Raw genomic sequence first — 72,089 nt, forward strand, 5'->3', positions numbered from 1 at the left:
GGAGTAGAGCTCCTGTGCAACTTTTAACATGGGATGGCAATCACTCACCCACACCGGGCACTCATTCTGATCTCTGGTCCTTCCTCTGAGACCCACACACACAGCTTGGCTGGTGGCTTAAATGAAGCAATTTCCATTAACATGAACACCCACAGAGCTGTTGTGCCCCACCAGCTTAAGGCAGACTGGTATCTGCATATCTCCAGGTGCCCAGAGACATTTCTACACTGGAAACTGACCTTGGCTTTGGGTTTGATACTAGTTGTACCCAAGTATCTGACATGGGACTCCGAGGAGGGACCTTCTGGAATCACAGCTCTGCTCCAGCAAGCTCCCCTAGCCCTGACACGGTTCAAGATCGCAGCTAGCAGCTCTGACAGCTGACCAGAAACAGGATAAAGCTTTCCACTGAATGAAATAAAGAAGCCAAAGACTTGAATCTTTACCTTTTTTAATCAAAAACATACTCTGTAACAGAATTTCAGGAAAGTTAACTACAGTATATTATCCACAAACTAGGTCAAATGAAAAACATACAGTAAGCTACAAAGGAACTACTGGGAATTCTGTTGACCGCTCATCAAAAGGCAATGGCTGAAAGAATAAATGCTTAACTAGCCTTTCATGCTCAAAAAAACCCCTCTCACAGCAGATTTTGGATTGTGGGTACTTCGCAGCTGTCAATCCAGCTGAATCACTTTATCCTGTTACAAAACTTCACCAGAAAGACACAGAAAAAGGTACAGGAGCAAGAAAGTGCTATGTGGTTTTGGTGAACTTATACAAGTCCTGCAAATTTAGGAGCGATGTATCACCCAAAAGGCACAAGAGCAGCCAACAGTGTCAAAACCTCTTGAGATATTGTTGACAGTAGTTCTGCTTTCACAAGGTCCCACCAAGTGAAACTTTCACATTTCTGAAAAGTCAAGTCAGTTCTTGGGGACGTCAGCAGTATCATGTGCAGTAGCTTTGAGTCAGCATGGTCACACGCCTTAGATAATTTTCAGAAACACACAATCAAGAAGAGTGTTTTGAAAGTGAATGACACAATAAAATGAGATGTTCAGTATCCAGCCCCTAGGGCTGGTGGAGAAGCACTTTCCATTTTTGTTTCCCTGTCCAGGACCAAAGTGCATTAGAGGTTAGAAGCATGAGCACAAAGCTGGTTCCCACACATGCCTATGACAGGCAACTTGCAAATCTCAGTCCCAAGAACAATGCCATGGTCCTCAAAAATCTGATACCAATCATAGAAATACTCCTGTTATCAGCAGGACCAGGCAAGACCATAGCTTCTAAAGACTTTCAAAAACCAAAAGAAGGTAACCTCTCCAAAACTGCATCCTTAAAAATACCTGACAACTAAGCATCTAAGAATTTTATAGAGCAGATGTTAATTAGCATGGGGCCTGAGAGGAGGGGGGGGGGGGAGGAAAGAGGATTTCTTAAATGAAGTCTGAATCTCACTTAGATGAAGATCCACGTGGCTGTCTTTAACTGGTTGCATTAGTGACCAGCAAACCCAGTCACTCTGTGTAACAGAGTAAAAATGCGAATTGAGGAGACAGTCCTTTCTAAAGCATTTACTCTTCAAAGAAGAGATTAATGATGCCTCAATAAAGACCATTATCAAGACAACATTTAAAGGGTTTACAGGCAGAAGCCCCCCCTATATACACTGGTATACGAATTTTGTAATGGTTCCTAGTAAAAGAACAGAGACAGTTGTTCCTGAGCCACACAGAGACAATGCTGTCATCAGAAGTGTTACGAGAAGATGGTCTCAAAGGTAAGGCACAGGAGTTGGACACAGGTTCGATGAGTACTGCTGCTACAGACCTGTTTGGTGACTGGGGGAGACCATTGTCTTGTTTGCAGTGTAGGTTCCTCCCTAGAAAGCAGAAGGGTACTTCCCAGGTCTTTAGTAGGCCAGAGCTGTAAATGAAGTGGTTTATATCACAGCCAGTGGCTCCAGGTCTCTGAGCACATCATTCTCATCAAACCCAGAAAAGTGATGAAAAGAACAACCACTTTCAACCACCACTGTTTAGCAGTTATGGCTCCTTCCAAGGGATTCCTGTAGAAATAAGTATTTTTAAACCATTCCAGAGAAAAGCTTTTCTCTCCTACATCTCTACCATGTTAACTTTAAATGCCCTCGCTTTCAAAACTAACAGTAACACAGATAAAGCAATCTAAACCTTCTGGTGTTAATCCCAGCTCACCAGTACATGAAGTGAAAATACATAGTATTCCAGCACAATGTGTTTTTTGAGGAGCACATAATCAAGAGTGAGAAACACAGAGGTAATTACTTCATTGAAAGAACTAAGCAGAGCAGACATGGGAACAGGATTACAAGCAGGAGACTGCTAGCTGAAAAAATACTCGTTGAATTTGAAACATTCAGAGCTGAAGGAGACACAATTTTGGCATCCTTGACATTCCTGCCTGCTGCATGTATAGGGGTCATCATGGCTATCGAGTAGCTGTCGCTCTTCTTCAACTCTCAGAAAAAGACAAATGCAAGACTCAAAGATTCAGTGTGCAGCCACTGAAGGGTTTCTAATCTATTATGCAATACCTTTTATGCCTTGTCATAAAAGTACAAAAAATTAAGTTAAACGCATATTAAGAAATAAGAATGAGATTCTCTCATTTTGACCTTTAATACTTACAACAGCATCTTATCAGAAACTGCCTGGTGGAGAAGATGAATGCCTGAATGCCTTTTCAGTATTTGTACTGCCTCACACAATGCTCAGATTTCTCCTGACGTGGAGCCTGCAATTTCTTGTTTTTGATAAACTCATCTGACATTATTTTGTTGTTCTATTCCAAACATTTTGAGCCATCTAAATACTACACTGCAGGTGCAGACTTTAGGAGACTTGCAAAACATCGGCAAAGAAAACTAATCTTAAAAGTTGAATTCTTTCAGACCATAGTACAGGCCAATACACCAACAGGTGGAAGCAATCTTTCACTATTTTATCAAAGTTTGGCATAATCAAAGCAGAAGCAACTGGTAGAGAAAGTTGTCTGTGAAGCAGTCATATACAGATCAGTCATCCATCAAGAAAAACACTTTGCAAAGCCACAAAGTTAAATAGGGAGTAAGCTCATGGACTCCTAATCAAACAAACAGCCTGTTATAAACAATTCATCAGGCAGAAGGTTACATACTTTCCAAACAGTGAGGCACCTTGAACCCCGCAGTAAGCGCAGGGTATATAATCTAATAGGGAGGCTGGCAAGAAAAAGATGTAGTCAGGCTTTTAATTTCTTCCCCCAAATCAAGATTTCTGTTGTGGATGAAGCGTAACCAAGCTGCCGGTTAATAAGCTTCTCTGAGGATGTGGTCTGAATCCTCTACTGAGTGTTCCTCAAGACTGTGAAGCAGATTGCTTTGCAGACAAAATAGATCACTTGGGAGAGAAAGAAAAATGAAAAAGATTTTAAACTAAAGGCCATGAGGAAAGCAAACACTATTTTCCCATACATCGAGAAGTTGCCACATAAGTCAAAAGAAAAAGTGATCTCATTACAAGTTAGTCTGAAGAAGACAACGCTGTTAGTGAAAATACAGAGAAAATTGATCCATTTCTGGCCATTACTCCCAGATCATCTGTCTTCTGTACTTCCACACCTAAGAGAAACAATGACTGCTGACTTCATAAAAATTCCAGCATATGGGAGAAGCAATAACTAAACACTTTGTCACAACCCTCGACAGATTCCTGAAACTGTGCAAGAAACTTGTCCAAAAGCTTTTGAATATTCTCTTCCAAGACTTCTACTTCTGTTAACCACTCCAGCTGTGCTGCCAGGTCAGCTCAGCACAGCAGGCAGACCGAACCTGCAGCACTTGAAGGACTTCAGTGTATGTCCTTCTAAGCCTGTTTAATTAAGCTCCAACTCCCTACACACATGCTAAAAAAGAAGGAATTCCTGCTCTCTCTCCATACCTCAAACAGTCAAAAAGATATATCCTCAGGATACACTTTTATTGAGAAGCAGTGGAAATAAGAAAAATTGGACTTGTTCCTGGCAAATTTAAACCAACAAAAATTCCAACCACTATTGGCTGTTGCAGGTTTTGCAAAGGAAAGGAATCCATCACTCAAGATCAATGGTTTCAAGATGCAGAATTACATTATATAAGCAAACTAAATTTATAAAAATCAGGATTTTCATAATTTTATTTATACTATTTGCTAGAGAGAAAGCATACACATTGTATCTGTCATACAGACAATACACTTGCAGTTTTTTTTACTATAAATTCTCTATATAAAGTCATTGCCAATTGATACAGCCATCGATGGCATACGGCTTAAAATAACCAAGAGCTATAAAAAACAAGTTTGCCATCTTGCCCTGTGTGGAAATGGTGAACAGATACAAAAACTGAATCCTAAATATTGATGCAATATTATACATGATTTAATGGTATATGCAAGTAAAAAGAGTCATGCAACTTCTTTAAACACCTGCCAAATTTCAGTTGAGTAAAATCATAGAAGTCAATAGCAATTATAAAAATATGTTCCTTCCATTAGGTGCTTGTTATGCAATTTCAGTGGCAACTTTGCAGACTAGGTATTTCATGTTATTTGAGTGTCAGCACTGAAAGTATCCATTTTCTTTAGTGTTTTAAAACTCACCTGTCTATATAAATAAAAATCTAAGATATCTTCTTAAAAAACTAGTGAAGGAAAAGCCACATTTCTTTTCCTTGCTATTTTTAATCAGTGCCAACAACATGTCTCATCCCCTCACTTTTTGGCAGCCTCTACATTTTAATCTGGAAAAATCATAACAAGATTGTAAAAAAAAATAAAGAAGTCTTCTGTTAACTATTGTTCCCTAAAAAAAAAAAATCACAAATCAGCTGAAACTTAAAAGTTGCTACAAGGTAAATGTTTGTAACTAGTAGAAGGAATTTTCAGATATAAATATATATATATAATATATATTCTGCATACAAAAGGTTCCTGTGAGACTTATCACCAAGATGCCATAATAGAGAAGGAAAGTTTCAAAGGGAACAAACCAAATACTATAAAGTCTCCATAAGGCATTTACCTTTCACCTTAAGCCCTGTATTATGACAAGTTCTGAAAAAAACTGAAATCCAAATTCTGCATGTTTAATTTCTTTCTGCTTAGAGCAAGATGGCAAACACATTTTTAAAACCTGGGTTTAGAAGATTAAGTAGAACAAAAGTAAATTATATCTTCAGGCTATAAACAGTACTGTATTTTACAATCCATCATCCTCACAATATAATGGCCTGTAGCAGTGCAGCAGAGGGATCTCAGTCTAAAGGCTGTGGGTCTGCAATAGGCATGGTATGAAGTACTTCATCTAGAAGCTGGAGGGCACGGTGTAAGTGAATTTCAATCCAGCATGGTGTCTCTTTGATGCTCTGCCTTGGGTAATCAGGTCCCCAACCTTTTACAAAACTCATCCTGAGTATGCATAAGCGTCGAAGGTCATCTACACCAATTCCAGCAGCAGCTGACAAACCTAAACAGAAGTTTCAAGTAAGTGTTCAGACATGTTCTTTTATCATGTTTGTTTAGCCATTCCCATTTGTTTGGCTTTTGCTTCACATACAATTCCCTCTTACCACAGCCAAGGCCAGTCCATATTTCTAGATCTCTGCTATAATGAATGCAGCAATTAATTTGCGCTTTTTACAATTAAATTTTTTTCATCATTCTGCAATCTTGGGAGGATGCTGAAATATAAAACTCTATAATAAAGCAGATAGGATGACACCCAATATCTTACATGATACAATACACGTAACCCTTATGTAGATGTAAAAATACACTTATTCTTGATGTTTGCCAAATGCTGCATTTTCAGCATAGAAAATCAGACTGACCACCTGCAGGAAGCTGGATTAACAAACAACACTACTTACCTGTAATAAAAAGATGAATACTTCTGGCAAACTTCAAATCGCCAAGTATGGCTAAGACAAAAGTTAAACACATTTCCCCAAGATGCCTTCAGCAATTTGTAAGATAGCTGGAAAGAGCCATGTAGCAATACAAGGAATACAGAAAACACTATGGCACATAAAGCAGCCTGAGACATGTAAGTATTTCCACTTTTAAAAGTACTTAGGTACAATTTCAAGAATCTAGAATTTAGTAACTAAGAAAACTAGCCCAGAATAACTTTAAAAAAAACCCCAACAAACAAAAACAACCCAACCACAAAACACCCCACCCTCACACACTCTTCTTCCTCTTCTCAAGGATCTTAAGTCTTCCTAAACATAGTCAAGGACTTTGTTGCCAAGTAATCCCTATTGTTTTGAGTAATATTTTTATGAGCTTGGATCCAAGCAGCCAAAAGTATCTCTGTTTAAAGTAATAGAGTTATGCTATTTGACCTTGTATATAACATGCTTTCTGTCATACTGCAACACTTCTTGCAGTACAATAAGCAGCCACTTCCATATCCAACATTCCCTGAAGACTACAGAGTGAAAAATGGTGCGTGGAATGGGTACAAAGTGAATTAATACAGACTTACCAAAATGCCATCCCAGCCCCACCTTACCCCAATCCTGCTATTTCATTTCAAGTCTGTCTGTACTGTTGCAGGGGCAGTGGGTGGGTGCTGTTATGAGGGAAAGCTGTGTTACTTGTTTTCAGGTAAGGAAAAAAAGGAAACCAAGAAGTTAATGCACTTACTAATGGCTGGGGCTATTCCACCTACTGATCCAGGTCCGGGGATGTTTCCTGCTACTGCTGCAGCTTGAGCAGCAGCAGCAGCTTGGGCCGTGGCAGCCTGCTGTTGCATCTGACGATGACACTGGCGTAAATCAAATACCTTTAAAAAAATAAAAATATTGAACTATTAGACTTACCCAAAGCAATAAAGAAAATAATTTCTCAACTCCCAGCCCAAATAATCCGGACCTCTCTACTCTCCCAAAGCAACTTGTACAGTCTCTCTATACACTTGGGTAAAAGCAAACCTTCCCTGACTAGTTTAATTTCTAACAGAAATAATCCATTAAAGCTGATTCTTAGAGACTCTTCTTATATGCCAATACTGCCACTGGCACTACCAGAACTTGGCTGAACTGAGCAGGCTACAGAAGTATCATGTGTGGGACTGACTGCAAGATCAAAGTGTGAAGGATTCTACAGACTGATAAAATTCTAATTTTTAAATCCCAGTATTTCCATAAAATAGGCATATAAATAAAAATGGATGCCAACAAGTCCATCTTAACTTTGTCAGACTTTATTCTTCATCGTTTTACTGAAATGTGTTAGTCTATTTAAAAGAAATACCAATAATTGACAGGTCTGAAGTTTCAGCAGCTAGGTTTAGGGTTGGTGGTATTTTATATCTTTGTGATCAGGTTTAGCACTAATATATATATACAGGAACTCTGTTCTCATACTAGAAAGCTTGTAAAAACATCAATGTAAACTTCAAGCAGTTTAATTTAAAAAATGTATTTTTACAAGTGTGACTTGTCCTTAATAAAGTTTCAAGTCTGGCAGAGGCACATCTAAGTAAGAACATCCTCAAAATAATTTGTTTCCATGCAATGTTCTGTGACCTCTGGATCACTTCATGTTCATAACACTAACATGCACTTTAACATACACTTCTCTTGCATTTATACATAATTTCCCAACTTTTCCTGTTTCGGAGAGAGAAAGTAAAGAAACAGATAATTTATGCTAAAAATTTCAGTAGCAATTAATTTAAACCTGTAAGGCTAAAAATACAAAAAACTGCTATCAAGATTGCTTGTGACAAAATACAAAATGAGTTACTTTCATAGTATCTAGATGACACTTTCAGTTTAGTCAATTTTAAGAGTCATCTTAAGTGACTTGTCAAATGGAAATTTTTAGGGTTTTTCAAAGCCAAGTTACATTTATTTCAGCGTCTCATAGCTTTTCTAACATTTACAAGACTCAGATACATGCTATTTACCCTACAATTTTCATCTAGGAACATCAAACCAACCTTTATATATGCACTTGGGTAAATCTTGTGAACTGCATCCCCTGGTGCACGTCCTGCTTCTCTATCCAGGTAGTAACTCTGAACGAAGACTGCATGGTCACTGAGGCATCTAACCCACACATCACCTTCTCCTTTGCACTCCAACTGCACCCCTTTACCTATGTGCAACCTTAAAAAGAAAAACAGATCCAATGCATCTGTGCATATATACTATAAATCAGAACTTTCCTAAATAAACCATAAACAGTTCTCCAGCACTCTGCTCATACAAGGACTTGAAATTGTAGTTATTATCTTAGGTGTAAGTTAGCATTTGTTATGCAAAATCTGTAAACTAAAAAAAAAAATCTGTAATACCATGTAAAGATCTAAGGGAAACAGAATGCAGAAGCAATGATATTTGAGTTGCAACTACCTCAGTCATTAACAATACAGAGTTGGGATACCAAACACACTCAGTTCTGTTCAGAAGTGTAAAATCCCACAAGTATTCTAGAATAGAAAGTCAATCAAGTACATATACAAAGCCACATTTTAATGCAGAACTGTATGTTTGTTTGGATCACATTATAGCAATCTAGCATTTTGATTGTCACAATGCAACATTTCTGAAGACATGGAATAATTTTCTTCCTTTTTGTTTCAAAGGAGTGGAAAAAAAATTGAAAGATTGCTTCAGTTCCACATCAAAGCATAGCATGTGCATGGTGAGAATGAATGAAAATCCAACTAGCTCTCTATCAACCTTCCTTTGCTCCTTTGACAAATCTATATATTGCAGTTATTCTCACATCACTCTCTAGTGTGAAGAACTAATATTCAGTTTGCATATATAATGGCACGAGTTGCTAATTTTATCCTTGAAGGCACAGCCTTTGAAAGCAATGAAAAGCAACATGCAACTTCTGCAAAGCTCTGAAGGGCTTTGTCACACAGTTCACATTTTGAATGTGTTACAGGAGCAGCCTAGAAAAAATTACTCTGGTATAGTTAATTCAGTTCAAAGAAACATACCATACTTGTGATTTCAAAAGAGAGGCACATACTGAAGACAAACCAAAATATTTTCAAATACCACAGACATCTGGAGATTTTGGGATCTGCAGAATACCTTGCCCTCTCAATGGCTTCTGTTCTATGCACGTTGGAAAGCTGGCCCAGGCAAAAACGGTCTCCTCCAGAAGGATCCACATATCCATCAACAGTAACAATTGGACAGCTTGAAGGGACCTTAAATGTTTCCCCGACTTGCACATCCATTTCAAAATATGCGATTGAGCACCAATATTCTGGAGCTAAAGAATATGTACAATTAACTGACTGAAAGGCACAAAAAAACCCAACAAACCCATTCAGACAATTAAGCCTTCTGCAACTGCATTTGTCATTCAGACTAAGAGTGCGCATTCATGTAAGGAAGTTCAGATAGACAAAGACACATCTACTAGCACAGAAAATTGGGACATACTACAGCGAACATGGGCTTATCTTTTTTATTAAAGCACACATCAATGTGTAGAAGCCTGGGCAGTAAGGAGTTAATGCACTGCTATGCCTCAAACACCGATGACCATTCAAGCAGGCAAGTTAGAACATGATGTGTCTGGAAAGGAGGGCCTTATGAAGGTATGACAGCACCTTTCTGGAGCCAATTTTCCTGTTCAGGTCCATGGTGACAACACAACATACAGCGGAAGCTCAGAAGTGGAATCAAGGAGCAGGCAAGACCAATAGAGGGGAATAGAGACCACCAAAGGAACTTCAAATCCCCCCGACCCATTTCCAGAAAGGTCCAGAAGAACAGACTGCACATGCTAACTCACTTACATGAAGAGGGAGGAACTTAATCCCAGGGCAGGGAAAAATTACCTATAAGAAGACCTATAAGAAGGTACCCCCACAGAGCCTAGGTGGCATTCCCAGGACTCCCTGTCATCTGTACTGATGCTGGACTCAGGACGGGTGAGCCCCTTTCCTCTCTTTCTGATCTTCCTTTCATTTTTCTATTTTTCCCCTCTTTATTTTTATTCTATTATTATTATTAGCATCATCATCATTATTAAGGGGAAAAATATATACCAATTTCCATGCAGAGTACATAGTTTACTAATAAAACTTTGGACCCTTTTGGCTTTTGCCATTCTTTTCTGACCACAGGCATCTACAAACATTGGGTGCTCCTTTCCGTGTAGGGGTAGGACACAACACAATGCTAGGGTTTTTTGTAGATCTTACAAATCTTTGTACAGTTTATAATTCCAGTAAGATTTTGTAAGCCATCTGCATTCATGCACTTTATGACTATAGCTTTTAGCATAAAGAAGTAATACATACAAGCCTATTCATGGCTAGGCTAGCAGAAACTAACTTTGAAGCAGATCTGGCTTAAGATAGGAGTAATTACCTCCTATCCTAACTGAAGTCAGTTTTCTCTATCCTCCCTGCAAAGCAAACCAGATTTGCAAAGTAGAGCAACGGGAGAAAAAGCAAAGATCACATAGTGACCTTGTCTGCACACAGTGAGGTACAGGCTAAAACAAGGAAGTATTAAGCAAGGGAGCAGAACAAAATGGCGTTTTTTAATAGCCAAGTGGTGCCTTTTAACTCCTACTATTTTAAAAATTGGCTACAAAAGAAAGATGGTAGTTGGAAGGAGCTACTATGTCTACCTGGACTTCAGCAAAGCCTTTGATACTGTCTCCCATAGCATACTCCTGGAAAAGCTGGCAGCCCACAGCTTGGACAGGTACACTCCTCACTAGGTTAAAAACTGGCTGGATGGCTGGGCCCTAAGCATGGTGATAAATGGTGCCACATTCACTTGGCACCCAGTGACTAGTGGGGTTCCCCAGGGCTCAGTATTGGGGCCAGCCCTGTTTAATATCTTTATTGATGATCTGGAAGAGGGGATCGAGTGCACCCTCAGTAAGTTCACAGACAACACTAAGTTGGGTGGGAGTGTTGATCTGCTGGAGTAGGAAGGCTCTGCAGAGGGATCTGGACAGGCTGGATCAATGGGCCAAGGCCAACAGTACGAGGTTCAAGATGGCCAAGTGCTGGGTGGGTCCTGCACTTCAGTTACAATAACCCCATGCAGTACCACAGGTTCAAAGAGTGGTGTGGTTGGAAAGTTGTCTGACAGAAAAGGACCTTGGGGTGTTGGTTGATAGCTAGCTGAACATGAGCCAGCAATGTGCCCATGTGGCCAAGAAGGCCAATGGCATCCTGGCCAGTATCAGGAATAGTTTGGGCAGCAGGACCAGGGAGGTGATTGTCCCTCTGTACTCAGCACTGGTGAGGACACACCTCAAATCCTGTGTCCAGTTCTGGGCCCCTCACTGCAAGAAAGATATTGAGGTGCTGGAGCGTGTCCAGAGAAGGGCAACAGAGCTGGTGAAGGGTCTAGAACACAAGTCCTATGAGGAGCAGCTGAGGGTGCTGGGGATGTTTAGCCTGGAGAGAAGGCGGCTCAGGGGAGACCTCGCTCTCTACAACTACCTGAAAGGAGGTTTTAGACTGGTGGAGGTCAGTCTCTTCTCCCAAATAACAGGTGATAGAACAAGAGAAAATTGCCTCAAGTTGCGCCAGGGGAGGTTTAGATTGGATATTAGGAAAAATTTCTTCATTGAAAGGGTGGTTAAGCATTGGAATGGGACGTCCAGGGAGGTGGTGGAGTCATAATCCCTGAAAGCATTCAAGAAATGACTGGATATACTTAGTGCAGTAGGACCTAAACACAACAGCCTGATAAGCCAACAGGAAGAAGAGTTCTTCCTGTGCTGTAAATGGTACTCATTCATTATAAACAGCAGCACCCAACAGTACAACTATTTGCCTCAAGAAACTGTTCTGGTTTTATTAGAAAACAATAAACAAAGGTGCCTAAATTACTTTAAGGTTTTTTTATCTTCAAATAAATACTCATGTCTCTGAGGACTGAATAGGATGAAATCAATAGAGTGAAAGAGACATACTAAATAATGTGAAATAAAATTCAGCTACAGTTAAGTTTAGCCAGCAATTATCAACATTTTTATTTCTGGTATGGATTTAGTCACTAGCCAATTAATAAACAAGTTAAACTTTTAGGTTTTTGAACTGTGCAGATCTCCCTATGCAGGCAACAGCCTTGCTGTTGTTAAAAACAGAATATCACCTTGTACCTACATGAGAGCTAGCCTGTACCACAAGACAAAACCTCCTTGGCTCCCTGAACTGTTACCAATAATGAAGACTCTTGGAAAGAACAAGCTTTATACAAAGACCCAATGAGGAACTTCAGCACCAAAATGCTAAGCAGCACAATACCTATCTTTCAGGGCATCTGGCTGTAATCATGGACTAGATTATGGATTGAAGAGAACTTTGGCATGACCTAAACTCCATTATATTTCTAAGCAGGCAAAAAGTACAACTACAGGCACCTTGAAAAGTTTAGGATCAAGGACATTTAGAGTTCTGATACCTCCAGGGTAGGCAACATCTCAGTGTGGGCTTGAGGGTTGCAATCTTTGACTTAGGCATCTCAATTAAATTCAGTTCACAGCCTATGTCACCATTCCAAGAGATGTCCAAATTCAAAACAAGACTTAATCACAAAATTCTTCCTCTTCTTTGGAATTTATATCTCTCAAATTTCAGAGTACTTGATACAAAAAAATAATCAAACCACAAAGTTATAAGTTAGCATTATATGTTATATTTTACTCACCAGGATGATTTGATATAGGAGGCTGGAATGCAAGTTCATTGTGAACTGGCCCTTTAAAAGAAAATATGCCATTTGTTTTATATGTGGAAAAATAATGTTTTCTTACTTAGCTTGTTTTCCAGTAAAAAAAAAGACTTGCGAGGATGCCCGATGTTATAAATCCCAGTAATTTCTGAATCAGTTGGCCTAATCTGACAGGGGATAAAAATGCCCACAGAAAAATTACACTCTTAGAGGTTTCCTAAAAATTCAGAAGTTGAGTAAAGAGCTCCATTAGTATCCCAGGAGGAAAGACTGCATGCTGCTCAAGCCAGACCCAGCTCCAGGAGAGAACAGAAACCAGATAAAGCATTGAGATGTAAGAGAAATAGGACTTCACATCTGCCCCCAAGTTGTGCAAGGAGAGAATCAGTGTATAGAGGCAGGTGATAAAAGTCTGTCAGAAACCATACTTCATTAGTTTCATCAATTACAAAACAAGTTGCCCAGCATGCTGTGGACTTAACCATAAGAAACACTCACTGAAGATGGAAAGAAGCCCTAGAGAAATAATTTTCTAAGGAAAAAAAAATTACAATGAATATAGTCTTGGTATTAGTCAGTTTAGTCTCTTGACTTTTATGAATTAGCTAGGTCCCTTACAGGCAGCAGAGAACAAGGAGGAAAAATTTAAACATAGTATTATAAGTAAGAGCACCTTTTGCAACCAGATGTCAAAAGAAACACAATGCTGGTAGGTGTCAAAACACGTGACTTTCTGAAGTGAGAGATGGCAGTAGCCAAGAAAAGCTCTATATAGTACCACCAGCCAGTTATAAATAATAACTATGGAAAGATACATGCACTGAAAAACATTTATAGAGTATCTACATCATCACTAAAGTTTTTTTACATCCTGGTATTTCTGACAAACTAGATGACAGATGAAGTGGGATCCTAACAGACCAAAATAATGAAACTTAATAACTGTATCTAAATCACAATTTTCTCAATAGAGACAAGCTGAAAAGTCACTGTAATATTAGCTCACAGTTTATTCTCCCTCTGCTAACCATGACTGCTGCAAGCAGGTGATCTGGTTAAGTACTACATTAGAAGACCAAGAACTGTTCTAGCTTTTCGCCAGAAAATTTAGAAAAACTTTAATTTGGGTGGGTTTTTCCCCACTACATTTTTATAATACATATACTGTGCTAGACACTTACACTAGCAGTTTGATCACTTTTTTCCTCCTTATCTCCTGTACCTTAAAACAAGAGATTCAAGTTTGTGTGCCAAATGTACTCATGAATCAGGCTGTGGCAAGACCAGTTTATTGACAAGTACTTTACTGCATGAGCTTTCACAAGGTTCTTTTAAACAGGCTAGGATACGTGGACACGTCTTCCAAAGCTTAGTATGACTTTAAAATTTTCAGAAAATATAAACAGCGAAGAACTTCAAAGTTTTGAAAGAAAAATATGCAAACAACACATTCTGAATTGACTTCCTTTTCAGCAAAGGAAATATTTAGTACAGGATTGCAAAGTCTTAAAAACAGGTTTAGAAAGGAAATGCTAGTTTTGTTAGGCATAGTATAGATGGTATCACTATAGCTATCTGAGTTTCTAATCTCTGCTGTTTTAACAGAGGAAAGTCCATCAGGCTTTTATACTTAACTGTCAGAAAATACTAAACACAGTAATGGTAGGTCTGTAATATTAAACAACAACAAAGAAAAGTATTTGGGGGTCAACAGTAATCACAAATGAACCCCTACCATTCAACAAAATTGAAAATTAAGTGATCTGGAAATCTGCACTACTTACAGTAATGCCCAGGATGCATAGGTGGATGATGTTGAAGATGGCCATTCTGGTGGTGAGGTATGGTAGGTGTGTAGGCTGCTGTCCGACTTCCAGTCCAAGTTGTAGTACTATCTAGAAAAAGAAAGGAGTGGCTGGTTTTAAAGGGATTTTTTTTTTTCTGTATCTCACTTCTAATCCTCTATTTCTCCTGACATTTGGAAACTGGTTTTAAAAAACTAAAAAGAGTGCATATACATATACACTTGCTGTGATGGTAAGTAGCTAGCTGAGCTGTAAACCCATTCTGCTGAGTTTCTGGCTGAGGCCCTGAAGCAATCTCTAAGAGTCCATCACTATGGCTACCTGTCAATATACTGGTAGGTTGACCCGGTAAAAAAACACACTACCTATTCATGAACATTCCAAAATTTTAATTAAGAAGAGTTCAGCACTACTGGGTAGGAAGATACACCCAACTAGAGGCACTGCAATACACAGTTCCTACAAGTTTGGTTTCAGTATTTTTTTCCATTCACCAGAGTGTCTTAAGGAAACTTGAAACAAGATTCTGCATCAACTAATTTTGACTCTGACACCCTTAATATTTTAAAGAGTAAAAGTATGCAAAGAACCACGTTTATCAAGTGTGTCTTTGTTTTGTTCACATCCCATTTTTCAGTTTGAAAGGAAAGAAGAAACATCAGGTTTTACTGAATAACATAGCTGGAATAGATTTGGTGTGAATCCAAACAGGCCAGTAGCAGGTCCAACAAGTTGTTTATTTTCAGCATGTTATAACTACTGTTCCTAAGGAGAACTCATTTGTGTTCATCCAAAACATACTGAATGGTATTTTATTTTTAGAAATAGTTCTTGAATAGAGCTGCATACATAACTGGATTCCTTCCTGAGAAAGTTGCTGGGCTTTTTTCCTCCCAAGTAAGTATTTCAGGAATTATCTAAGCTTTAAAGTAAAACTACAGATATTTTAGAACAGGTTAACGGAATTTGATTTTAAAAGACTTCAGCTCAGCCATTAACACTGAACCGATCAGCAGTTTCACAAGTGCACTTGCACTCAAACTGATGTGGGCTAGCAGAATTTAATACATTGAGAACTTGAACCAAAACCTAAAAATGAGCCTTTTTTTCTTGTCCACTTGGCTCCAACAATTATAACACTGATGAGAAAAATCGATTGACAATAAACTGTTGCGCAAAAGCAATACAATTAAACTGCCTATCCTTTTATCTCTGCTGGAGACAAATACAGACACCACATCCCACCTTGGCAAAACCATCATTAGCTTTAACAAAAAAGTTGCCAGCTAAAATTCAAGACATTATAAAAACATAATTCCACCATAATTCAAATTTGATAACATGAAATCCATCATATTCACACATCTTTGATATTAAAGTGACAATGAGTATGTGAAACCCCTCCAAACTTCATGGTTTCCCTATATTAGGGCTACAGGATGCTGCACACATAATGCTTTACTGTCCTGCTGGAGTGAAACGTGAGGTTTGGTGTTGGCAAACCAGACTCTTCCACTTGTACCAAATACACACAAAAAAGTAACAAAAAACTTCAACGCAGCACTTCCACAGATTCATGAAAATATTACTTAGGGTTGTCACTTTGGCAGTACAGTGGGCCATTATAAAAATAATCAAGTTAAAACTGGAAGATACATTTTGTCAATTGTGGAACACTAAAGAATTGCCTTAAAACATCTTAATATTGCTACCTTACAGCATATCTGTTTGTTATCCCATTTTCTGTTGTGATAAAATAATAAAATTCTTCCATTTCTACAACAATAATTAAATAATAGCCATAATATTTTTGTTACTGGCCAATTGTTTTAACATTGTGTTACTGAATCTTTAGCATATTCAAGAGTCTTGTAAGAGTCATGTAGTGTCAGTCTCACTGAAAAAAGACTGGGCCACCAGAAAGTTACTCAAATTATGCTCCAAGGTAAACCCCTATGTTAATGCTTATGAGACTGCCTAGATCATATTGCCACACACTTTTACCAGTGTAGTGGGGCAGCAGCACAGTTCCAATACAAGATCTACTTTGTCAAAAATCAGTGGTTATCTTTGAGCTTTCACATTTTCAGAGTTTAGTATTTTATATCATCTCATTCTTACTTGTTGAAGCCACAGGAATGTTGGGAAAATTAGTGGTGCTGGTAGTGCTAGCCTCAGTAGGAGCTAACATGGCTGGGGTGCTATAAGGCTCTGTAGATACCCTGTTACTTGGTGGATGCTGGATGGTTTGGACTGAATGGCCTTCAGCAGAAGACAATGATGGCTGCCCCTCATAGTCATGAACGTATTCGTCTTTCACCAACATACTTGAAGGAGCTGTGAAGAAACAAACAGTTAAACATGCAAAGCAAATCTATTTTCAGGATTTAACCATAGATTGTGCTACTACATTCAAGCAATAACAATGCCATTAAAACTAGTGGGGGGAGAATTTAACCTATATAAACATTGCTAAAGCACTCCACTAAATTACAAATAAACACTTCAAGCCAGCAGCAAGAAATTTTGAAGCATAACTGAATAGAAAAGCAAACTGTTTATTTTGCTTACTGCTATCAAACAAGCAGTTTAGTCCCACAATAGTAAACTCCAACAGCATTTTGTTTTCTAGTCCATCACTGTGTGATGGGACACAGTTAATAAAAGGGAAGAATATGCTTTTTGTCAAGCACCTAAATATATGTTAATGCAGTAGTTAACAAACCAATTCCTAGTATACAAATAAGAACATAAATAAAGCTCCTATGAAAAATAATTTATTAACACAGTACATTACATACTTCATGCATCCCTTAAATAATTTTAAGCAACTCCCATCCAAATTGACTAAAAACAACAAATTCACATTTAAAGACAATACACCACTACTCCATATCTAATAATGTAGCCACTAATTCAGAATATTCCACATACAATGTAAGGAAATTACTACCATTGCCACTACAAGAATTTATTTCTATATATCCTATTGAGCATCTTGAAATAACACACTACATTAGCTCCCATGCTCATTTTTAAAGCAGACTTAAATATATTAAAATCTGACAGTAATTTTTTTTGTTTCCTGCTGCAAAATCAGTTGCATGACATGAAAACATTTATGTATTTAACTGCTGGCTAGTAAGCTTTGATTCTGTATAAAAGGATAATTTTTCAGAAGACACATGTAACAATTAGCAGAGGTGAGCAAACAAGCTAAAGCTTGTGAAGTTAACAGTTTGTTGGGTGGATTGGTTTTTTTTTAAGTCGTCTTTGCTAAAAATATTGGGTAACCCAAATTTCTCTATGAATTTCTTCCTGAAGGAAAAAAAAAAAACAGTTTTGAAATAAAGAAGTTACCAGCTGTACAATCTCATAATTTCTGAATAATGTTCATTGGAGAGTTCATGTCCAATTTCTCTCAAGTTTCAGAGACAGCAAGAATATTAGACTCCGTCATTCAATTGCATATTAATTACAGAACGTATACCAGTTTATTGCTAAACTACTTATTACATCATAACCATCTATTATTCACAATTCAATTAATTAGCATATCATACAGGTGCACACGGTTTTGGGTGTCTGGGGTTTTTTATTAATTAGCAGCATTCAACGGTGAGAGTTTTCTTGTTTGGGGTTTTTTTGTGGGACTTATAAGTTGTGAGCAATGAAAACAGAACATACTGACAAGCTCAGCTGAAGCCTCAATTTAAAGAATTTATCATGCCTCTTATATGCTACTTAGCTGATTTTTCCAAAACCAGAGAGAAAAATGCATTTTTGTCTGCTCTCTATAATCTTTCCTAAGGAAATACAACGGAATAAACGGTGTACATACTGAAGAATTTAACACAGTTTGCATCCATAGAAATGCAATAGTAAACAGAACTACTTACCAGAACTCTGTAGTGTCAGTCCCGAGAGATCTTTAAAAAGAAGAAAAAGAAATGGGCATAGAAAATTATATTCAGAGATCTTCAACAACTTTTGAACATTAAGTTTATAAACTTTACAAATTGGTACTACAGACTACATATTATATCCCCTCTATCTCAACACAAGTCTCAATGCTAAATTATTCTTAGGATACACATTGACTGCAAGAACTGTGTGAAAGACAACAGAAAGACTTAAACAAAAGCAACAAATTGTTCTTTTAAATTTTGAATAAAAGAATAATTCCATTAAGAAGATGGACAAGAGTATATGAGAGTAATTTATAATTATATAATTAACAATTAATGTTTCTAATTTAGGCCTGTATTTTCTACACTCAAAAGGAAAACATTTTACATTTTATTCTCACTGTTCCATTTTAAATCAAGAGTCTACTTACCAATGCCAGGCGATACTACACGCTCATAATGGTAAGGATTTACACAGACACTGTCACATTTCAAGTCAAAAGCATACTGACAATATTTAACATGCTTGAGTTCATTTTTATGAAGATCAGGCCACCTCCAAAGACGAGCATAAATCACATGAGGGAATCCCTTGCGACCAGCCACCTAAAAAGTTAGACACAAGAGTTGATTGGGAAAGTAGCAACACATTTCATTTTACTTAGTGAGGAGCAAAGCTGGAAGAGGACAAACAACAACACAACCTTTCTCCATCATCAAAACATGGGAAAAAAAATGGTGACGTACAGTTTACCCAAGTTCTGTACTCAACAGAAATAAATCTCTATTAGGGTTTTGCTATGGTTAAATCAACACTGATTCTTAAGAAAAAATACTGGATACAAAATGGCAGAAGCAGAATTTGTGCTTAAGGTAGTATGTATGGTCACCTTCACCACCATGGATGACTAAGGAGTTTTGCCCCAGAAGAGGAACAAGGTGCTGAGCTACACAATAAGGAATTTACAAGTAGAAGAATGCCATTCCATTATAATGAAAAAAAAATTTAAAAAGTGCTCCTAGGGTAGACAGAAAGCTAGCCAGCAAACATGACATCTGTCCTGGAACAAGGAAATTGCAACCCAAGCTATACAGGTACTGAGTACTGATGATATAAGGCTAACATAAATCCTCAGTGCAGACTCCTTGGAGTAGCTTCTTAGAATAGGTCTGTCTTTATACTTCTGACCAACACAGAGCTAACAGAAGCTTGTAGTGAAAATACCAGGATAAACAGCTGAATTTGTTACATGACCCTGGTTTTTACTGCCACACACATAATCATTTAGAACAGCTGATCCAATGCCTTCTGCTCCTTTTGGAAAACAAACAAACCACTACTGCAGCAGTCCAGAGCTCCAGCCATAAAACATGCCTACAAATGGGAGCAAGGGTAGATGCAAGAGAAGAGCTACTCTTCCTCAACACTCTAGGATCCTGTGTCAATCACTTTGGCTCCAGCTTCACTAGGAGGAAAACATCTGATTTTCACTTGTACTAACCTGAAGCCTCCCATCCAGCGTTCTCTGTATTGTAACACACTTGCTAGGATGAGCTCCATTTGTGGTAATAGCTGTAATCAAAGAATCCAATTCATCTTTTTTCTCCTTTAGCTTTTTAACTAAACTTTCAATTGCACGTTTTGCAAAAGTTTCACTCTCTCCACCTTGTCGATGGCACATCAAGCTGTGAACAATGCTCAGACAAGCATCATTACTTGTTGGTGTGTTAGTAATAGACATATTGTCCATTTGTCACAGCTTTTTTCTTTCAGATCAAATGTCAGTTTTGGGGGCTGTTATGATTTTCAAGCTGATGAACAAGAGATGATCCAAGTTAACTGTTAGATGTACTGTCTCTTGGTAAAACCTAGGAGGAAAAAATATCTACATTAGATTTATTTTTAACATTGCAGATCATGTTTTTAAGGAAGTCTGTGGCTTTGTGCTTCTTTTATTTTCAAGTGCAGAATATTAAAAGCACATGACAAAACCGCATTTCTTGTCCCATGATAGCTAAAACATGCTTAAGACACTGCTTGCAGTTTTAAAAATAAGATTTCTTTTCCCCTAGTAACAATATTTAAATAAAGATTATAGTTTATATATATGTACACATAGTATGTACATATAGAAATGTATTAAATGAATCAGGAAAATGAGAACAGTAACAATGATTTCCTATGTTTTATACTGGCAGGATGAAAACAAGTGAAAATACTGGCTGGGAATCAAGTGGCACTGACTTAAACAAAATGTAAATAGTGAATAAGCATGAATACACACCAGAATAATCTGTCATCTTCATGCAATAATGCTGTTCAAATAGTTCAACTATGTTCTGACCTCTGATCAATTCTATTTCTCTTTGCTAACCAGAAAGGCAAAAATTGTACCTGGCCATTAGTTTAATACACAATTATGTAAATTAGTATTGTGTGTATCTTTAGATATGAAAACCTCAACTGGCACATTTGTCTTTTCTTGTTTGGATCGAGCTTCTTCTGGATCAAGACAAATCGACTGACATCACTAAAAAAACACTTCTAAATTGTCTCAAACAGAACTGTCTTAATTACACTAAATATAAGCTCAAGACCAAGTCCCTCCTAACACACTTAGCCATTAAACTCCATTTGTTAAGAACCTGCAGAGGTTCCTAGTCATGAAGCCATTCTTCTCAAAGCCAGCAGACATGATCCTTTTTAAGTTTCCTTTAATCCACAAATTATATCTGGCCTGATTTTCTTGATTTTGAATGAGCCAATTGTTACACTTTATCTTGCTTTATCCAGAAACATAGGACAGCAGATTTTGTGCAGTTGCAGAAAAGGAGTCTAATGTCAAAAAGCTGCTCTGGTTCTTCAAGCAGCTCTGGCTTCACTAAGACCATTCTATGAACTATGTGGTCTGGCTTTCTTAAGAAAGTGGCAGCAAATACATATAAGTGATTTTACTACATTTACATTTTCCAAGTAAACTTAAAATATAAGCCTTTTTGAAACTACCATGTTGTTCTCAGCAATGTAAATAAAATATATGTGATTTCAATCGTTAAAGAAAAAAATGTTCTCATTATCTGAAGAACACATCCAGTCTAAGACCTGTTTCTGCACTGAAATTTTCCATGTCATTAGAGGTACAGCAGTAGTAGCTATTTATTGGAAACAAATGCATTGCACAAAAATAAGAGTGGGGTGTTAACTTAGAAAGTTAACGTATCACACAAATTACAGTATTAACATGACTTCCCTCCTTGTAAAAGGAATATTGCAATACAAATCCAGCACAATTATAAAAGGAAACAAACTCTTCCCCACTTAGTATTTTTTCTGATTTCAACTTGAATACATCACATTTTGGTATACTTGGGAAAAAACACAGTGCAAATCCTCCCCCCCCCTCCATTTTCAATACTTTTCCCTTGTAAGGATGCTTCTGGACCTAATTTCTCCCAAAGGAAAACAATTACCTATAAGTTTGAGTAAGATCATTTTACCTAGCTATTAAATTTTCTCCCTCAATACTAGCTTCTTTTAATGCTTCAAATCAATAAGCCTCTATTAAAAGTCAAGCTTAACCTGCCATTCATTCTCCACAGCAACTCAAATTCACGTAAATCTCAAAGCTTACCAGCTAAAACAAAATAGAACATCATTTTCCTTAAATATAAAACAGCATCCCAGATAGATACACATAAGTAATCACAAATAAGGGACTTGATAAAGTTAATAGCTAAAGGAGCTTTATTTAAAGATGCTTAAAATTAGACATGCAGCTCTTTTACATCCCTAAAACCATGAATGGGAATTTTGATGGCTGACTTTCAGAAGACTAATATCAAGCAAATAAACCCTTATTTAAGTGTAATGATCTCCAGAAATGTTGAAATCACCCCTCAGCTGCCACTGCGCTCAGTAGGAGCATCCGATTCTTCAGCATTTTTGAAAGCCAGGCCAGTTTAAGATTTTGAATATTGTTAAACACTGCTGATGCATAATTGCACATTAATTCAGGAGCCTCCTTTTAGAAGTTACATCTACAGAAATCTTGTCTTTAATCTTGCAATTTTGATCTCCAAAAGGAGGGAGTGAGGTCAGTGGGTATCAATCTGGCACATATTGATAAGCGTCATGACATATTTCCTCTGAAGCATTAGTATATTTTGGAGACAAGCCATGTTTTTATGTTTTACAAATGGACACTACAGTTCAAGCTTAGATTTACAGTTGAATACATAGGGCCAAATATATTGAGCAAAGAAGTTCTTAATTCCCTCTACTCAGGAATTTCATGGAAACAGAAATGGGTGAGAGAGTGCTTTGGGAAAAAAAGAGGCAGAGAGAAGAGACAGGGAACATGAGAAAAACAGTAGCAGGAGACAGTGCTTGTAGTAAAGCTCTCAGCTTCATTCACCAAGGAATAAAAAGGTATTTCCCTCCCTTTTGCTATAGTGTGATGCGAGCAGAACAGGGAAAAAAAGGGACAAGTAATATAAAATACTAACAAGTTACAAAGTTATAGAGAAGTTCTTGATTATGTTTGGATTCAAACTTAAATGTCTTTTCCAACCTTAACGAGTCTATAATTCTATGTTATAGAAAGTAATTTATTTCAATAACTAAGTATTAACAGGTATATTATAAAACAAGTGAACAACAACTAGTGTTCTGCAATACTCTAAGTATTGGAACAAGAATAAGAGCCTCTGAATAAGTAAATCTGTAAGACAAAAGAAGTTCAGATTGTCAGGTAATTAAAAACACCCTTGATGATCTGTAACAAACACACTGTTATCTCAGAGAATTGATAAGTAACCATTAACTGAAACTCTTCCTTCAAGACTGATGCAAACTTGAACAAACACCATAATTCTTCCATACATCCTATATAGCCTGAAGACCTCACCTAAACTCCCATTAATGTGCCCTAATGTGACCTTAACCCACTTTTTGCAATTTGAGGAGAACAATCAACCCCTAACAAGCAAAGGAAACAATACACTTATGCAGACAAACCAAGCAGTTATGGAGCTGGAAATCAGGGATGTAACTCAAAGGAATATGATCCACACAATCAGTAATCCAACATCTTGGGCAAGACAGTTAATCCAGGCCCAACACTGATATGATAAACCCTACTGTAAACTAATAGGGTAGTGAGCCTGCCACTGATACTCTGGAATGTGATTTACTAGTAACAGCCATTCCAAACAGATTTCCAGCATTTTGATACTAGGCAGTAATGTGATGTTAACAAACTGGCTAATTAGAAAAGCATACAAATTGACATCTTGCGAGAACATTTCACATGAATAAAGGACAAGAAAGGCTCTTGTTTCCAAAATTAGACAAACACAAAAATATCAGAAAATTAGCATATACATTTGATAGCTTTTAACCACCAAAACATTACTACAGTTTTGCTGTTAAATAATGCAGTTTTATGATAAAGAAAAATCAATAAATCAATAAAAAAGCCAGTTTATGATTTGATGAAGATATGAATTATTAAACTGCAGATACATTCCAGCATATTAGACTATTATCAACTTGCCCAAAGAGTGAACAGGAACAAAGTGTTTGTAGACATAAAAACAATTAGCATTAAAGAGCAAGAGAGAGTACTAAGAAGGTACTACAGACACTGTTCTGTACGTAAGAGTCAACACTCCTCAGAATACTTTTTGTGTGCATATCTGAATCATAAGTCTCAATTCTGCTCATCTCACTGTCAGTAGCTACAAAAATGTAAGACACATGACAGCATAAAAGAAACTGGAAAAGAGTTTTAAGACAACTGAGTGGCAACTCTTTCATCTTAACATAAATTCACAGTTAAAAAAAGTAGGAGCAACCATTTCTTTGTGGAAGAAACTGATCTGATGTAGCTACCAAGTGCAGCTCAGCATTTTTACTCCTCTCAGCTTCAACCTGTGCACTGACTGCTTTGAAAAGCACTTTACAAATGCAACAGACTGATCCTATAAACAGAGCAAACGTTTCTGCTGCACACAATTCCAGTTTTCTTAATCACATTCAAGAAATTAATACAACAGTAAAAACACATCCCAATCCCTATCTTGTTTTTGAATGCATGGGGGGGCAGGACATGGTGAGCAAGGTAGAGCTACTATGCTGATATGACTATATATACACACATTATAAATCCTAGAAAGTTTCTTTTTTCATTTTGATTCCACTCCTCTCTCCACATTTTTATTTTTGAGAAATCATACAGCTGAAAACAACTCCTCTTTTCAATACAGACTTCTATATGGTCAGAGAAGGAAGACTACTGCACCTTACACCATGAGAGTGGGAAGGGCAATAAGCTCCTCTACAACTGGATCTATTTCCACAATACAGTTCTAGGCACCTTAAACTATCTTACTTGTGAGGAAGCATCCCTGGAGTCCCACTGAGCAAGAGGTCATCCCCCTCCTCATCCTAGTACCTGGGGTTGAGGATAAAAACCCAGAAATGGCAGGAGAGACCACATTCAGAGAGCAGAAGGTGGTGAAAATCCTTGCCATAGAATGACATGGCAAATCTGAACTCTTCCTCAGAGGATCCTGCGAGATTCCTCTTCTTGCAGAAGGCTTCCTTCAACAAGGGCAAATAGTAATTTGTCAAAAGCTCACAAGAGAAAACAATTGTGGCTACACCAAGCAATAAAAGGAAGAATCAAACCTTGCTCAGGCAGTGTGATTTTTCACTTGTGTGTAATGTTTTGATACCCTAGAAATAGGTGTATTAGATAACATCTTTATTGTAATCTGCACAGGGATAATGTTCTCTGCACTTGCTCAAACTTAAAAAAATAAATCACCTCCAGAAACATGGAAAATTCCAGCCTCAAGCAAAAGTAGATTTTTTCACAAGGTTAGCAACATAGAAGAGTCCTAAAATTCCAGCAAGACCTTAAAAACAGCACAGCAAAGGCTGCTCCTCATCAGGATCCACGGATCTGCCCTGGGCACACCTTTGTTCTCCACTAAATCTGTTGATTCCTCTCAAAACTCACATCCCTATTGTGTTAACTTCAACTGAATGCATTATGTAAAGAGCCATCTGCCTAAAAAAGGATTTCTAATTAGAGACACTGCTTTTCTTTAGGCTTCAGCTCTTTGAAATAAAGCTTCTATATCAATATTAAACATGCCTACACAACAAGCAAATAAAAAGAGGTTCATGACTACAAAGTGAGAAGAAACTCCTTCCAGTTACAATCCAATCAAGAAAAATAAGAGGGCCATAAGGACAAGTTGCCTACTTCTCACGATGCTGGAGTACAAAAACGCATTTAATTTTATAGGACAGTATAGCTCTTTCAACAGCTTTGCATGGAATTATGTACATTACTGAACAAAGTAACAACAGTGCAGGAGCCTGAATTCACTTTTGCCTGTTGACAGTGGCACACTATTATTAACCAAGACAATTTGAGAAGTGGTGGTAAAAAACACCACGATCCTACTCCAACCGTATGTGTTTGAGAAGAACTAGCTTGCAGTAGCACAATTTGGGTACTAAGTGATACACCTAACTCTCAACTAGATTACCCCACAAATTAACCCGTCTTCGTAGGTAAAACATAAGGCTCAACTATGCAGCAAGTCGGAAGGAAGGAAGGAAGGAAGGAAGGAAGGAAGGAGGGAAGGATGGATCTTAATTAATACCCCTTGTGCTGAGAGCAGCCCCATGCTGTCTGAAAATGAGCTAAAGGCACCGCTCTTTGTTACCGCGAATAAGATGGTAGATTTCAAAGAAGTAAACAAGAAGCGGCTCACATAAAACCACCTAGAGTGTTTTTCCAGCGTGCGGGAGAGAGGAGGATGAGAGCAGTCTGCACGAACGGCAGCGGAAGTAAGTTTAACTGGGAACAGGCCGGTTGGAGAGCCGTTGCCGGGATTAAAAAAAAAAAAAAAAAAAAAAAAAAAAAAAAAAAAAAAAAAACCCTAAAAGTTTGAAGGCGGGGCGATCATATTTTTTTCTCGTTCAGGAAAAGAGGGGAAGATGGGGAAGGAGCCAGGGAGGAAAGCCAGAGAAACGGGGCCGAGGAGAAGCCCCCGGACGGCGGGTGGGAGGAGCCGCTGTCTCGGCTCCCCGGAGCAGCAGCCGGCACGCCTCCAGCGCGGCAGGGCGGCCCGGCCCGGTCCTGCGGCAGCCTCGGTGGCGAGCGGTGGGAGAGGGCGTGCTGCGGGCGGCCCCGGCGGGCAGGCGGACGAGAGGCGAGAGCGGATGTTACCTGGGCCGCGGGCGGCGGCGAAGCGGCCGCTCTCCGGGCGCGGCCTGCAGCTAGGGTGAGGGGTAGCGACGGTTGCGGGGATGAGCCTACTCTCGTCTCAGCCGGCCCCAGTGCGGCAGAGTGGGCCAAGCCTCCGTCCCCCCACCCTCAGGCCGGCGGCGCGGGGGAGGGGGAACCCAGGCGCCCAGTGACGGCCGTCGTCACCGTCGCCTCGTCACCGCAGCTCCGGCCGCTCGCACTCCGCGGCCGCCTCCGACACGTCCGGACGCCACTGCACATGCGCGACATCCGGGTAACGCTCTTCACCGCCACCACAGCCAAGCACCTCCACACTCCCCTCGTCACACGCCACTATTACGCCTGCGCGCCCGTCGCCCCGCAACAGCCACACTGGCGGCAGCCGGAAACTGGGGCGGGTGGGCACAGTCGGGGTTTAATTTTATGGTTGGCGTCCGGCGGTGGCGCATCGGGCGAGCTTGGCAGCGCTCCTGCAACTGCAGGCGTGGCCCCAAAAAGGAACAGGTCCAAAACTGGAAGCCCAACAAATGCGCAGAGCCGCGTTAGCAACCCCCATAAATGTATGGCCAGGGAAATACAACCCCCATAAGTGCAAAGCCCTACAAACACAGCCCCAAAAAATGTACAAATCAGAATCCTAGACTGGTTTGGGTTGGAAGATATCTCAAAGCTCATATAGCTCCAATTCCCCCCTCCCATGGGCAGTTACACCTTGCAAAGACCAAGTTGCTCAAAGCCACATACAACCTGGCCTTGGACACTTCCAGGGATGGGGCAACCACAGCTTCTCTGGGCAACCTGTTCCAGTTCCTCACTACCCTCACAGGAAAAAAATTCTTCCAAATATCCAGTCTAAAGCTGCTCTCTGTCAGTATTGGATGGAAAGGGTTAAAAGTGGAAGAAGAATGGTGAGGAGGATGGTAGATTTGCTCAAGTGAGCTTGTCCACTGCTGTTTATCCTCTGTTTTGAAAAGTAGAATTTCTGCTTAGAGATAACATAGGTGTTTGGAGAGACTTGGAGGCAGTCTCATGGGCATTCTTGAGCTCCCTGTTTTGGGAGAGAGATCAAAGCTCAGAGATCATAAAAAGCACAGAGGACATCACAGCATGGTGCTAAACTATGCATGCGCAGGCCCTGGATAAATTGGTGTGTTGGAGAAGATGAAACAGGAAAGCCTTATAAATATGATTGCCTGGCAAAAGATTTTGAGAATATGGAAACTATAAGCAAGATTGAAATTAAACCAAGCTTTGAGATACCTTAGTTACTAAACAACGGGAAAACCATAGTATGGGCGGCTGAAGGTAATCCCCTTTTGATTAAACAATACCCTCTGCTTGCAGACAGGTCCAAGGGTCTGAGCAGACCCTACTAGCTTAGCAGAAGGGGTCCAAAAAGTAGATTTTAGGGTTTAAAATGTAATGCAGTATGGTAATGTAATGATTCTTACAGGCTGTATGTAAATGCTACAGGATTTGTATCTTGTATTAGATTGGTTAGTGAGAATTGGAATATTCAACACAGAAGATTTATTATATTGTAACGGGAACCTCGCTCTCTCATCCTCTCATCCTCTTTACCACTCTCTTTACCTCTCTCTCCCTCTTTCAGGCCTGCTCCGAGCTGCGGCTGGCAGCTCCCAGCAGGGCCCCTGCACCCAGGCCCTTTGCAATAAACCGCAAGTTCCACAACTTGGCTTCAGAGATCTCTCATCTCTGTCTGTCCCAACCGTCCTACCCCCCGGCACTCCTACATTGTTGCAAACAGCAGATCTGCCACCCACTAGCATGGACTGAGCCTAACAATGCCTGCATTCCCACTTGTGTGTCTCCACCCGGGTGTTGCTTTGGGATCCTCTGGTTAGCAAGGTAATGAAATTAATTTACTTTTTGCAGTTCAGCCATGGTTTTGTGGTTGTGTGACTGTGAATAACACCAATCACTTGTTTTTAAAATTTTTAAAAGTTTATAGTAATAAAATGGTTTTAAAAATAGTAATATAATTAGAGTAATAAAAATTTGGACAATTTGGATTAAGACAACACGAGACAATAGAAACAAAGAGTTACGGACAGTCTGGGTGTTACAGAGCTTGCAAGGGTCTTCAGGGTGAAGAGAGAGATGAGAATGTTGACCTCATGTTCAGAAGGCTTGATTTATTATTTTATGATATATATTACATTATAACTATGCTAAAAGGAATAGAGGGAAAGTTCTCAGAAGCTAGCTAAGCTAAGAATACAAAAGGAATGAATAAACAAAGGTCTGTGTCTCAGCACAGAGTGAGACCCAGCTCTGCCGTGAGTGGTCAGTAAATCCAAACATTCACCCGAGACCAATCACGTATCCACCTGTTGCATTCCACAGCAGCAGATAACCATTGTTTACATTTTGTTGCTGAGGCCACAGCTTCTCAGAAGGGGGAAAAATCCTAAAGAAAGGATTTTTATGAAAAGATGTCTGTGACATCTGGGTGCCTCTTTCTGGGCAAAATAAGCCTGAAAAAGGACACACGTTAACAGAGGATTAACCCTTAAAAGCAATAGCCTGTTGCATATTCATCCATCTCATACATGATGCGTAAATTCCATTCAAACAAAGGATTCTGTCTGGTCGGTGTCAACGTCTTCCTCTTAATCCTAAGGGCGGCGTCCTGGCTGAGCAAGGCAGGAAGTAGTTAGTTTCTTCTGATAAGAGAGCAATAAATTCTCTTTCTCTGAAAGATTTAGGTGTCCTGTGGCTGCTATCTGGTATGAGTACCTCATTTGTTTCTTTAAAAACTATCCCACATACATAGTTTCTATTTTAACTACAAAAGTTACATTTTTACTACAAAACTACATTTACCATACTATTAAAATGTTAATACAGCAGTACTAATCAATGCAACATAATACATATAGTAAATATCTGTGTAGAGCCATATAATATGCACTTTTCACAGTCACCATAAATGTCAGGTTAAATGAAACTAACAGTATTTCTTTTAGTATTAGGGAGTAGACATTACTTTATTCTGGCCAGGGTGCACAGGGATGGCTCCACCTACATGCACACGACTTTCAAAACTTTTCACTTATGTAATTATTTTTAGCAAACAAAGAAATTAATGTTCATTGGTTTTAAATTACATAATTATCTTCATTATTCGTTTTCTGTCTTCTATTGGCTATTGATTTATTGCTTCTTATGCCAATCAGTCCATATTTTTCAGTCTTTTAATTATCTTTTTCCCAGACAGGGAGTCTCCAGCACTCAGGCTGAAATGTCTTTGTTAGTCATTTCTTTATCTTCTGGTTACTCCAACATGTCCTCGGAGGGCTATAAATTCTGGATTCCAGGTGTCCAGCTTTTAACTCTCTCAGGCTTTGTTCACCGAAACTTATCAGAGTTAGTTTAGCAAAACTTAAAAGTTTCAGTAATCTAATAATCACACTTTAGCAATAAGAGTCTGTGAAAAGAAAGTTAGCTATGTGCTGGCCAGAGTGGAAAACTACACTACTTCACTTCTTATTATCAATACACTGCTTATGATTAATTAAAACAATTTAAAAGTTAATTAAAGCCATTAATTAGAAAAAATAATTAGAAAAGTTATATAATTTCCAACAGTTGTTTCAGCTGCCTGCCTGTGTCAAGTCACACAGTCAGTTGGAAGCCATTACCTCATGCCCTTGTCCAAAGTCCCTCTCCAGCGCTCTTGTAGTCACTTTAGGTACTGGAAGGTGCTCTAAGTTCTCATTGGAGCCTTCTCTTCTCCAGGCTTAACAACCCCAACTCTCGCAGCCTGTCTCCATAGCAGAGGTGCTGCAGCTCTCTGATAACCTTCATGGCCTCCTGTGGATTCGCTCCAACAGGTCAATATGCTCCCTATGTTTGGGCTCCAGAAATGTACACAGTCTTCCATGTGGGCTCTCACAAGAGTGGAGTAGAGGGGCAGAATTCCTTCCTTTGACCTGTTGGTCACACTGCTTTGGATGCAGCCTAGAATATAGTTGGGCTCCCACAAGTTGAAGCCCTGCAAATGTAACCCAAGCAAGCTCACAGCCCTGCAAATGCAAAGCCCCACAAATCCAATCCCAACAAATGCATTGGGCCAGAAATGCAACTGCTTTTCTATTTTGCATCACCTCATACAGCTAAAGCAAACTCTGCAAAGAAATTAATCTGGAATTGAGAAGAATAATTTTTTTTTTTTTAACTAGAAGGCTACATCTTTATGCCTTTGTGGTGTTGGGCCACCATTAGAATACAAACAGAAGGGAAAAGGTTCATGAAATACCATATCCACTACAAAGCACAATATATTTTTGCTAAACATGTAGGGTGTTTGGCAATGTGCCGGTTGAAATACTAAGGCCTGAACAACAGGCCCTGAGCCAAAGTAGACTGCCGAAGCCTACCGGAACCCGGGCTAGCTCTGTACACTCCGGTAGCCACGACAGGAGTGGGGAAGAGCTGGGGACTGGGGTTTGCCCACAGCTGAACCTGAAGAGCTGCAAGCTCTACAGTGCACGCTGTTACAGCCATGACAGGGACCAGGCGAAGGAGGAGGCTCTTTGTATTGAGGTTCCACGGGAAAGTTTATTCCAGGTGGAAGGAGTAGGACAAAAAAGAACCCCTCACCCTAGTATGCAGGGTATTTTTTGTTCAGATACAAACAGCTAACCAATAGGGAATCCTCAGGGCAGGAGTGAGCAGATTACATCAACACTGTGGTGTCACAGACATTTTTTCATAGAAATCCTTTCTTTGGGATTTGTTCATCTTCTGGGAAGCTGAGGCACCAGGAAGAGAATGTAAACAATGATTATCAGCTGCTGTGGAATGCAATAGGGTGCACCTGTGATTGGCTCATGTTCCATGCGTACAATTAAGGGCCAATCACAGGGCAAGCTCTCTGGAACACAGTGACAGAGAACACTCTTGTTTTTAGATTCTATTCTATTCTTAGCTTAGCAAGCCTCTGCAACTTTGCCCTTTATTCCTTTTAGTATAGTTATAAAGTATTATATATCAATAAATCCAGCCTTCTGATCATGAACCAAGATTCTCGTCCATCTCTCTCACCCTGAAGACCCTCATCAAGTCGTTGTAATACTGTGGGACCAATCAGCATAGGGGTAGGAGAGAGAAAGGTCACATGGGCCAATGGGGTGTCATGGATTAGGGGGGGGTTCCAAATGGGTGTTTCAATCGGGGATTGGCCCAGGGGGTGAGTGGCAGGGAACATTTAGGAAAAAGGGGCAGGGTTGCCTTGACAGGCAGGGAAAGAGGGGTAGAGTCACTTTGACAGGCAGGGTAGGAGAGCAGGGTTGCCTTGACAGGCAGGGAAGGGACTAGAACAAAGGGAGGGGAATAGCTTGAGGGACAGCTTTAAGGGAGGGTACAACATAGGGAAAAAACAACTTGGGGAAAATGTGGGGGGATAACAGATTGAACCATTTAACAATAACTTAATGAACTAAACATGAACCACAACAGTAGACCTCTAGATGAATCTTCCAACCAAATGTTATATATATATTCACTCAGCTAAATATTGTTATGTGTGATCATTTATTGGCAAAATATGTATTTCCCTTTCCATATCTAGAAACCAGACAAGGCCACATCTGGCCTTCTTAGGGGGATGTAGGATCAAAGACAACTCCCTTGGTTCCTCCTTGAGCTCTGGCCGGTCTTTGTGAGAAAGCCAACAGGAGAATGAAACTAGAATCTATGTCAGCTTGTTTGTTTAACAGTATAAAAGTTGGGCTACTATCACAGCAAAGTCAGGAACCTGTGTGACAATCCTGCAAAGGTGGATGTACTGCAGGATTTCCCAGTTCCCAGGCATGGTTCTCCAGCCCTTCACTGTGATAGCTTCCCTCACCTGATATTTAAAGGATGTCTGGATGAAGGGGTAAAGTATTAGGGTTGTGAAAAATGTGTATTTTATGATAGGCTTTTTGCAAATATTAAAATGAATATTATATGTGTTGGGTTAGAAAGTTATGCTGTATTAATTCTCTTAAGTAGTGTGTTAAATATAGTTTTAGGTTATAACAAAATGTTAAAATAGAAACTATGCTATGTAGGATACTTTTTTTTCTAAAGAAAGGACTCACACTGAGATAGCAGTCATGGGACACCTAAATCTTTCAGAGAAAGAGAATTTATTGTGCCATTATCAGGAGAAACTGACTTCTTCCTGCCTTGCTCAGCCAGGACACCCGTTAGGATTAAGAGGAAGACGTTGACACTGACCAGACAGAATCCTTTGTTTGAATGGAATTTACACATCATGTATCAGATGTATGAATATGCAACAGGCTATTGCTTTTAAGGGTTAATCCTCTGTTAATGTATGTCCTTTTTCGGGCTTATTTTGCCCAGAAAGAGGTACCCAGACTGTCCGTAACTCTTTGTTTCTATTGTCTCGTGTTGTGCTAATCCAAATTGTCCACATTATTATTACTCTAATTATATTGCTATTTTTATAGCCATTTTATTATCATTAAATTTTTTAAAATTTTAAAAACAAGTGATTGGTGTTTTTCACAGGGTAACTGATGATGTATCTTTCTTAATCATTATAGGCATTCTTTTGTAGTAATGATTATGTGCATTACTTATCCTTTTGTAATTCTTTGCAGTTTTGCATTATAGTAAACTACACTATTCCTTAAGTTGGTGTCTGTCTATGTCGGTGTCTCTGACACTACACAACAGCAAAACAAAATTGGTGTAGTTAGCAGTGTTATGAACAAAAATCTGCCAGTTTTTCTGTGAGAAAAAGGTTACCACTGTTGCTGCTGGGGTGCTGCTTGTGTGTTATGGTAATTACGAGTCCTTGTCATTAATAGTGGTTTTTGTATCAGTAAAAGCCTAGCTGGGGCTGAGTTAATGGCCTTTCTCTGGGACAGTGAAGGGTGGGGACCTCCCCAAACAGTGAGCAGAAGAGACTTGGGGGGGGAGATATGCAAAATAACTCCAGGACCAGCATGCCAGGAGAAGCTACTGCTTCTAACTCGTTAAAAAAGACCCCCAAACAACGAGCCAACTAAGAGTTGAGAGATTGGAGTGATGTCTGGATGTGAGGAACGGAGTGCTGAGCCTGCAGAGATGCTGAACACCTTCGTAGTCCCTCTCACCCTGAGCACGGGAGTCGTCCCGAAACCAGGAGCAGACCGAGCGATACGGCAGGAGTAACATCCGAAGGGGTCACCACGCCCTACAGGCTCCCACGAGGAACGGACCCCCAGCTCTGCCCCTAGTGGACAAAGCTGCGCATATCTTCCTCCTCCTCGTTGCCCTGGGAGAGACGACGGGAAGCTGCAGCGCCGTTGAGCTGCCCAATCCTGAGCTGATCACTTTTAATAAAGGCATTAAAAGGAGAAAAAGTCTCCTGCCCTGTTTATTTCAAGCAGGATTTCATGGATAGTCTGTTGCAAAAATTTAAATGTGCCCCTTCCCAGGCTGGGAAGAAGTGGACTCAAAAATTTTGGAAGGATAAAGAGAAAGTGGTGAATGTCCGACTGATCAGAAGCATAAAGAAGGAAAAGGTGAAGGTGCCATTTGTGCATTTTTAGGAGCCTGTTTGTATTGTGCACAACGAGAAGCTAAAGATTCACTTGATTCTGAGCAGATTTCTGATGTAGAGTATACTATTTTAAAGTCAGAAATTGAAGTTTTGAAGTCATCATTAGCTTTTAAGAGGGAAACAGGAAAAAAAATGGGAATCCAAGTTGATAAATTTAGGATTAAAAATTGCGATAAATTATCAGATCAGCAACCAAATTTATAAGAACATTTAACTGTGGAAGGGGCTAGCAGCGGGCCTGTTAGCTAAAGGAGCGAGAAGTAAGAAGAAGAAGAAGCTGATAAGGAGCTTTCTCCAAGGCCGTAACCAAGGAGATCGAGAGAAGGAAGATAAGAGCATTCTGCAGCTGGATGAAGCATTTTTAGAAAGTTAGGTGGAGTCAGAGTAACTTTTCACCAATGGCATGGTATTGAATTATTGTGGCCAATAGCTAAGGTAGAGGAAGGGTAAACAACTGGAAAGTGTATAAAAGATCAGCCATTTTCATTAATAAACTGTTGCCAAGTGTTACCAACTGAGACTGCTTGTGGTCTCTGCTTTATGTCGTGACCGCCTCGACTGCGACATTTAACAATGATTTATTCGTTCGTTAACAAAAATAGAATTTCCAAAAAAACCCACCACAGCCTCGGGCAGCACAGAATCCGGGATCAGCGCTGGGTGACCCTGGATCCGACCAACAAAGTGTGACAAAGTGTCAGTGTCTCCCCAGTGGTTCACATCGGATGCCTCCAGCAGCTAGCTTATATACAGTTTATTCTGCCTGAGGCAGGGATGACCAAATGTTTCTTTGTGTCTCTTCACATGTAGAGCTGGATCCATACATGTGCAGAAATAGACAAAGTTGGGTCCCAGGGTCCAGACGAATGTTTGAGCACCTCAGCACCTCAGCGGAGTCTGTTATTAGTATGTAGTAGAGTGATGCAGGTTCTTGAGTACATAGATGTGAGTGGTTTAGACATTCCACGGAAACTATCAATCATGGGCCAGGAAGGTTTCTTTCATATGTAAACAGACTAGATACTATCTTAACTGGGAACCAATTGAATAATCACGAGACTCTGCTCCCAGCCAGGGTGATCACAGACATATCTTAGATTCTACAATATTTTATACACTTATATAGCATGAATTATCTCTACCATATACTACAAAAATTATCATCTTAAAACTGAGGCTGACCACCTCAAAACTCTGCTCAATGCAGTGGAGCACAGAGAGAAACTGTTGCTGAAGAAATTGCATCCTGCTTTAGATACGTGACTCTGCAAATTGGTACATCATACAGACCCCAAGACTTGGGACAGCGATATTTGCTGTGATTGTGATAATGATAAAGCTGTAGAAAACCCTGATTTCAAATCTGATCAGGGTAACAATAAGATCTACACTCCTGTGTGTGAGAAATAACTGCTCACTTTGAAAATTTAAAAAGGTTTATTAAACCTTAAGAAAAATACAACAAAGGACCACGTAAGGAAAAAGCTGCAGCGCTGGGAACTGCCCCTCATGCATACCACACGGCCAGTTTGTCTTCAAGATGGATGCTGAGTCTTTTATACCTCTCGGGGTTGCATCAGCCAGCCCTGGCCCCTCCCAAAGTCTGTCAGTCAGCTCTTCTTTGTCATTTATTGATTGTAGGGTTGATGGGGGTAGCATGGTCGGGAGGGAGACGAGAGATCTCTGAAGCCAGGTCATGGAACTTGTGGTTTATTGCAAAGGGCGTGGGTGCAGGGCCCTGCTGGGAGCTGCCAGCCGCAGCTCGGAGCAGGCCCGAAAGAAGAGAGGGGGAGAGAGGATGAGAGGGTAAGAGCGTAAAAGCATAAGAGAGTAAAAGGGGTAAGAGCATAGAAAAGTAAGAGCTAAGAGGCAAGAGCTAAGAGTAAGAGGTAAGAGTAAGAATAAGAGTAAGAGTACAAAGTTCCGATTACAATAAAATAAATCTTCTTCTGTGTTGAATATTCTGATTCTCACTAACCAATCTAGTACAATATACAAATCCTATAGCATTTCCATACAGCCTATAAGAATCACTGCATTACCATACTGTGCTACATTTTAAACCCTAAAACTACTCTTTGGACCCCTTCTGCCAATCTGGCAGGGTCTGCTCAGACTCTTGGACCTGTCAGCAAGCAGAGGGTCTTGTTTCATCAAAACAGGATTACCTTCAGTAGGCCACACCGTTGTTTTCCCGTTGTTCAGTAACTAAGGGATCTCAAAGCTTGCTTTCATTTCAATCTCACTTATAGTTTCTATATTCTCAAAATCTTTTGCCAGGCAATCATATTTATAAGGCTTTCCTGTTTCATCTTCCCCAACAATCGGTGGAAACTGTTTTCTTGTAACTTGATTGGAGATCAGGTGTTGCCATGCTGCACCTCCTAATCAACAAGTTTTTCCATTCCCAACTGCCCCATGCAAGGGACACATGTGCACGCCTTCTTTTTTACCTGTCCTAGACAACCCTGGCTGTCTGATGGTCACAATAGAGGGGGGAGGAAAGGGAACTATGGGGAGAACAGAGGACATCTAAACTACAATAACATAACTATACATCACTAAAGCTTTTCTTAATATTCACACAATAGTTCTCTTTTAATTGCAAGAGCCAATCATTTCATTATCCATCTATAACACTGTGCATATTATTCACTGGCCTCCAACAGAATTGGTAAAATCGCAGGAGATATATTCAAACCATACCCAAAAAACAATTCAATCCAAGTTGCTGATTTGCAAAATCATTATGGCCAAAAGTCAGGTGAGATTAAAAACCAACAAATGGAATACTATCAATACATACATAACAATGGTCCATACATTTGGATTCCAGTTGGTTCTCATCAACAATTAATACAATTTCTAATAGATACAGAAGCACAGCATTAAATATTAATGCGGCGGGATACCAAGAAGCTGAGTGTACAACCTGGATGGCAAAGAGTTAAAATCACTGGAGTAAATGTAGCAAGCAGTATCTGCTGAGCTGCTCCCCCCACAAGGAGTGGATGCTGGCTACTTGCTTTGCAATTAACAATCATAATGAAAACATATTGGGTTTTGATCTTTTGAATAGTCAAACCTGGCATTTACCAGATAGCAACATGTGGTCTTGCAGTTCAAATGATGACCCTAGCCCCCTCAAAAATTGGGAGGCTGTAGTGCAGTAATTTCATAGAGCACCTGTACTCCCTAAAACAAAAATTCCTGCTGCAGCACAAAATGAAACTTCTGTAGTTAATGCTGACTTGGAAAGGCAGTCAGTGTTAACTGTTGATTACTGGTGCTTAAATGCCAATGCAGCTCCACTGACAGCTATGGTACCCAATATTCCAAACCTAACAGCTACAATACAAGAAGCCACGTAATTGGGTATTGACAGGGTGGTAACAGACTTGGAGGAATGAGGTATTATCACTCATTCAGACTGTCCTCCTAATTCTCCTGTTTTTCCAGGAAAAGAGCTGGACAGACAGATATTTATTGGAATAAATCATGCAAGACTCCATTTTTCTTCATGCAGAAAAAAGCCCATCCTTTATTCACATAACTATTTTTTTACAGTTTTACAGACCTCGTGTGTGATTCCAATTGGTGAGTAGCTTTCTTGCTAATTACTCTATTGGTTAATAAAAGGTATTTTACTTGTCGATCAAATATCTCTATTCTTAAATTGTTTACATATTTTCTTCACTGATTCTCATGGGATAGATTTAATGTTTATGCAGGTGCTAGTTGCTTTTCACCCAGGAATAGATTGTTATGTTAACGAACTATTCATACCAGGATTGTTTTCACATGGGAACTTGCAAAGTGCTAGCTGCACTTAGAAGAAATGACAGGCCAGCCATCGATCTAACAGAGCAGGCCTGATTTTATGAGGCCTTTCTTTTATAATTTTTCTACCTGACTGCAATAGTCATGGTTTACAGTTTGTTGCAAACAATTGCACGCCAATACTGTGCCTTTAACCACTGCTGTTCTAAATTTTGCAGAACCGGTAGCTCAACTTCAGAAAATGTCCCAATCATGGATGGCAGCCCTGGATTCAAGAGATATGTTTTTGTGGAAGGGGTATATCTTTTATATCCAAGGTTTTCACTACTGGAACACAAGAAAATGTAATTCATGCTTGCTTGGGAGTGCCATACACCTTTAACAGACTCCCTCAGGAGTATAAACATTCCCCCATGATTGCACATGTTCTGCTTCTAAAATTTTAGAGTCTCACTCTCTCCAAATAATCTGATCAGAGGAGACCTCCCCCCTTGAAATTGTAGGGGAAGCCACAACAGTCATCTGGCAAGCACTTTGTGAATTAGAAGTTTAGATTCCACCTGAATCTCAAAACCTACATTTTAATTAACACTGCCAGTTGCATTTTCAACCAAGCATATTTCCTTTCTTTTCTGTTTCACAGGAATGCTGAATGAACTGCACATGGATGGATGGATTAGGCTACACCAAACTTGAATGTATACAAGAAATTCTGTCATTAGTTTGGGCTGTAATACTATTTCTGCTATGCATAATTATCTGGAAACTGAAATTTGTTTATCAGACATCCAAATCAGATTGTTGGTACAATTTCACTTTGCACAACCTGTGCTTGCATTTTGTTCATGGGGAAAACAGAGTATAGGAATTCCTAATTGTATAATGTAAATAATGAAATTTGTGTACGAAGTGGTGGCCATGGATAGAAGAGTATGTACTTCTAAAAATACCTATGCCAAACCTAAATTTGTTTACAGTGGCACCAAACACCAAAATCACCTTTTATGGGCAAGAGTGAATCATCACAGATGAGAATGGAAATCGACACATACCATCTCTAAAAAGAATTAAGGGAGACATCATTTTGATAAGATGCCAAATTGAAAATAGTCTTAAATACAGGACAACACTCTAACAAGTTGTTCTTAGTTATTGAAATAAACAGGGCAAGGAGACTTGTTCTCCTTTTAATGCCTTTATTAAAAGTGATCAGCTCAGGATTGGGCAGCTCAGTGGGGCTGCAGTCTCCTGTCATCTCTCCCAGGGCGACTCAGAGGAGGAGGATATGCACAGCTTTGTCCACTAGGGGCAGAGCTGGGGATCCGATCCTCGTGGGAGCCTTTAGGGTGTGGTGATCCAGTGATCCCATCCGATGTTAAATTGGTCTCAGTCTCGCTTCCTCCCAGACCTGGCCCGGGGGCTCTCGAAGACAGGGTGAGGAACAACGAAGGTTTTCAGCATCTCTGCAGGCCCAGCACTCCGCTCCTCTCATCCAGACATCACTCCAATCTCTCAACTCTTAGGTGGCTCGTTGTTTTTGGGGTTTTCTCAGTACATTCGGAGCAGGGGTCCCACACAGCATGCTGGTCCTTGGAGTATTTTGCATATCCCTCCCCTCCAAAGTCTCTTCTCCTCACTGTTCCAGAGGTACCCCACCCTTCACTGTCTCAGAGAAGGGCCATTAACTCGCCCCAGCCAGGGCTTTTACTGATACAAAAACAACTATTAACAACAACGACCCGTAATTGCCATAACACAAGTAGCAGCCCAGCAGCAACAGTGGTAACCTTTTTCTCCCAAAAAAAAATAGACAGAATTTTTGTTCATAACAGTCCCCCCTCTTTTTCTTTGATCGAGCTTAAATTTTAAGCTCGTATCAACTTACAATTTTTGACTCATGGGTTTCATATTTAATTTTTTGAATCGACTATAAATTTCTTGTGCACTTTGGTAATCACGGTTACTTAACTTTGTTACTTTCCTTGGTTTCTTTAGGTTGGTCTGCACGGCAAATGCTGTTTTAATGAAACAGATAAATAAGCATAGTAAAAAGGGCAATCCTCCAAGTATACACACAGTGAGAAAAACTACCTTTTCCCATACACCCTTTTTGAAAATCTCCAGGTTCTCCCACCAACTGGAATCAAGTGTAGGAGTTTGTTCTTGATTATTTACACATGCTAATCTTTTTATTTCATTTGAAATGTTCCTAATAATTGCATTCTTTATTTTTAATACTGCCTGGAGCCTGATGACTTTGTTTAACATAGATATTGGGGTCTGAACTCGGCTTTTACAATTTTGGATTTTCTCAATTTCTGTTTCACTCTGCCTGGTCTGTTTAATTTCTCCCAAATCATTATATATAGGAACTCCTAAACTTGATCCAGTTTCTTTGGGCAACAAGAAGAAAATTGGTTTTATCATTCTAGCGGTGCAGCTGCCAGACCAGTCTCCTGACAATTTGGTGTGTGCTGTGGTATCAGAGATCAAACTTAGGTGTTTAGAGCTCCCCTGAAATGTGTTTTCGGCTTCTGTTGGGCATTCCCAACATTTACACAGTTCTTTCATTTTCCAAAAGGGGTGTATCTCTTTTTCAGTACACTCATAGCATTCATAAATTTTATGGTGATCACACTTGTCTCTTTCTTTTTTTTCAACAGACTCTAATTTGTTTGGATCTCTTGGGATCTACTGGGTGGCTGCATACTCCACTGCCAAATACTTGTTACAAACCATTTTTCTTACCATTTTTACCATTTCTTTTCTTTTTACCAGATCTACTGAGCTTGTTTCAGCAGCATCACATTTAAAGCACAACCAGGCTTCCCCTATAGGGCACTCTCCTAGGAGTGGCTGCCTAAAAGTGCCAATATTGTGTGCTATCCAATACACTCTCTTATTTTTCTGATTAACCACCAATTGGGAGAGGTTAACACAATTTGGGTTAGAACCGATGTGGACTCTAGACAAGGAGCTCACTTCTTCCTCCTCATAGAGGGGTTGGTAGCACTCACTGCATGGCTCTCCTGGGCTCCCCAGAGCAACACCAGCAATCAGAGCCATCATTACTACCCTTCCCAAGAGTCCGGTATGGGTCATCTTGCACAGCCTGCCCACCCGGCCTTGCCTCTTGGGGAATTTTACTGAGAAGAAGCTTCCAAGCTCTTTAGAGTCCCTTCTACCTGTTTCTCTGGTTAAACCTCTCTTGGTCTCTTCCCTACCAATTTTGGTTTCCCCCAGGGGAGTGTTCTGTAGAGGATTAACCTGGAGTCTTTAGAATTAAATTGGGGAACTTAACCAGAATTACTTATTTACAGTCTTAAACTTTTTACACAGAACTGTCTTGAAACATTTTAAGCAATGTTAGAACTCTGATACCAATTATTTTCCCATACAGTTCAGTCTTTTTGACTCTTCCTTCTGAGAGTCAACTTTAAATCACAGTATACTCAGGTGAATTAACTTGGGAAGCAGATGAATCCTTATCTAGTGCCCAGGGGTGAGAATGGTGTGGACTCTGGCCCAATACCAGAGGGAAAAACTGGGAGTCTGGCCCAATGCCAGAGGGAGAATGGGGTGGAGTCCGGTCCAATGCCAGGGGGTGAGAGTGATGCGGGTCCAACCTTTTTCCTTTGGTCTGCACAGTCGAATTAGTAATGAAGAGTACCTGAAATGGGCTTTCAAACACAGGCATTAATGGTCTGCTATTTTATAATTCTATCAAAACTCAGTTTCTCTGTTTAATGTTATTGGTTAATTTCTCTTTTTCCGTAGCTTGTATGTTTTTCTCATCGACTTCTACATACTCTGTATTTTGCGAGGAGCTGTATTTCTGTTAGCCAACTAAACTCCCAGAGTGCTTTTATTCTCCTATTTTTCTGTGTATTTAATTCACTCGTTTTCTGTTCTGTTTTTCAAGATCTTATCTATTTATCTCTTGCTTCTGTTGCTTACTTTCACTTACAGCTTAAATACTTCTTTCAACCCCTTACACTTAATTTTTTTTTTCTTACACCATTCTTCTACACAATACACTTCCCTCTAAGGAGATGTGGTAAAACATGTAATGCACAATCTACATTACCTCTATTCTAATTCATCTATATTCACTCTCACACATTGCTTCACACCCTCAAGACACAAACTGGATCATTATTCCTAGATAATCACGGGTCCCTGTAGCCCCCCCTCACCTTGGGGATGGCCCACAGGTCTCAGTATATCTGGGCCTCTTGGAAGGGCCCTGACTCTGGTTGCCTCTGGTGCACATAGACCTTTTAGGCTGTCTGCGTGTCACTCACACTCTTACAGCTATGGCTCCCTCACACATCTGGGGAGCCCTAGTCTGGTTTGCAGGTCACACACACTCTTTCCACTGCCCCCTTCCCACCTGCCCGGGAAGTTGAGGCTGACTTTGCTTGTGACTCACTCTCACACACACAACAAAACAACAATAAGGTACCTTTTACTTTCACATCACTTATTACAAATTAAGTATTACTGGCCAGTTTTGGTGTTATTGGATATCCTTTCTACCTAGCTGTTTTTTTGTCTAACTTCAGATGTTTTTTCACTATTCTATACTTCTTAGTACTTTGTTGAGACAGGACTTATCTGCTCCTGTATCTACTCAAAAATTCTAATTCTTCATTTAGGGGGTCCCACCTCTAAGTTTACCAAGGGCTCTTCTAGATGTTGCATCGGGTCCCCTAAAGTGTAAAGCCCCTAACCCTCTAATCATCAACTCTAAGGATCTTCCCTAAATTATCTTGTTCCCTGGCTATTGCCGCATCGAGACTGACCTTTCTACAAAACCTCCTCACGTGTCCTGCCTCTCCACAGTAATAGCAATGTCGTTCTCTCAAAGGGCCTTGAGCTATCTCTATCCCTCTTGTACCTGACAGTACTGACCTATCCTTGCCTCCTCCTGGTGGTGGACCCACCCACCCTGCACTTTCTCTAGCTACAGCAACCATGATCTTAGCCTTGGCCCTTGCTTTTTCTTCCTCCCTCCTTAAATACACCTTCAATGCCTCTCTTAATAACTCATTTATGTCTTTTTCTTTCCAATCTTCAATCTTTTCCAATTTTTTCTGAATATCAGGGCAAGATTTGGTAACAAATTGGACTTTTAGTAGCATTTCACCTTCTGGGGTGTCTGGGTCTATTCTAGAGCACAACAGGAAGTTCCGCTTTAGGCGGTTAAGCCAGGCAGCAGGAGCTTCATCTTTCTCTTGTGCACCCTCAAATGCCAATTGGGTATTAGTTCCTTTGGGAACTGACTCTTTAATCCCCCGTATTATCAAGGATCTATATTCCATCATGGCCTTCCTCCCCTCCTCCTGGTTAGGGTTCCAGCTGGGATCCGTTAGTGGCAATTTCTGTTCACCTGTTGGCACCTGGGGTCCTGGATGGTTATCTTTCTCCCAAATTCTTATGCCAGCCACCCTAATCATCTGGACCTCTTCTGGGGAAAATAATATACTCAGGATGGAATTCATCTCCCCCCAAGTGTAGATACTCGGACCTAGAAATTGATCCACTTGGTTGGCATTGCCCACTGGGTCCTCAACTAAATGCCCCAACTCTTTCTTGAATCTTCTCACCTCAGAAGCAGTTAGGGGAGCATTCACAAAGCCAGCACCTCCCGCTACTCCTCCCATTGGAACCTCTCTGAGGGGAAAGAGTTTCTCTGCCTTGGAGGTCTTGGATCTGGTACTACAGTATGGCCCATCTTCAGATGCCAAACTACTAGTTTGAGGGATATCTGGGTTACCCTGAACGTTCTGCCCATCAGCCGGTGTATTTGCTGATAGCTGTTTACTGGGCGAGGAGGCATTTGTGTCCCAACTAGGAGGAGGTAAAGGGACAGCAATAGGAGGGGGAGAAGAGCCTGAGTGGATATTAAGTGGAGCTGGAGAAGGGGTGGAGAATGCAGCAGGTGGAGTAGGCACTTGTGGTGATGCAGAAGGAACTGGAGGAGCTGAAGGGGTTGGTGAGGGAGTGGTTGCTGGAGGAGATACTGGGTTTATCATAGGGGAAGCTGAAGAGGTAGAAGGAGGAGTTTGAGCAGGTGGTAATGAGATGGCAGCTGGGGGAAGAACCGGACCTGCCATTTGAGGTGCTTGAAGAAGAGGATTATAAAATGGAGGGGCAGAAGGAGGCAAATAATCCAGGGGGTCCCATCTTTTACTAGTCCTATCATCCCCTCCTTCATTCCCCTCTTTCTTCTTCTATACCTTACAAATTCGCACCCCTTCATCCCCAATAGCGCTCTTTACCCAGCAAGATACATACAGTAATTGCTCAGGATCAGTATCGCCTCGAGCTGTCAGATAATTATTTAGTTGTTGGCACATCCACTTATCCTTTGTCCCACACCGAGGCCATCCTCCTTGCACCTCTAATTCTGGCCAGATTTCTACACAGTATTGGATCATTTTCACTTTATCTAATCCCTCCGTGGCCTCTATAGAATCCCATTTTACTAACAGTTCTCCTAAGGGACTATTGGGATGTATATACCTCAGTCTCTTGCCGGTCTTTTTACTATTACACCCTCCCATTTTTCAGGTCTCAACAGTAAAAAATCCCAAAGGTGCCTCTACTGTCCGGGAATTTCAATAAAAACCTCCTCTGAGGAGCTTCAGCCTCCTCCACCAAACTTCAAATTTCTGCCTGATGCTCAGGACTTTATACTGAAACAACTGCCCGATCTCTTGATTGCCCAGCTTTCCCAACGTCAGGTCTTACATCTATCGGGACTTGAACACACGAAACCTCGGCCTAAGAATCCAGGTCGTGCCTGACTCCCTCAGTCAGGAAAAACAACTGCCTGATTTTTAGTTTGCCTAACCTGCCAATTTTTAGGCTTCACCGTATCAGGACTTAAAAGCAAACCGCAGCCTCCTTCGCTGGGGTTTGTGCCTGACTCCTTTGTCAGGACTTACTTTGCCTGCAGGGCTTGTGAGCTTACCTGAATCCTTTTTGGGACTTACAAATCCTACCCGAATCCTTCTCGGGACTTACAAATCTGCCTGACTTCCCTCTGTCAGGACTTACTTAGGGTGCGTGCCACTCGTACAACTATTCCCTCTGCATGCCCGGAGGGGGGGGGGCCCTTTTGTTTTCCCCCTTAGCAGACGACTCACTCACACTAATTCCAAGCACTTCCCCCTGTTCCCGGCTGGCTTTCTTGCAAAAGTTTGGAAACACGGTACTAAGGGTCTGCTCTCCGTTCGAGGGTCCGGCTGTCGACCCTCGTCTCACTCACACACATGCGCACGTCTCCCACTCCCGCCACTGGATTTCTCACCAGTCCGGTGCTCCTCTGCGTCGCTGGTCCTGAGCCAATCCCTCTGGTCCTGGTAGCCAGCTGTCCTGGAGGTCCAAGATGGCCAGTCCTGGTGTCCTCTTGCGGTGTGGCTATCCTGGACGAGCTCCCCAGCTGAAATAAACAGGGCCAGGAGACTTCTTCTCCTCCTTTTAATGCCTTTATTATAAGTGATCAGCTTAGGATTGGGCAGCTCAACGGGGCTGCAGTCTCCCGTCATCTCTCCCAGGGCGACTCAGAGGAGGAGGATATGCACAGCTTTGTCCACTAGGGGTAGACCTGGGGGTCAGGTCCTCGTGGGAGCCTTTAGGGCATCAAGACCCTCTGATGTTAAATTGGTCTGAGTCTCGCTTCCTCCCAGACCTGGCCCGGGGGCTCTCGAAGACAGGGTGAGGAACAACGAAGGTTTTCAGCATCTCTGCAGGCCCAGCACTCCGCTCCTCTCATCCAGACATCACTCCAATCTCTCAACTCTTAGGTGGCTCGTTGTTTTTGGGGTTTTCTCAGTACATTCGGAGCAGGGGTCCCACACAGCATGCTGGTCCTTGGAGTTATTTTGCATATCCCTCCCCTCCAAAGTCTCTTCTCCTTTCTGTTCTGGAGATACCCCACCCTTCACTGTCTCAGAGAAGGACCATTAACTCGCCCCAGCCAGGGCTTTTACTGATACAAAAACAACTATTAACAACAACGACCCGTAATTACCATAACACAAGTAGCAGCCCAGCAGCAACAGTGGTAACCTTTTTCTCCCAAAATAATTAACAGAATTTTTGTTCATAACAAATGGTGTGGCCTACTGAAGGTAATCCCTTCTTGATGAGACAATACCCTCTGCAAGCAGGCAGGTCCAAGGGTCAGAGCAGACCCTGCAGCTTGGCAGATAGGGCCCAAAGAGTAAGATTTAGGGTTTAAAATGTAACACAGTATGGTAATGTAGTGATTCTTATAGGTTGTATGGAAATGTTATAGGATATGCATGCTGTAGTAGATTGGTTAGTGAGAATCTGAATATTCAACACTGAAGATGATTTATTGTATTGTAATGGGAATTTCGCTCTCTTTTCCTCTTCCACTTCTCTTCCTCGGCTCTTCCTCTTCCTCTTCTCTTTTCAGGCTCACCTCTGCACTTCTTCACCCCCTCCTTTCTACATGCTCTCCACTCTTAAACCTTTGTCTTTTAATTCTCTTACACTTTAAGCCTCTCTTCTCTCGGGCCTGCTCTGAGCTGCGGCTGGCAGCTCCCAGCAAGACCCTACACCCACGCCCTTTGTAATAAACCGATAGTTCCACGACTTGGCTGCAGAGATCTCTCGTCTCCATCCGTCCCGACCGTGCGTGACCCCCGTCACTCCAACAGACTCTCCAACAGACGCTCCTACAGACTCCCCTACATTACAGAACAGACCAAACAGCAAAACAATAACAGAAGTTTCCCACCCATTACGCACTGTTTCCCCTTTGGTGTAGTTATGACCATGGCCAGCAGGTGGGCGCTAGCAGCTTGGGCGAGACAAAAGGGTGCAGTAGTGTATTCGTGGCCAGCAGGGGGTGCTCCGATGCAAGTTCGGGACATCCACAGGGATGATAGCAGTTCAGATGAGAAGGAAGAGGTGGGGGAGAAAAGGGTGATCCTCTGGCCACTCACACACTGTGCTGCTCTCCTGGCACTGGCAGCCACCTGAGTCTCAGTCAGTGGGGCAGCCGGCACTCTCTTGCAAGCAATGGACTTACAAGTAGGCAGCAGGGAGAGCTCCATAGCAGTTTTGAAACTGTTGTGCAGGAGCAATCCAAGGCAAAAAAACCCCACGACCCTCTCTGCTCCCAGCTGGGAAAAAACTATTCACATCCAGATAAGAACTGCCAAACCTTTGTTCCCCTCGACTCTCCAAACCATTTCAGCAGTATGACAGACTATTCACCTAGAAAACCACCCCCTCCCCCCTTTCCAGCATATTTTCCAGATGACAGATGGGAAAAAATTCCCTGAGAAACCTAACCAACCAAAAAAAAAATACAGGCCAAGAGCAACTGTTATCTAACCCAACATGGTCTCTCAAACGAGTTAAGCTGTTAATGCAGAATAATGTTTCCACAATTCAACCAGTTTGCTCACCATTTCTGAAAACTTCTTATGCAGGGTGGACAGCATGGCTGCATAAACGAGTCCTCACTTCCTCCAGGTGAACCAGGAGGAATAGTGACTGGCATCCTGGGAACAGGATTGGGAGTTCTAAATGGCACAGACTCTGAGGTGCTAATGAACAAACTAGTCAATTACCAGTGAATTAAATAAACTTAAACAATCACTGAAACTGCGGGGAAAACAAAAAAACTGTTAAAAATGACCATATAATATTGGATTTCGCATTTATCTATTAGCTTTTGCACGTTGTTATTCGTCATAAGTATTTAGATATGGTACAAATTATAACTCCTTTTAGCTGCTTGCTAATATAATCTATCAGTTTAAGTATTGTGAGAAATGGCTACTCACTTTTAATAATTTTAGAAAGGTTTATTAAATCTTATAAAAAAATACAACAGAAGACTGAATAGAGAAAATGTTTCGGTCCCGGGAGCAAAGGATTTTCTCCATCATGTGCTCGCCCACACAATGGAGGTTTCGCCTTTTAACCCTTTAACCCCTCCCAAGGTTCTGTCCATCAACCCCTTCATTGCTGTCCAGTGATGGAGATCACTTCCTCAAATCCTGATTGGAGGTCAGATGTCGCCATAGTGACAAGCCGACCCTCCCAGATGTCCCAACCCCAGCTGTCTCTTGATAACAACACAAGGGGGTAAAACACAACTATAAATCTATAAAACTTTTCTTAACCTATATACATGATATTTGTCTGTTAATTGTGAGAGTCAAACATTGCATTACTCATCTATCACAATCCCCCCTTTTCCTTTTCTACAGATTATTTGTCTTGAACAATTTAACCCAATGAGTCATACTAGCATCTGTTGATTTGGGCAAGGACAGAGGGAATCAAAGGGAAAAGAAACAAAAACTTCCTTAGACACCCTTATCCAGAATGAACAAAAGGTCATTATAGAGGTCCGGTATGGCTTTTACCCACATCTACCTTGCCCATGGGGTTGCTACCCATAGGAGGTGTCTTAGTGGTGAGTACAGAGGCCAACTCGGTCTTGCCCTCCAGTTCCTTTTGTATTCAAAGACAGCTGGGAATTTACAGAGGTCCAGTATGGCATTTTGTCCCTACCTTACCATGCCTACAGGGTTGCTACCCGCAGCAGGGCTATGGGGTCTTCTCAGTAGCAAACAAAGGTGCCAACCTGGTCTTGCCCTCCTTCCTTTGTTTTATTTTCTTAAGGAAGCTGTCCCATTACTTTTTAGGGTCCCTTGTGTACTTTCCCTCAACAGATGCTTATAATTCTTCTTCATTAAAGCATTAAAAAAAGCCCAACCAAACAAAAAAACAACAGTTCTTAGGCTGGCTGGTGAAAGCTTGATTCTACATTTTGGGTGTCTTGGTGTTTTCCTCGTTGCCTCTCAGTCTCTGCTTCAAAGTCAATCTTGTTTCCCCTGGTTTGGATGTTACAGTCCATTCATTGGGCTCTTCCACTGGGCCTTTAACTCTGTTAAAGAAGAAAATCACCACACAAAATCACTGGGAAAGGGCATATCTCTCAAAGTGCTCACTTTTCTCAATACAACACAGCATACCATAATTCGGCATTTACTCACATCAATTTTTCCTGGACACAATCAAAATAACAGCACACAGTCTAGAGATCAAGGCAAAGGAACTCTCTGAGCTCATACTCACGGTTAAAATGTACCAAATCTACACAAATCACTACATTTAAACACAATAAATACCATCACTGACGTTCCTCCACTCGCTTCTCTGCGGGGCACTTCTTTCCCTGCCCCCGCAGCCTGCTGCAGCCGGTGCCTCAGGCCTCACTCGGCTGCTTCAAACATGGGTAGTACTCACCCCCCGCACTGTGGGGCACTGTAGATACCATACACTTATACACTTGCACGATTAGAAACACAGTGCGCTGACCACACAATGCATTGACCATACAGCGACACAGTGTCCGGACATCACACACACACACAAACAAAACACACACGGGCTCAGCAGTTCTGCTCTATCAGAACAATGTAAATGAGCCTTGCTTGGTCTTATCCTAGGCAAGCTGTTACAGCTCCAGAGCTCAGTCCCCAAGGGGACTGGGTGCTAGAAGCCAGCTCACTCTCAGACCAAGGCCACGGGACAGCCCTAGCAAGCAGGGAATATTCAGCTCTTAGTGATTAGGCAGCTCTTATGATTTCAAGCTCTTTGCTTGCTAGGTAGCTTTTCCCTTGGCCTAAGGCTCCAGCAGACAGTAGAGAGAGGAGAAGTAGAAGACGCTGGCTGTTCCATGAGTATGGCTTTATTGCAGGGTTCCGTGAAGGGTCTCAGCTCTTCTTCTTCCAAATTAGTAGGGGTACAGTATGCTACTTTTATACCCTTGGCCCGGATCCAATCCTGACAAATGGCAAAGGTGTTAGAGTGACCATAAGTGACCAACAGTAGGGTTAACAACATATTGCCTTACATGGCTATAGGGATAAGGTACAAGGTGGATGTCCCTGGAGACAGGAAACTTCTTTGCCGCTGTGTCAGCATTCTATTCTCCAAGGGGCCCTGGATAAACCTGAGGGGTTTACTACAACTCCACTTTCTGTTTTACAAAAAATGCATTCGCGAGAGTTCTTTTGAAACAGTGAACAAGACACAAGAACATAGCTAACACAGTAAAAATTACAAGGAGAATCAACAACAATCCCTTAACTAAAGATGCAGCCCATCCTGTTAGTCCCCATTGCCCGAAAAGTTCATTGACCCAATCTGGGATTCTTTCTACTTTCAAGTCCTTCACGAGATCTTTCAGTTTCTGGATGTTCGCATGGATGGACTCCAAACGCGAAGAGAGGTTGAAGCAGCACATTCCTTGGAAGTCCTCACAGCCATGTCCATGGGCAAGCAGCAGGAAGTCGATTGCTGCTCAGTTTTGGAGTGAAGCTTGTCTTGTGGTTTCTTCTTCCTTTAAGAGATCACTTAAGGCTGCTGATGTGGCATTAGCTTGTTTACTGAGCCAGCACCCAAGGTGATTGATTTCACCGAGGGCTTTAGCTGAAGCTACCCAGGGTAAAAACAGAGAGACAGCAATCTTTTTTGGTCTGTTCCAATCGTACAATCTCGGATCACAATTTTCATTGAATTCAGTGTAGGACCTTTTTTCACGTTTTGATTCTCTTTCTTTTTTCCAATTATGTAACAGGGTGATGTTTGGAGTAAGGGTAGAAAGTTTTCCCAGAGTACAGGGACCTCCCTGGAGTCGGGAGGGGATCCCTGCCCATACTCTGTCACCACAGATGAGAAACATTCCCTTGGGTAATACTTTGGGATGGAGAGATGACACAGAAATTACACAAGCTGTGTAATTGCACCAATCATGAGGGTTATAGGCTTTGTTAACTGGTGATACATCTTTTCGATATGTATTTTTGTGTTGGTCAATTTCTGGCCAATCATTTTTCGGACGCCTAAAGTAAAATTTGACACAATATGTGGCCTTGGAGGATCCCAATAGATCCAATTCTTGGGGTTCCTCTCTTGAGCATCTGGCAGAATTTTCGTCCACTCGTCCCAAGTATCAGCCCCATTGGGTCTCTTACCTGTGGTGCGGAGAACGTCTGAGTTCTGGACAGGCCAATCGTCTGCTATAAAGGGAATTCCTACTAGACATGTAGAAAGTGGATTATCTATGCTTCCCATAGACAAGCACATGTTGTCCTGTTTTAATGTTTTTGCTAAGGTTACCCAAACATTATGGCTGGGCTGTGGACTAATCCAGCTGAAGGCACGCGGTACGGTGTAGAGCATCCAGGCAGCGGTGAGGACAGCACCGACTGAGATATTTTTCATCTTTGGGCAGGAATAGGGTTTCTGATAGGGAATATAAGCACAATTTGTTATCTTTATGATGAGAGGGATTTCTGCCTTGTTCTTTTCTGTGTTCCCTTCCTCCTCCCCTTTTTCTTTTAATTTCTAAGCTGCACTATGGGAAGAGGAGCGGGTAGAAGGTTATGAGGTTTTAAGGTTAGGGAAAGGGAATAATAAGGCTTTTTACAATACAACACACAGTGTAATAACATATAATTCAGAGAACACTTTTGTGTTAAGGCTCTCTGTGGCCTATTACAGCAGACTGTTATTTAACTTTCTGTTTTGTCTGCTGCCTTGTAATGGGGCGGTCTGTTCTTGTGCTTGTGGGTGTTCGGCGACGCCTTCGTCTCCAGGCTGAGCTGGTTTGGTTTTGAGGTGGTCTTGTGTTTGCCTCAGGAGAGTTCTTGTCCTCGTCTGTAGTAGTGTTCGCTGTGCCTAAGTATGGTTTTACGTATTTTCCTGGGTACCACCTTGGACCTGATGGTAGTAGCACGCATGCATAACCTCTTCCCCCGGTAATCAACTGATGAGGCTCTGAAATTTGCTGTGTTTCAGGGTCTTTCACGAGCACAGGTGGTTTCTCCGTGAGCTTTGCTTGTGTGGTATTTGCAAAGTGGCAAAGTATTGGTGGGTCAGGCACTGACGCTGCGCAGTTCAGGAAGTTGATGGCATAGAGAGCCTTGGAAAGTCTCTCCACTGGAGATGTGATATTCGTGTCCCTGTTCTGTTGCTCAAGGACTCTTTTGAGGGTTTGATGTGTCCTTTCCACGATGGATTGTCCTGTGGGATTTACAGGTATGCCCGTCTTGTGTGCTACGCCCCATTCATTGAAGAACTCCTTCAACTTGTGGGAGGTATAGGCTGGCCCATTATCTGTTTTAATCTCCTTTGGTACACCCAGGGTGGCAAAAGCAAGGAGAAAGTGTTTTATTGTGTGCATGGTCTTTTCTCCTGCATGTGATGATGCAAACACTGCTCCTGAGAACGTGTCGACCGAAACATGCACGTACTTTGACCTTCCAAAAGGTGCATAGTGAGTTACATCTGTCTGCCACAGCTGACAGCTATTCAGACCTCGGGGATTGACTCCCCTACCCATTGATGGTATCTGGTAGTTTTGACAGTTCGGACAGGTAGCCACGATAGCTTTTGCCTGATCCTTTGAGAGCTTAAACATTCTCTTAAGGGCAGGTACATTTTGATGAAAGAACGCCTGTGACAGCTTTGCCTGAGCAAAGATGTTAGGAACATTAGCAGTTTCTGCTGCCATAGCTAATGCATCTGCTTTCCTGTTGCCTTCTGCAACAACACCTGGGAGGTCCGTGTGAGACCTCACATGCATTATGTGATAAGGTTGTTTTCTGTGGGATATCAATTGTATTAATTTAGAGAGCAATTGGTATAACTTTGGGTTAGAGACCTCTTTGAGAAGAGCATGTTCTGCTCTCGTAGCTAATCCAGCAACATAAGCTGAATCTGTGACCAGATTGAAAGGCTCGTTTTTAAATTTTTCAAAGGCTCTGATGACAGCTGCTAATTCTGCAATCTGTGGCGATCCTTCTACTGTCTGTACGTCAGATTGCCATTCTTGTGTTTGGGGGTCTCTCCAAGTAATCACCGACTTGTGGGATGACCCTGAGCCATCTGTAAATAGAGTTAGAGCCTTGAGAGGATTTCTACTTTGGATTTGTTTTGGAATCAAATGGAAAGTTTCATTCTTGTTAAAAAGCTTGTGTTCTGGGATGTCTGATGAAGTTTGACCCGTATAACTGTCCAGAGCAAACTGTAGACTCGCATTGGTCTTGATCAAATCCTCAAAGTCTTTAAGGGTTATTGGCAAATATATGCATTCAAAATCACAACCTGAAAGGGAGCAAAGGCGAGTCCTAGCCTTTTTTATTAAGTGTGCTATTATCTGGTAGGTGGTAAGTGTCTTTGTAGGCTGGCTACTTGTAAATACCCATTCCAGTATCAACAAAGGATCTCGCAGCTGAGGGTCCCATTGGAAGATCAGTCCATGGAATCTGGGTGCTTTTCCCAGGATGATGAACTAGAAAGGCAGACTAGGCTCCTAGCGATGGGATTTGTGTGAAGACAGGGCTTCCTGGACTTTGATGATGGCACCTCTGGCTTCCTCTGTGAGAGTGCCAGGGAGAGTCCAGTTCCTTGGGTCCACGAAGAAGATTGAACAAGGGAGCAAGGTCCTCTGATGTAATTCCTAGCAGTGGACGCACCCAGTTGATGGATCCACACAGGCTGTGTAAGTCCCTGAGGGTTTTTGGGTCGTCGTTGATGACGATCTGCTGAGGTACGATAGTTCTTTCCCGGATCTGGACTCCAAGGTAAGTCCATGGCTCGGTGTACTGAATTTTGTCCTCACGAATTTCCATTCCTGCCTTTTCAATGGCTTCAATAGTCTTTTTGACCGTTTTGTCCAAGTAAGCTTTGTCTGAAGCACACACCAGAATGTCATCCATATAGTGATAGATGATGGCGTCTGGAAATGATTTCTGAATGGGAGACAGTATGTGAGACACGTACCACTGGCAGAGAGTCGGCGAGTTTTTTAATCCCTGAGGAAGATATTTCCAATGATATCTTTTGAGCGGAGCTTCCTTGTTAATAGAGGGAACGGAAAAAGCAAACCGTGGAGCATCCTCAGCATGTAGTGGTATGCTGAAGAAACAGTCCTTAATGTCTATGATAGCAAGTGTCCAGTCTCTAGGCAGCATCGATGGAGAGGGCAGGCCAGGCTGAAGAGGGCCCATGTCCTCGATGATTTAGTTGATTCTGCAAAGGTCGTGGAGATGCCTCCACTTGTTTGTCCCAGGCTTTGGTAGAACGAAGACTGGAGAGTTCCAAGGGCTGTCGGACTCGACTATGTGGCCTTTTTTGAGCTGTTCTTCCACAAGGGCGTTGAGGGCGCGCAGCTTGGCTTTCTTTAGGGGCCACTGCTCAGTCCAGATTGGCTCGTGGCTTTTCCAGGTGAGACGGGGTATTTCTGGCAGCGTGTTCAACTCAGTGGCGCCAGTCAGAAATCCTGAATGGGAACACATAGGGAAGCACCCCACTGGGATAAAACGTCTCTTCCCCAAAGGGTGATGGGGGCCCTTACCACAAATGGACGGATGGTTGCCAGCTTGCCTTCTGGCCCTTCAATGAGGATGTTGTTCTTGCTCCTCATGGATACTGTAGTTCCACCAATCCCGGAAATCATGCCTGCAACAGGTTGTAGATCCCAGTGTGCTGGCCAATCTGAATGGGTGATGATGGTCACATCTGCACCGGTGTCCAGCATCCCTGGCAGGAGGGTCTTCTCTCCTTTGTGGGAGAGGCCACACTCGATGGTAGGCTTGGATGGTCCTATGACTTGTGCCCACATAGCTGTAGGGTTGAGAGGAACCTGTTCCCTGTGATTCTTTGGGAGTAAAAATGCCTGTGCTATTGGAGTTCCCTTAGAGAGAAAAAATGGTAATTCTATGCAGTATACCTACACGAAGATCTCTTGTTCCGGCTGCACTGTCAGCACTTCTGGAACAACGAAGATTTCCTTCGGAGTATTAACAGAATCACCTGTAATTAGAATGTCTGAAGGACTCCCTTTAGGTCCATATTTTCCTGTAGGAACACGGTGAACATTCTTATCATTAAAGTCAATGGACAAAGCAGTTACCAGTTGCCGGCGGGTACCTCTCTGGGTTGTCCTGTGGGTTGGGGCTTCTCCTTTGGGTCTGGAGCAGCTTGGGTTTGTGCGTGATTGGGTCTTGGTGGCCTTTGATTTGTATTCTGCGCCCGAAGGTCGAACGGGCGCCTCAACGAGTTTAAAGGACGCGATTGATAGCGTTGCTGATGTTGGGGTCTTTGATTATAATTCCGATGGTATCGGGGGGGTGTTCTCTCCGGGCAGTCCTTTATATAATGTCCTAGCTCTCCACAGTGATAGCATTTAGATTGTTCCTTAGAGGTTATGACTGCATATGCACCAGAAACTCCTTCAGCAATACCCTTAGCAACTGCTTGGGCCACTGTATTTTCAGTGGACATGTGACGTGTACAGCATTCTAGCATTTGCTCTATAGTGGGGTCTGTATCCACGGGTAAAGACCTCAAAATGGCCTTACATTTCTCATTTGAGTTGCTGAAAGCAAGCTTACATAAGAGTTCCTTTCTTGCCTCAGTACTCTCTATTTGTTTCTCCAAAGCATCTCTAAGTCTGTCCACAAATTTTATAAAGCTTTCTTCAATGCCTTGTTTAATAGTAGAAAAATGGATTGTTGGCATTGACTCATCCTGCATAAGAAGCAAGGAGGTTTTTGCTGCGATTGCTACATCCTGCAGCACTTCTTTATTCAGAGTTTCCATTTGTTCTGCTGGCTTTTGAAAGTCTCCTTCACCGGCCAATTGTTCTACTGTGAAGTTGGTCTTAGTAGCATCGGCAGTATATGAATCTGATAATGTTTTTAAGTGTTTCTTCCAATGCCTATCCCATAACAAATATTCTGCCGGTGACAGAAGGCATTGTGAAATATTTTTTACATCGTGAGGAAGCAAGACATGTGCAGAGAACATGGCTTCTAGGAAATTTCTAAAGATATGTGAACTACATCCATGTTCCTTGTCTATATTTCTCAATTGTACCAGTTCCTTATTAGAAATTGGTTTCCATGCCTTGATATTAGATTCCCCACCATTCCTTCCTTGCCTGTAATCGACCAGAAAGGCTGTGATTTTCTGTGCTAGGTCCCAGTTCCCAGACTTTGTAGCTTCTATCTTAATAAGAGCCCATGGGTCTATATTAATCACATCAAAATCAGATTCATCAGAAGAGCTCTCCTTGTCTGAGGAACACTGTGAGGGATATGCTACCCGTGAATTCCTTTTTTTTCGTTTAGAAGCATTTTTCATGGTTTTCAGTGACTGGTCAGGAGTTGGCGCTATTGGATGAGGGGTAGCAAGACAGCAGGGACCGGATTGGGTGGGGGGGGGTGACGCCACAGGTGGTCTCTGATCCGTTCGGGTGGCAGGAGGGTTGGATCAGGGGTTGGAGGGACGGGTGGGGGCAGGGGGGGTATGGGGGCTGTGGATGCACGCCTGGGGGGTTCGGGGGTACGCAAGCAATGCCGCTGGTTTGGGGTATTGGGTGAGTTGGTGTTACTGCACATGTGTGCGGCTCGGCGCAGGAGGACAGGGTGTGGGCATGGCTCAGGAAAGTGGCGGGAGGGGCCAGGAGGGCCGGGGCGGTCTCGGGAGGGGCGGGAGCGGGGGCGGTGACGGCGGGGAGGGCGGTCGCGGGGGTGGGGGATAGCAGCGCAGGGTTGGGTGGGGTGGCGGCGATAACGGGACCGGGGAACGCGGCGCGGGGAGCGGGGGGCAGGGCAGGGCAGGGGCAGCAGCGGGAGCCGGGGATACCGCGACGGAACAAGCGGGGGCGGGGACCGGCGGCACGGGGGTAGGGGGGACCGGAATCGCGGCGACGGGAGGCGGCAACGGCAGCACGGGCGCGGGGGGAGGGAGGAGGGGGTAGAGCGGCGCAGGGGGAGGGGTGGTCGCAGCGGAGGGTACGGCGGCAGGGACAGGGAACGGGGCCCCGGGGCCGGACACGGGAAGGAAGCGGAGCCGGGGGGGTGGGGGGCTGCAGGAAACGGGGAGTTGGGCAGCGAGGGTCCCTCGAGGGGGGGGAATGTGGGGCGGGGGGTGCTGCTTGGCCTCTTCCTGCGAGGTGGTATGGGCAGGAAGCACTGCAGAGCCCAGCGACTGTGTAGCGTGCAAGCCACATTCCTCTGTTATCTTATCAGCGGAATTAGCATATGAAGAGGAAAGATCTGTTAGTTTGGAACTTTTTTCAGAGTTCGATTTTTCAATCGTTTTTGTTATTATATGAAATAAAGGTAAGAAGTTAGTAACAGCAAAGTCCTGTTTTGTTTGAGACATATAAATGGTGTTTCCAACTGTATCCCAAAAGGAATTTTCAGTAATTGTGGTCTTATCAGTTTCAGGGAAATTCAGCACAATCCAAGATACAAATTTTTTAAGGGTCTTTTTTGACAGACTACCTTTAGAAAAAGTGAAATTGTTAACAGATAAGGTTTCTACAATGGTTAAATATAACTCTCTCTCACGTGTTGTTAGTCTTAGGCTGCTTAAACAAGTACCCATGATTTTTCAAGCCCTTTCCACAGAAAAACGAGAAAAAAAGAAAAAAAAAAACGAAAAAGGTTTTTAGAGCACCCAAAGGTATGCGCGCAATCTTAATAATTACGTCCTTTGGGGTCAGGGGTCTGTGGAAGGGGGTCTGCTCCTCAATTCTCCTCAGACTTTATCTCGTCCAGATGTATTGTTGAGGGTCGAATTGAGCCTTCCGCAGAGAGGATTTTCTAAAACGAAAAGTCCTTTCGCAGAAGGAGAGGCTTCCCGAACAGGCAATAACAGGAGGCCCTGAAAGGCTCCGATGCTCTGGTGACGCTTCGCTCCTGGGGCCAGGGTCTGACGACACTTTGGGTGGCCACTTAAATGAGCCTTGCTTGGTCTTATCCTAGGCAAGCTGTTACAGCTCCAGAGCTCAGTCCCCAAGGGGACTGGGTGCTAGAAGCCAGCTCACTCTCAGACCAAGGCCGCGGGACAGCCCTAGCAAGCAGGGAATATTCAGCTCTTAGTGATTAGGCAGCTCTTATGATTTCAAGATCTTTGCTTGCTAGGTAGCTTTTCCCTTGGCCTAAGGCTCCAGCAGACGGTAGAGAGAGAAGAAGCAGAAGATGCTGGCTGTTCCATGAGTATGGCTTTATTGGAGGGTCTGTGAAGGGTCTCAGCTCTTCTTCCAAATTAGTAGGGGTACAGTATGCTACTTTTATACCCTTGGCCTGGATCCAATCCTGACCAATGGCAAAGGTGTTAGAGTGACCATAAGTGACCATCAGTAGGGTTAACAACATATTGCCTTACATGGCTATAGGGATAAGGTACAAGGCGGATGTCCCTGGAGACAGGAAACTTCTTTGCCGCTGTGTCAGCATTCTATTCTCCAAGGGGCCCTGGCTAAACCTGAGGGGTTTACTACAACAATGAACCTCCAATACACACATACACAGGTTCACCCGGCTCACCCCCCGGGCCACTAGCGGTTCCGCTCTATCAGAACAATGAACCCCGTCTCTAATACAGCTGCTCCATCAGCTATACCCAGACGTCTCTGGGTGGTTTACTCCCTTGCTCTCCTTTCCCTCCCCCGGGGGCCACTCAGTACATACCGTATCTTCCTCCGCAGCCAGCAGGTCGTTGTCTGTCCTCGCAGGTGGCGAGACAAGCGGAGCACCACCAGGAAAAAAATCCTAGGGCGCGCCTTGGAGGTCCGTCTATCCCCCCTGCCCCTGCAGGGACAGAGAACTCCTACCTGGCTCGCCATAATGTTTTGCGGAGAAAAGAAGAAACCTCACAACTTTATAAAAGTTGTAAAGCCCGGTATGCCTTTATTACGATGCACGCCGGACACAAGCCTCCCCAAAAAGGCATGCGTACCCCTGAAGACCTCAGGTCTCCTTTTATCCCCCTTCCAAATGCATATGCATACAGTTTCACAGTAGGTTCATACATATTCATTCCACATGACATTTATCGCCAGTTCTCCTTTATCAAAGGAATTCCTAGGTCGGGGGCAAATTGACCTTGTGGTCATTTCTGTTTTTCTTTCTCTGTCGTCTTGCTGTCTCTGGCATCCGACTTTTCCTTCAGCTTTGGCCTCACAGACTTTTCACCTCTCCTAGACACTTCACCTAATTCAGAATGGATCTCTACTCTGTCTCAGCATGAGTCCATCCCCACTCTGCAGTCTGCACAGCCAATTCGGTGGTGAGTAGTACCTGGAAGGCACCTTCCCACTGAGGAGTTAGAGGATGATTTCTCCATGACTTAATCATCACCCAACTCCCAGGATTAATATTATGGATTCTGAAATCCAGGATGGTAATTTGAGGAATTACCCCTTTATGTCTTAGCCCTTCTAAGGTTTGTGCTATAGGCATAACATATTTTTTGGCATTAGTTTCCCTTTCCTCACTGGTGGCAGCCTTCTGGAGTGAGGTTAGGAACGGTAACCCAAACATCATTTCATAGGGTGACACCCCCAGATCTGACTGCGGTTGGGTTCTAATTATTAATAAGGCCAGAAGGAGATATTTTATCCATGACATTTGGGTTTCAATCATTATCTTAACTAGAGCTCTTTTAAGAGTTTGATTCATTGTCTCAACCCAACTGGAACTCTGTAGATGCCATGGAGTGTGTAACTCCCATTTCACTCCAAGGGCTTGAACAACTTTCTGCAATATCTTCGATGTAAAATGAGTTCCTGGTCTGAATCAATCCTCTTTACCATCCCATATCGGGAATGATTGATTCTAGGAGTGTTTTACTTACAACATTGTCATTGGCTTTAACAGTGGGTACCACCTCTACCCAAAGAGTCAAGTGTTCTACTATCACTAGCAAAAACTACCACCGTTGTACGTGGGGAAGCTCAGTAAAATCTACTTGTGACGTTGCGCCCCGATCGCGGGAGGAGAGGTGGCGCCAGTCACCCGCGTGCTTCGATCCCCTTTAGCTGTCGACGCGCATCAGGAGTGGCCGCATCCCACCTCAGCCACCGGCAGACAGGATAGCAGTTCGGCCACTGGCTGGGGTCCCAGACTTACAGGTGTGGCCGATAAATGTGGACCCACATCTAAGGACTAAGGTAAAGGAAGAAGCAAGGACTCTTTGCTTGCATCTCCAAGCTGCCTTTATTCTTTCCCGTGACGGGAGCGGTGCAGGTGCTGCAGGGCAGCGGCTTGAAGGGAAGCAGTGGTAAAAGAGCGCGTAACAAAGAAATAAGGCGGCTTTTAAGGGGGGGGTTGGCGGTTTCCTAGGAGGAGACCATCTAACAAATCAAGGGCTAGATCGGAGGGGTATGGGGGGATAAATGTAAACCTAAAACCAATAAAGAAGGGAAAGGGGCATACCAATGAGTGAAGGGAAATATCATAACTGACAACAAAGCTTCTGGATAAATGGATGCAGAAAATTGTGATAGACAGGCTGCAGGGGCAGAATTTTAGAGGATAGACAGGGAAGGAGCTAGAATTACCATAACTGCCATGGAGAAAAGGCGGGAAGACAGGTGGTGAACAATTTAGGGAGAGACTAAACATATAATCTTCAAAACCCCACTGCCACATACTTGGATGTTCTGAAAGGGCCTTAAGGTTAATTCTCTCGGTCCCCTGGGTGATATCCTCATGACCATCCTATTTACTTGTTGACATATCACACACCGTTCAGTCACCTGCTTAGCTATCCCGAAAATTCCTATGCATCCCAAATCCCTTAGAAATTGATCACTTAGCGCTTGTGTACCCTAATGTGTTGTCCCTTGTATGCCTTCCAGCATTTTCCTGCAAGGGGCTTATTCAACATTTGCCTCCCATCTGCTAATCTCCACTTCCCTTCTTTATCTTTCTTGGCTCCTATTTTGAGGAGTTCTTCCTCTTCTGCCCCACTAAACACTGGGACTTCTCGTATTTCTCCCATGGGGGTTAACACCATCATTAGGTTTTCTGTCCCCGATTCCGCTGCCTTTTTAGCTTCCAAATCCACTAAATTGTTCCCTCATGCCTCTTGAGTTGACCTTTTTTGATGCCCTTTAACATATACCACTGCTACTTCCTCTGGTAACTGTAAGGTTTCTAACACTTCTCAAACAAGTTTTTCGTGAATCAGTCCCTTTCCCTTTGAATTTAATAGCCCCCTCTCTTCCCAATTTTTTCCAAATGTATGCACTACTCCAAAAGCGTATTTTGATTCTATATATTGTTCCCCTTTTCTGTGCTAATATTTCCAGAGCTCATTTTAGGGCATTCAACTCACACCATTGGGCTGACCAGTTGGAAGTTAACTTTCTCTTTTCTATGGCTACTAACCCTTCATCTACTATAGCGTACCCCGATACCCGGTGCCCCTTGATTACTCTTGAAGATCCATCGATGTACAATCGTTTCCCTCGTTGGAGTGGTTGAACTGTTAGGTCCTCTCTTACTCTAGTTTGATAGTTTATAGCTTCTAGACATTTATGTATTAATTCCTCACCTGGTTCTCCATATAAAAACTGGGCAGGGCTGAGTTGATTACTCAGGATTAGCTCTAAATCACTATTTATTAAGCTGGCTTCATACTTTAGCACTCAGGAATCAGTGAGTCATTTCTCAGCCTTTTGGCTTAGGATACTTCTATCTGAGTGTGGGGTATATATTTTCAATTTTCCCCCAAAGGTTTAGTTTTTGCTTTCCTCTAGAAGTTTGAATAATTAGACCACTGGTTTCCTGGATCCTCCCCAGTCCTGTGCTAGTATTCCATGAGCTATCCCTTTTTCTATAACTACAAACAGGCAAAAAGGTTTGTCTAAGGCAGGAAGACAGTGCCGGTGCACCGACTAATTTTTGCTTCAAAACTTCAAACTTTTACTCATTGTCTTCTTCCCACCTAATCTCTTCTCCTAACTTTTCATACAAGAACCTCACGGCCTGCATGTATCCTTCAATCCATAGCCTACAATATCCCAACAAGCCTAGAAACCTTCTAACTTCCCTCTTAGATTTTGGCCATGGGAGTGAGACTATCCCCGCAATTCTCTCAGGGTCCAGCTGGCAGCTCCCTTGACAAATCACATGTCCCAGGTATTTTACTTCCCTCTCTACAAATTGGAGTTTCCCTTTTGATACCCGATGTCCTTGGTCCCCCAGAAAATTTAACAATGCTATGGTGGATTCTCGAACTTCGTTTTTCTTCCTGTCCTGAGAGAAGCAAATCATCTACATATTTGATGAGTTTTATCTCGGGTTTGATGGAGAAAAGTTGTAGTACTTCTCCTAGGGTTTGATCAAATAGGTTTGGGGATTCAGAAAACCCTTGGGGAAACGTAGTCCACCAAAGCTGTTGCTACCTCCCGGAATTAGGGTCCTCCCATTCCAAAGCAAATATATCCCTACTTTTCTCTGCCAGTGGACATGCCCAAAAAGCATCTTTTAGGTCTGCCAAATTAAACCACTGCTATGATAGGGGGATATTACTCAGTAGTGTACAGGGGTTAGGCACCACTGGGTACCAATTCACTGTTCTTTTGTTCACTTCTCTCAAATCTTGGACAAGCCTGTAAGTCCCATCTGACTTCTTTACTGGTAATATGGGTGTATTATGGGGGAACATACATGGTTCTAAGATCTCCCCCTTAAGTAGGTCCTGGATCACTGACGGGAGTTTTCTCCCCTCCAGGGAGAGTGGGTATTGTCATACCCAAACTGGATGGTTTTTATTTACTATTTTTATTACTATAGGTTTCATGTTCAATTTACCTCGAGTTTTCAGTTTTGCCCACATCATCTCATGATTTTTCTCCTCATCCTCTTCCCTTTACTGGAGAAGCTTAACTACCCTTTTCCACTCCTCTGGGAGTACTCCAATAAAGAAACGGGAGTTGGATGGTAGGTGCTGCTGCCTATTATCTATTTCCAACAAGCATCTCCTTTGGAAAAGCCAATTGGATTAACATTCAGGCAATGCAGTCAGACCCACACACCTCTCACCACAGCTGGCTCAGCGAGAGAGGCCATAATGTTCTTTGCAGGGGTTAATTCCAGTGAGATTTATTACGTGGACACTGAAGGGAAGCCCAGACAAATAGAGGGCTAACATGTGCTCTGGACAGCTTAAGAATGGGAAGGGATGAGGGGGTGGAGCTAAGGGCAGGGCAAAGGGAATTGGTCTCCAGGGGAGAGGGGGCAGCCACCAGGGGTACCCACCCAATGATGAAACAGGGAAAAGAGAAACCAGGGAAGTTGTGAAATACAGGAAAGTGAGGCAGAGGACCATGGGGGTCCTGTCTGTCCCACCAGAGGAATGAACTCTGTGGTAAGCCTTTCCAAGGCAATGCTCTTGGGAATTGGCTGCGGGGAGGGAGTTCATGGGATACTACACTTCGATGTTTAACGGCACCTGCAAATCCTGTCCCAACAAATTGCACCCTGCTTCTGGAACAAATAGAACATCCACAATTCCTATTTTATTTGCCCCTTCAAACATTATTTCATTTATAACTGAGACTTTGAACCCTTCCCCTTTCGCACCTACTACTTGCACGGTATCTTTTCCCTTTCTGCACCCCTTTGGGATTCTACAAACACAAGTTCTTTCACGCCCCGTGTCTACTAGGAATTCAAATTCTTTCTCCTGGGGACCTATTTTTAAAGTTATCAAGGGGTCCTGATGATTTTCTGTCCCTAGGAGGTAGAGTCCCTGACACCCCTAGTCTTCTGCTTCCCCTATTTGCTCAGTCTCATAGACCCTCAGGTCCTTTTCCTTCTGGGGGCAATTCTTTCTGATATGCCTATAACAGGCACAAGGCCTGCAAGGCCTCTCTGGTGGTCAGTTGCCTAAGATAAGAAATGCCTAGTCATGATGACTGGACCTAAGAAACCCCTCTTCCGCCCTCAGACCCTTGTTATCTCTCTGTAAAACGATAGGTCATTTTCGCCTCAACCCTTATTATGGGACAGTTTCCCAAAACTCCTATACCTTATATAAACCCCTATTTCTGCCCAGTTTGGGAGAAGAGCTGTCACTGGGACCCTTTGCAGAAGATACCAATAAAGACATCTCTGTGGAACCTCATACAGCACTTCTCCTCTCTCTCCCTGCGTCTGCCAAGGCGCTTAGCAAGCAAAGAGTTGAAATCACTAATGAGCTGAAAATCACCAAAGAGCTGATCTCACATAAGAGCTAAGCTTGCTAAGATTGCCTGCAACTCTGGAACCTGCCTGAGGGGCCCAGACAGGTTGTGCTTAACTGGACTTCACTGTCTGGGACACCGATGGCAGCTGGGGTTGGGGAGACCCCGAAAACCCCGGAGCAGAATTACATTGGTGCCCAAACAGCACAAGAACCCTGGAGCAGAATTTCTTCTTGAAATTGTTACTGCCTTCACTCGCCAAGACCTCCTGAAGATAAGTTCTCCATTATAGAAGAAGTTATCTGAATAGGCGTCTGACAGCCCTACACACCAACATCTGGGACGAGTTCCTGAGGAGCCGGACACGGCAGACCACCCACCAGCAGTATTTGACCCACATTTGCCTGAAGAAGTGTAAGTTTTAAAACAGCCTTTATTGCGTGCTTTTACCTTGGGTCCACGCGCTCCGATCCCCTTTTGCTCTCGTCGCGCATCAGGAGTGGCCACATCCCGCCTCAGCCACCGGCAGGCAGGATCGCAATTTGGCCTCTGGCTGGGGTCCTGTACCGCCAGAAGCGGCCATTAAATGTGGATCCAGGTCTAAGAATAGATGTAAAGGAAGAAAGAAAGACTCCTTGCTCGCGTCTCCAAGCCGTCTTTATTCTTTTCTATGACGGGAGTGGACCAGGTGCTGCAGCGCTGTGGCTCGAAAGGGGCCAGCAGCAAAAGAGCGCAAAACAAAGAAAAACGGGGGCTATTAAGGGGAGGCAGTCTCCCCCGGGGAGACTGTCTAACAAATCAAGGGCTAGATAGGAGGGGTATGGGGGGGATAACTGCAAACATAAAAGCAATAGAAAAGGGGAAGGGAAAGGTGCATACCAATGAGTGAAGGGAAATATCATAAATAACAATGAAGCTTCTGGATAAATGGGTGTAGCAAATTATGACAGACAGGCTGCAGGGGCAGGATTTTGGAGGACAGACAGGGAAGGATATGGAATTATCATAATGGCTGTTATAAACAAAAATCTGCCAATTTTTTTGTGAGAAAAAGGTTACCATTGTTGCTGCTGGGGTGCTGCTTATTTGTTATGGTAATTACGGGTCGTTGTCGTTTATAGTTGTTTTTGTATCAGTAAAAGCCCTGGCTGGGGCCGAGTTAATGGCTCTTCTCTCGGACAGTGATGGGCGGGGACCTCCCCAAACAGTGAGGAGAAGAGGCTTAGGAGGGGGGGAGACATGCAAAATAACTCCAGGACCAGCATGCCATGAGAAGCTACTGCTCCAAATGTACTGAGAAAACCCCAAAACAACGAGCCAACATAGAGTTAAGAGACTGGAGTAATGTCAAGACATGAGGAACGGAGTGCTGAACCTGCAGAGATGCTGAACACCTTTGTAGTCCCTCTCACCCTGAGCACGGTAGTCGTCCCGAAACTGGGAGCAGACAGGGCGAAGCTGCGAACAACATCATCTGAGGGGTCACCACGCCCTAAAGGCTTCCACGAGGACTGGACCCCCAGCTCTGCCCCTAGTGGACAAAGCTGCGCATATCCTCCTTCTCGTCGCCCTGGGAGAGACGTCGGGAGACTGCAGACCAGTCGAGCCGCCAAATCCTGAGCTGATATCTTTTAAAAAAGGCATTAAAAGGAGAAAAAGTCTCCTGCCCTGTTTATTTCATGTCCCAAAAGGACAGAGCCTGCCTTTCACAATCAGCCAATTGCACACTCTCCCAGCTAGGTCCACCTCCCTAAGAAGAGAGAGGAAAAAGGAGAAGAAAGGAACCAGGAAAGGAGGAAGGAGAAGGAGAGGGAAGAGAGAAAGAAGAGGGGAAAAAAAGAAAAAAACCCTTTACAACTATTCTGAAAAACACCTACAATTCAAGGGGCTTCCATTCTATGATTGCACTCTGCTCAGCTCAGCTACGGTGGCTCCATCCGCCCCGATTCGACTCAGCAGACGCAGGTCTGCCCTCTGGCCCTCTGTAACTCATCTCCGTGGCTGGCCTGCTCCGATCCCCTTTGGCTCGGGGGTGTGCGAGCCACTGCACCATGTGGAGTATTACACCCACTCCTGGGCAACTCTCCCCCCCACCACAAATCTAGGTGGTCGCCTCTCTCCCAAGCCAATCCCGGCTGGCTCTGGAAATCACAGCGCTGGCTGCACACTAGTTAGTTGCTGCCCCACATGGCCCCACTGACCCCCTTTCTGTGAGCTAGTTGGGGACCCTGCAGTGGTCCCCACTGCCCGGCCCCCAGCACAGGCCTCCTCTTGGGCCAGCCTGGGAAGCCACAGTGCCAGCTGCACACCAGAACCAGGTGGTGCCTCACGTGGGCTCACCAACTCCCCCGTGTGCACCGGCTTGGTGCTGCAAACCCCTCACAAACCCTTCAATATCGCTCATCCCACTGGCTATGGGGGATCCCCACTTTCCTCTTCACCACACGTCTCACTGTTCCCTCCTACTATCCAATATCCTGAAACTTCAATGGACCAGGACGGGTCTAGTCTAGTAATAGTGTGAAGTTCACTTTCCTATACCGGAATTACAAAGTAATTATCTGGCCAAAGATAGTTATGAGGATGTCACTCAGCCCCCTTCTTCTCTTTTTCATTATCCAGCCTCCTGTTGTCTCCGGGCTTCCAGCCTGTGACCACCGGTGGCCCTGGGAGAGTCCGATAGATTCCACCAAATATGGGGGGGGGGGGCGTGCCTCTTTCAAAAACTCCTAGTACCACCAGGGCGAGGTGTAAATCCAGGGGAGACCCCCCAGCCCCACTGCGAGAAACGATCATCACTTTCAAAAAATTTAAAAGGTTTATTAAAACCTTATAAAAATACAACAGAAGACTGAATAGAGAAAATAAACACGATGCCAGGAGCAAAGGATTTTTTCCCACCATATGCTTGTCCACACAATGGAGGTTTCGCCTTTTAACCCTTTAGCCTCTCCCAAAATTCTGTCCATCAACTCCTTCTTTGCTGTCCAGTGGTGGAGTTTACTTCCTTGTGAAAAACGCCATTCACTTGGTTTAAATTTGTAAAAGTTTAATAGTAATAAAATAGTAATAAAACTTAGACTAATAAGAATTTGAACAATTAGAGTTAGGACAATAAAAAAGCAAAGAATCACAGATGTCTAGGTGCTCTGCTCTGCCACAGAACGCGCTTTGCTAACAAAGGATTAGCCCTTAAAAGCAATAGCCTGTTGCATATTCATATATCTCATACATGATGCAAACATTCTTTTCAAACAAAGGGTGTTTTCTGGTTATTGTTAACTTCTTCCTTCATCTTGTAAATCAATCGTCTTGGTCCCTCGAAGTCTGGTTCTCCCCGATAAGGAGGCAATAATTCTTCTCTTGGGTTTTTTGGTGTCTTGTTACTGTTATCTCTCCTTGAGCTAGTTAGAAAAAGTATCTTACATCACATAGTTTCTGTAGCCTAAAACTATATTCACCACACTACTTAAAAAGATTAGCATAGCACTACAGAAAAAGGATTAATACAACATAACTTTCCAACATATTACATATAGTATTCATTTTAATATTTGTGAAAAGCCAATCATATAATATGCATTTTTCACATTTCTTAAATCTTGATTGGAGGTCAGTTGTTGCCATGGTGACAAGCCGACCCTCCTAAATGTCCCAAACCCAGGCCACCCCCGATAACAACGCAAGGGGGGGGGTAAAACATAACTATAAGTCTATAAAACTTCTCCTAACATATATACATTATATTTACCTTTTAATTGTGAGAGTCAGCCATCACATTACTCATCTATCACAGTACTTCAATTGATCTTTTGACCTATTGTCATGGGTTGACTTGGGCCAAATGCCAGGCACCCACCAAAGCCACTGACTCCCCTCTGCAGCTGGACAGAGGAGAGAAAATTTAATGACAGGTTCATGGGTTGAGATAAGGACTGGGAGAGAGGTCACTCATCAAATACCATGACAAACAAAACAGTCTCAACTTAGAGATATGAAATTATTTTATTGCTAATAAAATCAAAGCAGTATAATGGGAAGTAAAATAAGACCTTAAAAACACCTTCCCTCCAGCCCTCCCTCCTTCCTGCTCTACTTCTTACCCCAGCAGTGCAAGGAGACAGGGAATGGGCATCATGGTCAGTTAATCACCCATGGCTTTTCCTGTTGCTCAGGAAGAGGAGTAATTCCCCTGCTGCACCATGGAGTCCCTCCCACAGGAGACAGTTCTCCTTTAACTTCTCTGACATAACCCCATCTCACGAACAACAGCTCTCTGTTACCTGCTACAACATGAGTCCATCCTACAGGCAACAGTCTCCCTGAAACTGCTGCAGCGTGGGTTATTATTCCTCAGGGTGCAGCCCTTCAAGGACAGGATGCTCCAGCATGGGAGCAGGGCCCCTCTCTCTGTGGGTCTCCCACAGTCTCACAGCCTCCTCTAGGCATCCACCTGCTCTGGTGTGGGTCTCCTCCGCAGGCTGCAGGTGGACCTCTGCATCCCCACAGACCTCCATGGGCTGCAGGGGGCCAGCCTGCTTCACCATGGTCTTCAACACAGGCTGCAGAGGAATCTCAGCTCTGGCACCTGGAACCCCTCCTCCCTCTCCTTCTTCACTGACCTTGGTGTCTGCATAGTTTTTCTTCTCACATGTTCTCACTCCTCTCTTCTCTGGCCAAAATTAAAACTGCTCAACAAATTTTGTTTTCTTTCTTCTTAAATATGTTATCACAGAGGCATTACCACCATTTCTAATTGGCCCAGCCTTGCCCAGCAGCATGTCCATCTTTGGAAACATCAGGGATTGGCTCTGCAGGACATGGATAGAAGAAGCTTCTAGCAGCTTCTTACAGAAGCTGCTCCTGTAGCCCCACTGCTACCAAAAACCAGACTACGCAAACCCAATACATCTCTAGATGAACTACAACCTCCATAACAATTATTTCAAGAATAAAATTTTAGATTTAGGTATTAGCCATAAGACCATCGTCTCTTGTTCTTCAGTTAAGTGCTGTTCAAGTTCATTACTCAGAGCTATAATTTGCATTCCTTTTAAAATAGGCCTAATTAGTTGCTATTCTCTACGTTATTTATCAAATCCCCCCCTTTTTTTTGAGACTATGTCTCTTTTTAGACAAGTCTCAATACTCCATTTTCCAGCACAAAGTGTTATAGAATGATGCCTTAAGTTTTAGCTTTCAAATTTTCCAGATTCTGTACTGCATTAGTATATAACTCTAAACTTCATAGAATGTGTTAGCAACAATTCTTCACAGTTTAGTTAGACAAAACAATCCTTTTCCAGCCTGAGAACCAAGGACACCATTACAGCTTCAGGCCCCAAAAGTATAAACAACAGCAAATTGAAGACAACAGTCTGGGAGGATGTGACTTCATAACCTGAAGCTATAATTGGACAATTAACCCCAATATGTAAATGGACCAAAACTTGTGTGAAAACTTGTGACTCAGCATCCATCTTGGGTGTAGCCTTGGCCAGGCTCTTGTACTGCCCAAGGTGTATCCTTTGAAAGCCTTTTTAATAAATACCTACTTTATTCCTTTAACACTGTCTAGCCTCTGTTCTAAATAGCCTCTCGAGGCATCAACATCTATAACACTGAATCATAGTACAAGCAAGTACACACACTATAATGATTACAATGACTGCCACACATGCATTTCACAGCAACCTTCAATTTGGTAGCCATGAAGTAAGCCTATCTGACCAAGAAGAATTTTCTTCTTTCTGCCATTATTCAACTGCTCTTTCTATCAAGGTGATTCCTGATTGTTGGACTTCAAACCCATCACTGATATAAGCGCAACATTCCTGTCCTATAATAGCACGTGTTCCTCCCTGGCTAGCAAGCAGATAATCTAAGGCCATGCAGTTCTGTAGACCCACCATTCATGTTTCTTGGAGCTCATAAGATGTGCTATTTGATATTTTAATAGTATCATTTGTTATTTCTAATAATCTATTTAGCTTGTTAATGTGAAGTCCGTAGGACAAGGCAGTGCACACTGGACATAGGATGAATCATAACCTTTTGCTTTCTGAAATCAAAGGCACTCTTTGGGTAGAAAAAGTTCTCTTAGCCCTAACTCTTCCTTGTGATTGTTGCCAAAGTACCCTAAAAGGAGGCATTAATATTTCTTGGAAACAGGAACCAAACCATCCTTTAGGGAGCCATTTATAGCCATTTTCTCTGCATAACCAATAGGTTCCATTCCCAGTTCCAAAGGTCTGTTTTCCTATCTCCCATTGTTTTACAGGTGGTATGTGGTTTATCAGCTGCAAAGTATCATCAAGTTTCTTTCCCTGCAAGGATTTCCATAGAGCCTGGTGATGGTGTCTCCACTCTGCTCCACCCTTCCTTCCATTCCCCTTAGCAGGTGATGAATCATCATGGAATAGGTTTCAAGTCATGCTAACTGCATTCCATCCAGGGAACAGCAACTGTGATTTACCTCATAATTTCTGTACTAACTCCTGTTAAGATGCTAAAAAAAGTCCTCAGTTTCCTCTAAATGTACCTCCATTTACCTTTCCGCAGGGTCCCCAGACATTTTCCCATATAATCTACCCTGTGACTATAGTCACTTAAGCTTCACAATATCCAAATAGAGTTTGAGAATATTTCATGCTTTGGTACTGCGTGGATTTTCAAGTATTAGTGGGGGTAGTCGGTAAGCTAATTGTTTCATAATCATTCAAACTTTAACATATGTGGAGAGTTTTGTTCAGACATGGCTTGAAGAAAAGGGCCATGATCATATTCAGCTGGTTAAGCAGTAAAAAGCAGCTGTAAGTAGTAAGTTCTCAGCCTTTTTCCTTACGAGAAAAACAACAACACTGTGTCCTTGATCAAACGATGAGAAAAACACGGTGAAAAACATGGAGTCCTTGAATGTAGGTGAAAAACATGGAGTCCTTGAATGTAGTCAATAACAGTCAACAGCAGGATGTAAAAACAAGTATTAGCCTCAACAAGGAAACCACAGGTATTAGCAACAAAGGAGGGGTTGGCATGTAATCTGTAACCAATGATGAGCTCAGTTTTTGCAATATGTATGAGCTTAATTAACACTACTATAAAAGTATGTAAGCTGGATCAATAAATCCGAGACCGATGATCATCAATAGGATGTGCAAGTCTCCCTTCACTTTCGTCAAACATACAATGCAATTATTAGAAGAAAAAGCAAAAGGAATAACATCCAGTAGCTCCAACTGCACCTCCCCTACCCCTTGATGCACCTAGACAGAACACCAGGAGCAGAGTAGCACAAAGAGAAGAAAGCATATCAGAGGATGGGAGCTAAGCATTGGGACTGTACCCCCTGAGGGAAGCACCCTGGGGAGGGGGGTACAGGGAGGAATTGGATACGTAACTGTACCTCTCAGTTCCTCTGTCGTGAGAATGTTTTAAAAGGAATTAAAAGGACTATTAGAGGACCTCCTTGGGTTAGTGGAGCAGCTGGACCAGTTTCTGGGGCCCAATATTTATACATGGGAGGAAATGCAATCAATAATGCCTATGTTGTTCACACCAGAGGAAAGACAGATGATCCGGGCAGCTGGGATACAAATACAGGAAAGGGAGCATGCACATGGTTCTCCTGGGGATCTGGAAATGCTCATAGTGCGCCCTGCCTGGGACCACAACAGCACTGGGTGAAGGCAAGACATGGAGGAATACAGAACATTGATTATAAGAGGTATCAAAGAAGCAGCTCCACGTAATAAAAATGCCCGTAAGGCTTTTGATGAGTAGAAAAAGAGGGAAGAAATGCCAACAGTGGCTACAGAGATTGAGGAAAAATATGAGGCAGTATTCAGGAGTTGACTCTGACACAGTGGCCAGACAGATCTTACTAAAGATACATTTTGTCACTCACGCCTGGCCAGATATATGGAGAAAGTTAG

At 42.4% G+C, this 72,089-nt stretch overlaps 1 protein-coding gene across 2 annotated transcripts; it reads right to left on the reverse strand.

Annotated features, from left to right (window-relative positions):
• Nucleotides 1–434: 434 nt before the first annotated feature.
• LOC132086110 (mothers against decapentaplegic homolog 4-like) lies at nt 435–26,947 on the reverse strand. 2 transcript variants are annotated; one of them, XM_059491563.1, is made up of 11 exons: nt 26,714–26,946; nt 19,967–20,333; nt 18,896–19,070; nt 18,456–18,485; nt 16,678–16,893; nt 14,536–14,646; nt 12,728–12,778; nt 9,128–9,311; nt 8,017–8,185; nt 6,717–6,855; nt 435–5,532 (listed from the first exon to the last, which is right to left on the reverse strand). In XM_059491563.1, the coding sequence occupies exons 2-11, from the start codon at nt 20,213–20,215 to the stop codon at nt 5,321–5,323; spliced, it is 1,536 nt and encodes a 511-aa protein (XP_059347546.1). In that variant the 5' UTR covers nt 20,216–20,333; nt 26,714–26,946; the 3' UTR covers nt 435–5,320. The 2 variants fall into 2 exon arrangements, 1 of the variants encoding a protein (XP_059347546.1); XR_009420359.1 differs by lacking the exon at nt 435–5,532 and having other exon boundaries at nt 6,775–6,855; nt 9,031–9,311; nt 26,714–26,947.
• Between the last annotated feature and the right edge of the window lie 45,142 nt (nt 26,948–72,089).

This window comes from Ammospiza nelsoni, chromosome W, assembly GCF_027579445.1.
Source record: "Ammospiza nelsoni isolate bAmmNel1 chromosome W, bAmmNel1.pri, whole genome shotgun sequence".
NCBI classification, from domain to species: domain Eukaryota; kingdom Metazoa; phylum Chordata; class Aves; order Passeriformes; family Passerellidae; genus Ammospiza; species Ammospiza nelsoni.

Bases quoted from the DNA above. Each gene is read 5' to 3' on its own strand.
- LOC132086110 (XM_059491563.1), bottom strand. From the start codon at position 20,215: ATGGACAATATGTCTATTACTAACACACCAACAAGTAATGATGCTTGT. The intron at 14,647-16,677 runs GTAAGAATGAGA...TTCTTTTTCTAG, and splicing joins CATTCCTGTGGCTTCAACAA to ATAGTACTACAACTTGGACT. The intron at 9,312-12,727 runs GTGAGTAAAATA...CATATTCTTTAG, and splicing joins TCCTATATCAAATCATCCTG to CTCCAGAATATTGGTGCTCA.